We start from the raw sequence: 72,089 nt of genomic DNA on the forward strand, positions 1-72,089 counted from the left end.
TATGCCAAGCCGTCCGCGCCATTTGTCTTGGCCCTACCATACCAGACTTCCCTATGCGGCTACCAAAACGAAGGCGTGCGACGATCAACGACCACCCTTCAATCCTAGATACAAATTCTAGCCGTCCAAGGTTTTCAAACAACGCATGGTAACCTTTGGCCCCAAACCCTAGTTTTGGCCATGCCACATGTGCCAATGGCATGCCAACCACCTTGTCGCGCCATGCCATTCTGGCCTTCCCTATGCGGATGCCAAAACGAAGGCCTGCAACGATCAACAGTCACCTTTTCATCTAAGATGCAGATCTTAGCCGTCCAAGGTTACCAGCTAACGCATGACAACTTTTGGCCCTAGTTTGGTCGCGCTTAAACAAAGCCAAAATCCTAACTTTTGGTCGCGCCTAAACCAGGCCATATTAAAGCCATACCGAGCATGCTTTCATGCCACTGGCTACCAAACGAAGGGTTGCAATAATCAACGGGTATCTTTCCTCTTAAGATGCAAAATCTCGACCGTCGAAGGTCACCGAGCCGGCAAGTCTCCCAAGCTCGACTTGCCAGACGACAATAACATGCTACATGTTTTCCATGAAAACACTCGAGACATCAACGCATGTCACAAACTGGGGGATGCTCACTAGGTATTGGTTTGGCAGTTTACAGCGTGCGGCGTATACTACGCCCGTTATAAGAAAGTATCATAAGGATGAGGCGGTTAGTAAATACAGGGAGTAATGGTGAAACACTTTCTTTTATGGAACATCAATTCCAGGCGTTAGCGATTACCACCTCCTCCCATTTACTCACCCGTTTCCATTTCTTAATGAGACCAGAGTACGTTTCACTTCGACTTGTATAAATAAGAACTACCTATTTCCACCGAACAACAAGTTCAGGTCAGGAGCATACAACACTCAGAAAACATTTGCTAGCTTTCCATCTGTTAGCTTCCTACTTTCTGATACAAGTCGTAGAAAACAACTACTCTTCCAGAATCAACTATTCTGGTCTCAACACTTTCTTCGCTTCCCTCCCCAAAACCAACCCTTCTCTTTCACTTTGTGACCGAAGCAAGTATGGAACGTCCATTTCTTGGTTTAGGACGTATTTGTACAGATTGATCTCTCGAATCTAAAGTACTCCCTTGCAGTACATTGTTTAGGGTTTAAACTCATTTCTCACCCACACACCCGAAATTACCAAAATCAGCAGAAACCGTTTTCACCCTCAAACAATTGGCGACCACAGTGGGAGATTGATATTTCGGTCACGACGTCAGTTTTCAATCCTCGATCTCATACCTCGACCCAGATGTCAGGACAGTATAATCAAATGATCCGCTCAGGAATCGACGACTCAGCTACCGGAAGGCTCGATTACCAGTTGTAACACAGCAAGGGACGACTGGGGACTTCCGAGGGGTTAGAAGCAAACGATCCGACCAGGGATCGGCGGCACGACAAGGAATGACTGGGACTTTCCATAGTCACGGTGATGTTTCCCATAAAACTCAGTCTTACATCCGGGGATTCCTTTTTCACCAGAAGATCCGAAAAACCGAGTAAGTCTTGCTAGACAAAATACATGGTCTACTACCTCAAGTATTCACAGGGGAAATAAAAACCAATAACCATATTTTCCCGTGTTTCATGCTTTATACTATCGCACAACATTCACAATTCCATGACTCTCCTGGGGTACTCATGACACTTATGTTCATAACCAAAACATCATTATTCCAAAAAGATTCATTCTAAATAATGATTCAAAACCCTTAGGGTAAAATTTGTCTACCAACCCAAAAATCCTGGCAATCAAAACCATAAACTAGGCGTTTCATTTGCCTTTCAAAAAAAAAAAACTAAAATAAGAAGTTCAGAAGACAGAAATACGTTCAAGGAAAGTTTTTCAACAATGGCTTGCTCTTCTTGGCGAAAGCCTCCTTCGTGATTTGGAGAGCCGCCCTCTTCAACTTCAGCTCCTGGACAACTTCTCTACTTCCGCTTCCTGCTTCTTCACCATATCCGCTGAAGGACTTTCGACTGTTTCGGCCAGCAAATTTTCAACCTCAGAGAGACCTTCGACGAACCAAGGAACATTGAAATCGAAGTTTACACACACGTCACGATGGAACCTCCAACTCAAGACTACATCCTCAGAAACAGTATGACCAGTCATGTTGCACATGTCGTCAATCGAAGACAAATCTTCCTCCACACGCTTAACCAACGCAAATCGACTAGTGATTTTATGGGTCATGGCGATATGTCCATAGCTTTCCCATATCTTAGTGTATAGCGCCGCCTGTTTGGCTGGCACGCTAAATCCCCCGATCAACACATGATCCGGATGAGGAACTAGGTATGGAGGATTGAAAGTGGCGCCCGCGACTGCATCATCGACCGGCAAGGGATTCCTAACGACAATTGCACCCGCGGCCACTGGAGTACTCTCCATTGTCTGAGCCACATCGACGTTTTCATCTCGATCAACATCCATTTCAAGGTCACCCAGTGCGGCTGCCACAGTTGGAGACAAACCTGTATCTCCGCCAGTCTCCATCTCAGGGCCATCTTCAGAAATGGCTTCCCCCTATGATATCACGGATAAGATATTTTCCAAAGAAAAAAAAACATGCAGGAGACTCACTGATTAGCTTTCAGACCGACTAGAGGAAGATTCAACACTGCTGTCGGAAGAACTACTCTCGCCATCACTGGACTCTGAACTTTCATCCTTCTCGGGTTCCCCATCACCATGGATAGGCTCCGCACGCCACCTTCCGTCTCGAAAAACGATATTTTCTGACTACTTGCAAGTTTGGTAAAAGCGTTCACGGCACTGAGACCCTAGGCAAGATACACAGATGAATACTCAGAAAAGAAACAAGGATATACGCGATCCAACTAAAATCAAGAGGAAAATCATACGTACCCGCATATTAGACGAACTGAAAGTCGGTAGGGGCGTCGAAACTGACTGGGAACCATCTGCACGGCTTTTAGATCTTCCCTCCTTCACTTGGGGACTATCTGCATTCGGGCTAACGGATTTTCGCTTGGGTGAAGAAGGATCCCTCAGCAGTGGATGCTCCGCTAAGACCGCAGGAGAAGGCTTACCGCGACGGTTTTCTACCACATCATTCATGAATCCATGGAAAACGAGAAACTCATCCTTCCAAAATATGTTATATTTGGAGGTTGTTGATGGATTTCGTTCCGCAAGTAGGAAAGGGAGATATTTACCCGACACAAGAACAGTAGCATCGAGAACAGTTGGCAATGAGACTTCTGGAACAACCGGCTGACGAACAAGTGGGACCCCTTGGTCAAAACCCATATGCCGAGCCGCCCTATCGATATTGTAAGAGACTTATTTGCAAGATCCTCGAAAGAAAGACGACACATGACCGGGCGTGCAGCTTCGCATGAACACCATCTCTCCAACACTCATATCCTCTTTATCAGAAGACAAAGACATGCTCGGAGCAGGAGCAAAGGTACTGATCTAAGTTATGGACGCATGCACCGGATCCCATGGAAGAACATTGACTGTGTGCGAGTTTTCAAGGAATCCAATCAGGTTCGAACCAATATTTGGGCGCCTATTCGACCAGCGCAGTATCCTAGAGCCACCCCAAGACTCGGGAAGTATGTCCAACGGGTTTGGATCATACCTTTCGAAGTACTCCCACAACCACGCTTGGAGAAAGGCAGCATGAATATACGAATCCACTTTCATGTAACCATTTGAAGCGCACATATCCGCGACCAGCTGATCCAAGTGTGTGTACAGAGAACCAAGAAACAAGCCGCCAATAGGGAGAAAGACACTTTTTGCCAATTTTATGGAAAACTTGATAAGTTCCTGTCTTATCTCCTTCTTACCTGAGCCGTCATCGAAAACATATTTGGATAACCAAAGAGCCAAGAACGCCGCGACATGAAGCGTACTATTCTTTTGATTCGGCTCCAACTCATCGGGAAACCACTGAGACACCCACCAGCCATAGAAGCACCTCGTCTCGTTTTATTTCCGAACGAATCCTTTTGATTTCGCAACCATAGAGGCGCGCATTTCTTCTTCATCTGCAGACAATTTGACATCGAGGTTTCCTATTACGGGAAGGTTCGGCAACACGTCCACGCTCTCTAAGGAGATAATCATTTTACCCCGCCTGCATGTAGCCGTGTGAGTGTCTGGACACCATCTGGAAATAAAAGCAACCAAGCTTGGAATATCTTTCCTAATTTTAAGCACTGCGGAAGCCGCGACAGCATCAATGATTTGCGCCTTGGTCAAACTGGCATTTACACATTCCTGGCTCATCATGAATCGCATCCATTTCTCAAAGGGACGCAACGGACTCACAGATATTTTAATGCCAATAGGAGAAGCATGATACTCTTTCCTCTGGAGACAAAACCTTATTACACCTCCTGGCCGAACCGACCGGGCCTCTCCTACACTTTTCAGACCAGTCAGAAGAATCGACACATACTTGGGATGATTTTTCCTAATCGTGGTGGATGTCGTAAAGAACTCATCATCTGTGTTTGGCTTGGAATTGCCAACATCTTTGGGTACGGAAGAATTTTTATAGGTGTGATACTTGGGAGTTTGAATAAGGAAAGGACTTCCTATTTGAGTCAGTAAGGAAAAGAGAAAACCGGGCCCGCGAAGACAAATCACTATGCCAAGACCGTCCGCGCCATTTCCTTGGCCCTACCACATGCCAAGTCGTCTTCCATGCTTGCCTCGCCAGGACCGCGTCATTGCCTTGGACCCACCACGCCAAGCCGTCTGCTGCATGCTTTGCCTCACCAAACCGCGTCGTGCCTTGCACCACCGTGCCGCGCCGTGACTTGACGCGCCAACACCACCAATTCACCACGCCAGCATCATGATGTTCCCTAACCCAACCAAGGTGATTCATAGCCAGAATAAGTCGACGATCTTCATCTCACCACTTCACGGTCTACACCACGAATAGAATCTATGCAAGGCCGCCAAACACGAGGATTATGGACTCTCCTTACCTCTCGAAAAAGGTTAGTCGACCTTCCTGACCATCTTTGCACGACTTGTCGTTTCGATGTTTGTCCTTCCCCGTCACCATCTTATGCTTACCTCGCAACAATGCTCCTGTTCCGAGCTAAGTAGGAGACTTAATGTTGATGGTGGTTTTTAGCTTAGGGTTAAAATCGTAAAACTGTACATCCAACATGACTTCACTATGACCATTAGCACATTTATTGAATCAATCATCATGCCTACGTAATAATTACCGGGGTACCTTTTTTTTTTTACATGGGTCATGTTCCACGGCAAAACCCTTAACATTGACTAACATCATCCATGCCAAACCCTAATTCTCATGCTACCTCGCCAAGGCATGCCAACCATGCCAGCCGCACCACTGTGCCAATGGAAAACCATGTCAGCCACATTACCGCGCAAGGCATGCCAACCATGCTAGCCGGACCACTGTAACAATGGAAAACCATGCCAGCCACATCTTCGCGCCAAGGCATGCCAACCATGCCAGCCGCACCACTGGGCCAATGGAAAACCATGCCAGCCACATCTTCGCGTCAAGCCGTGCCAACCATGCCAGCCGCACCACTGTGCCAATGGCAAACCATGCCAGCCACATCACCGCGCCAAGGCATGCCAACCATGCCAGCCGCACCACTTTGCCAATGGCAAACCATGCCATCCACATCTTTGCGCCAAGGCATGCCAACCATGCCAGCCACGTTTACCGCGCCAAGGCATGCCATCCATGCTGGCCGCACCATGCGCCAATGGCATGCCAAACCCTTGGCCCTAGCCATGCTGGCCGCACCATGCGCCAATGGCATGCCAAACCCTTGGCTCCACCATGCCAAGCAAACCTCACCTTGCCTTGGCCCTACCATGCCAAGCCGTCCAAACCCTTGGCCCAACCATGCCAAGCCAACCACACCTTGCTTTGGCCCTAGCCATGCTGGCCTCACCATGCGCCAATGGCATGCCAAACCCTTGGCCCCACCATGCCAAGCCAGCCGACTTTGCCTTGGCCCTACCATGTCAAGCCGTCCAAACCCTTGGCCCCATTATGCCAAGCCATCCGCACCATTCTGCCTTGGCCCCACCATTCCAAGACGCCCGCACCATTCTGCCTTGGCCCCACTATGCCAAGCCGTTCGCATCATTCTGCCTTGGCCTCACCATGCCAAGCCGTCCAAACCCTTGGCCCCACCATGCCAAGCCGTCCGCGCCATTTTCCTTGGCCCTACCATGTCGGCCTTCCCTATGCGGCTACCAAAACGAAGGCGTGCGACGATCAACGACCACCCTTCAATCCTAGATACAAATCATAGCCGTCCAAGGTTGCCAAACAACGCACGGTAACCTTTGGCCCCAAACCCTAGTTTTGGCCACGCCAAACCGTGTCAATGGCATGCCAAACACCTTGCTGTGCCACGCCATACCGGCCTTCCCTATGCGGATGCCAAAACAAAGGCCTGCAACGATCAACGACCACCTTTTCATCTAAGATGCAGATCTTAGCCGTCCAAGGTTACCAGCTAACGCATGACAACTTTTGGCCCTAGTTTGGTCGCGCCTAAACAAAGCCAAAACCCTAACTTTTGGTCGCGCCTAAACCATGCCATATTAAAGCCATATCAATCATGCTTTCATGCCACTAGCTACCAAATGAAGGGTTGCAATAATCAACGGCTACCTTTCCTCTTAAGATGCAATATCTCGACCGTCGAAGGTCACCGAGCCGGAAAGTCTCACAAGATCGACTTGCCAGACGACAACAACATGCTACATGTTTTCCATGAAAACACTCGAGACATCAACGCATGTCACAAACTGGGGGATGCTCATTGGGTATTGGTTTGGCGGTTTACAACGTGCGGCGTACACTACGCCTGTTATAAGAAAGTATCATAAGGATGAGGCGGTTAGTAAATACAGGGAGTGGTGAAACGCTTTCTTTTATGGAATATCAATTCCAGGCGTTACCGGTTACCACCTCCTCCCATTTACTCACCCTTTTTCCATTTCTTAATGAGACCAGAGTACGTTTCACTTCGACTTGTATAAATAGGCACTACCTATTTCTACCGAATAACAAGTTCAGGTCAGGAGCATACAACACTCAGAAAACATTTGCTAGCTTTCCATCTGTTAGCTTCCCACTTTCTGATACAAGTCGTAGAAAACAACTACTCTTCCAGAATCAACTATTCTGGTCTCAACACTTTCTTCGCTTCCCTCCCCAAAACCAACCCTTCTCCTTCACTTTGTGAACGAATCAAGTATGGAACGGCCATTTCTTGGTTTAGGCAGAATTTGTACAGATTGATCTCTCGAATCTAAAGTACTCCCTTGCAATACATTGTTTAGGGTTTAAATTCGTTTCTCACCCACACACCCGAAATTACCAAAATCAGCAGAAACCGTTTTCACCCTCAAACAGTAGTGAAGACTGTTCCTGTGATGTCCTGGTTTTTGATGGAAGCGTAATTGATAGAGGGAAGTTGTGGGGTTCGAGAAGAAGGTCTCATTATTATGCAGATGGTGGCAGTGGTGATGCTAAGAAGCTTCCTGACGAAGTAATGGTACAATATGATGTTCTCTGGGCCATTAAACCAAGTCTCCCAAGGCAAGATGAGTATGGCATGACACAAGACATTTTTGATCGGTTGCTTGTAGAAGTTTTAAGAGCAAGTTTTCTTCACTCGACATGTTGGCTATCATTCTTTATGGGCTCTCAGATTGCAGCATTGGGTTCTATTTTATCATGGTATTTGGTGTAACCGATATTTTAGAACCTATAATATATCAGGTAGCAAATTATATTCTCTGGTGCTTAAGGTTCTTAATTCAGAAGGTGCTACAAGTGGTGGTAGCAAGCTGTTTGTTGAATCTTCGCAGAAAGATTGCAGTTCTCTTATACAAATAACAGTTTCCTGGAAGTTATTCATGGAGACAGTGACATCCACAACCAGCTGCAATATGTTACTAATGTGGAAGCCAGAAATTCTCATCGAGTACAACTTTTTGGTTTACTTAATTGAGTTCGAATCCACCTTGTTATATTCTGGTTTATGGAGTAGGAGGAATGGCAGTGGGTTTGTATTAACTGTCACCGTGTTACAGCTTAGAGTACCTTATTCTATATGCTGTGACGATAACACATGGTGTTTAGTCAGATGAGAATTCATTGTAAGAGTGGTGTGAATCAAGGAGAGTGGAAACCCATGGGGTCTTCTCACTTTGGTTACTGTCGACGACACCTTCTTTGTGCCACTAAAGTGTTTGATTTGCCGTTACAAGACAAGAAGCATTATAGAGGTGTGGTGTTCAGCGAAAGAATTATGGGAACCAAAAAGATGCTGGTACAGGTTAAGGGTTATGAAGTCTTATGTATGCGTTCTTGGCAGGTTGATGATGGTGGAAAAGGGAATGAACAACATAGTGTAATAAATAATCTGTTGGAAGTTGCAGTTCTGAAGTGTGCTTTCACGATGATTAAGGTTCTTCTCAACTATCATATATTTGGTATTATCACCTGGGTTGATGCTCGACATTACAAACCTGGATACAGTCAGTTATTAGGTTTGTTATTTCAAGAACGAGGATGTTATAGAGAAGTGAAATTCTGCAAAACAAGAGTGGATAGCACATAAGTGCTTGTAAGGACTAATGGTGAGAAAATAAGATGGTATGAGTTGCTCAGTCGAATGTGTATAAAAATTGTTGATGACGAGAGTCTGATAACTTCAGGCTCTACAAATTACAAAAGCTCGTGTAGTGTTGGTGATGAAACTTGGAAAGTGTCAGATTTTGCTCCATGCCTTGCAACTTATAAAAGAGAGTTATATAATAAAATGGTTGCTGGTAGTGTGGGACTCCTTCGCAGTCAGCCGGGGAGGGTAACTTTATGGACCTTACAGCACTACTCGACACACATTGCAAGTTTTATCTCAAATCCAACTAAAGGTCACATCGCCAGGGTCACTATGCTCAAGACTGAGGAGGTAAAGGTAAATTTTGTCACCACATCATATGGATTCCCTGTTTACATACTACACAGCGAAAGCTATTTAATTCTTAGATGGCTTTGGCAAGAGATGTTCATCATATTAGCTACCTCTCTACTACCCAGCATATCTCATCACCCTCGAACAGTTAAGAAAATAAAGGAAAGGTCTTTTAACTCCATATGGTAAACAGGTGCATTTGTGACTTTACAGTATGATACAAAAGTTATCATAAAAGATATGGAGCAGGACATAGGAATGACAGTTTTACAAAACAATCTCGGCTCTGTCGACATGACGTTGGCATTCCTCAACCTGTTTGTTGTACGGTTTTGGCTCTATGAATTGATTTCAACAACTATTATTGCCATAGTCCAGCTTATTACCTGGTATGCCAACCGTTCAGATAAAAACAAAGACATCATAAGGTCCTTACACCAGTTATGTTCATGCTCTTATGGAGTCCTTATACAAGGAAGAAACGTGAAGACTAACTTTCATGCCTCAACTGATGATGGAATTCTACTTCTTATTGTCGGATGCACTTATACTGTCAGTAGCGGTTCTCTTCTGGTTGTTATTTGTGGTTGCAATGGAGTCAGTAGCGAAGCTACTAAGACCTACCAAGCAGTGAAGATGAAGATAGTGGGCTTACTTACTGAAATTCCAAGATTGAGGGTTGAGCTCAGTCTTCTGTGGGCCTTGATGCTGAAATTTTTAAAGGACTCAGCTCTTACGCTGATGAGAAGAAACTGCCACCGCTAAAACTTTCATCAAGAGTTCAACTCATCTGCCATATCCTCCATCCTTGAGGACAAGGATGATTTGAAGGGGTGAGATTTGTCATAAACCTTCCATTTTGTTTATGTTTTGGGCATCCCTTGTATGTTAAGGGAACCCTAGTAGTTCTGTTAGATAATGTTAACTATGCTAGATAACTTTTAGTTGAGTCGTGTCAACAACACGTGTACTTGTGCACGTTATTCCTGTGAAGGAGTGGTTATAGTCTGTACTCGTCTCTGTGTGAGGCATGAAGAATTATTAATCAAAAATTGTTTTTCTCTCCCAATTTCTGTTCTCCCTAGTCTAATCTCTATCCTTAGAGATTCCGAGTTGTTTCTGTGCTAATTTGTAGTGTAGATCACTACATCAATCTACCAATTCAAGATTTCAATCAGATATAAAGTAGAGTAAAGGATCTTCTGTTTATTCAATATAAACTCCTTTGGTCAAAGAGAAAACCAAGACAAAGATTATCGATCTAATCAATCATAGTGAACAAGCTCTATATAAGCAACTCTACGAGGAGAAGCAACTAGATAGTTTGTTCGATATTTACAATAAGTGTTATTTATATCGAAATAATGCTTGTTTGGATCCAACAGAATCAAGTGCGCAAGAAGAATCACAAAGGAAATTTTTTCAAGTCTTCAAAGTTACCGCTGCACAAAAGAACTTGATTCCACTATTGATCGATCATACACATAACAGAATCTGCTAAGTTGGATGATCAATATCTATTTACAAATCTTTAATCACTAGATCTGCAATAGTTAATCCCCAAACAAATAATCAAGCCACATACCTTAAACGAGCGTCATAGTGCTTGCTCTTAGAACAAGGGGTATGAGATGAGAACTCTCACTCCAAGTGAAAGAGTTTGAGATACTATTATGAGTAATGGAGATGTCCATTTTCATCCAAATTCATTCATGCATTCCTTTATGTGAAGGAATGTGTCACGGTGAAGGCTTAGATGTTGAACGTTAACCGCTTAATAATTTATTTATATTTTCCGCCTTGAGTGGGTAATAATCATCCTTCAAAACAATATGATTAACAAAAATTCTTAAGAAACCATTAAAAAAACCTATATCTAAACCGCCCCCCTAACAACTCTCTAAATGGTGGGGCCTACAAAAGGCTCCCTGCCACTCCAGAGGGTGGCGCCCAGCTTCATTATGAGGGTACAATTTTTATGTTGTTCGTCTAGAACGACCCTATAATAATTGAACCAAAAAATATATCAGAGAGGCTAATAACTCATTTCCTGCGGCTAAAGCAATGTAGTCAATTTCGCCCGTACCGGCCGATATGTCGGTGATTTTACCAGTACCGGCTGTTGAGCGAAACGGAAAGCTCAATATCGCGATACGATATTTGGCAGATAATATCAGCCGATACGGGAAAAACGATACAATGATTTTGCGGCTATATTTTACATTTTCCGCGATATTTGACATTTGATGTAAATTATCAAGATAATTTCGGAATTCTAGGTGAAGGGAATAGATGAAATCCCTAAATCCCATCGATACCCAGCCAAAACACTCTTCTTTGCAGCCGAAAACACTCTTCTTCTCGATCTTAATGGCGATATTCAATTGATTTTTCTTTTGCTAACAAGAGGTTGGTTTTGATTATTAATCTCTTTTTTTGCTGTACATTTTTTTTCTTTGTTTGATTATTAATCTCTTTCAATTGTTAAGTGATGAATGTTCTGTGATGAATTTATGTGTTAAATCTCATATACGTTTTTGGTAGATTTCCTTCTTTTGGTGGTCTTGTCTTTTCCAATTCTAGCAATAAGTTGTTTCGATCTAAAAGAGAAGATGATGAATTTCTACTAGAAGATGTAGGATGTTATTGGTAGGACGCTCCTGCTGCTGCTATTTGTTATAGACTTAGGTTCATAAATCTGTCTCTTTGACTGGACAGATAAACAAAACAAAATGAACATGGGGGTGTTGTTGATGGTAATATTAGTTAGAGTTTAACTATGGGGTTTGTGAGGTTTAATCTGCTGTGTTTAAGATTGAATTTGGATAGCTCCCATTTAGTATGTATTTGCATACATTATCAGTTTGTGCCTGAGATTTAATTGGTTTCATTTTTGTTGTAGGTTGTGATTATGGATTCTTCTAATGCATCAAATTCAAATACCACAAACTCTACCTGTGGTTCATTGCCCTCTTTTACGGCTACTCAAATTAAAGATCCGGCATGGAAATGGGGTGAACGCCAAGACCCAGTAAATCAAAATATAATTACTTGTTTGTTATGTAACAAATTAATCCGTGGTGGTGGAATCACTAGGCTTAAGGAGCATCTTTTACATATTAAAGGGAATGTTTCATCATGTCCAAATGTGGTGGAGATGATGGAGCTACTGAAGATTGTGATATCTATGATGGATCAAATGATTTTGATTAAAACTGTAACGTCCCTGTTTAATTATCATTCTAGATAGTGAACTTTAAAGTTGTCAAGTTGCTTCCCTTTTTCCAATTTGAACTTCATATGTCGGATCTTATATTTTGGATGAACTTGTTTTGTTTTTCTAAAATTGATGCATTTTTATCTTGTCTAATTTTGTGTGAAACACTATACATTATAGATATAAATTTAGAACCGATATTGCACCGATATTTGAAATTGAAATCTCCCCGATATAATGTTGTATCAGTGTACCGGTCCTCGGCTGAGACAAACCGGTATCCGATATTAACTACATGCGGCTGATCCAAAATCACTCCTTCATCTGATCCTTCTCCGAATCTGAAAGTGAATGTAACAATCACCCCCAGCCGTTGCTCTTACGATCTTTCGGGCGTGGGTGCGAATGGTCTCAGAATATTCTTCCTAACTAAAGATCCTGTCAGAGACACACACACGTGATAATGATAGCTCATCACACGTTGGATGCCTCTTTAGCCTGTTAAATTTAACGGTTCGAGATGGTAAACAAGCGTTCTGAGGATGTAAATTTGGATATACAACAAACAAACTTTATCTTCTGACACTGATCGCCATTTTCAATCAATCCACTTAAACAAAGATATTGTGGGTTTTCTCCGTGGATACCACTATCGAGTAAAATAGAGGCGGGCAAAAATAACTTCTCAGATCGGTAACTAGAAAACCCTAAATTTCTTTTGCCCTAATTATTATCAGGAGATGGATCAATGGAAGACAAAAGCATTCTGTCAATCTGGAGATTTAGCTGTCTCAGATATTCATCGATTCCCTCCTGAATCCAGGTTTGTAATTGTCTCGTTTTCTGTAATAGTTTTGCCTAATTTCTGAGGGGGTGCAATTGTTAACCCTAATATTTATGAAAATGAAAATTGGATATTAGGGTTTTTGGAATTTTTTGAACGATGGAAGGTGTAAATCATATAGCAGATTGATTTGTTTGTACTTTTGTTTTTGCTGTAGAGATTACTTTTGCCTTTTAGGTACAATTCAATGTTCATACTACTGTTGCCGTTACTGAAATTAACCCTACATCTTTTAGAAGTCTAGGTTAGTACTCAATCTAATCATGCGCATTTAGGTCAGTGTAGTCATCTGATCTGAGTGTGACTCCACTTATTTTTGCTTTTTTAAACCCCATTTCTTTCATCATATGCTGATAGAGAGCTAAATTTTTTAAATGTTTTTGAAGCCAAAGGCCAGAATTAGAAGTTAAGGATTCAATTGCTGCAAGAAAAGTTCAGAAGGCAGACCGAGAGAAATTGAGGAGGGATCGACTGAACGAGCAGTTTATGGAGTTGGGAAATGCATTAGGTAACATGATATGTTCTTTTTAGGTTTCAGTGTGCTTTTTAAGTAACATGAAATCTTGTTCTTCTCTACATTGCTGCTCTTTTACATTTTTTTTCTTTCTTTTCTTATGTTCCGCTCACCATGGATGACTCGACCTATTATCAATAAGTATAGACCTCCTTCTCTGCTACAAATAGCATCTGGTAGTAATATCTGTACTCTTATTCAGACGGTTTGGCTGCTGTGATGTTTTACAGAAATTAAAAAAAAAGAAGTGGATTTGTAAACCACTACCTACCTCATATTTGGTTATTGTTGCATGATGTTGGCACATGCCTTTTGAGGCTGGTGGGTTGATTTGCATCCTATTAGTTCCATTAACTGTCAAATATATATACATGATGTTCTACCATCTTACAGAGGAAAGATAGTAGAACATCATATATGGGGTGATGGGGATGTTCGTATAGCCACTCCTGACCCCATGATGCTAAGCAGGAAATGATATTATGGTTTTTATTCATTCACACATTTATGATTTAAACAACCAGTCGTTATCGCAAGTTGATATGCAGCCTATGGTCTCATCTCGTTGGATGGTGAGATTTTCTGGCAATCAGATGATAAACATTTAGATTCATGTTTTTTAGCTTGTCAGATTAGAAGTAGAACCTTTTCTTTTTGTTAGATGCGTAATTTCCATGATAGGTTTAAAGACTTATAAGATCCCTTGTGGTGCTTTGCTAAAAGTTGGTAAATAGTGTATGAGTTAGGCTTTGATTGTTTTCGTAAGCAAAATTTGATTGGCGACATCCTACTCGCAGATCCTGATAGACCTAAGAATGACAAGGCAACCATTTTAGGTGATACAATCCAAATGTTAAAGGATTTGACAGCTCAAGTCAACAAACTAAAAGAAGAATTTACAGCACTTTCAGAAGAATCAAACGAGGTAATGATACTCTCATCTTAAGTAATACTCATTTTCAGAAAGCCAAGTTAGTTGTGTATCATGACATTCGATGTTTTTTTTGCTAAACAGTTGACTCAGGAGAAAAATGAACTTAGAGAAGAGAAAGCATCCTTGAAATCAGATATCGACAATCTTAATATGCAATATCAGCAGAGAATCAGAGTTATGTTCCCCCCATGGGCTCCAATGGATCCTTCAGTTGTTATGGGTCCACATCCGTATCCGTACCCACTGCCAGTTCCTGTTCCTGCTGGGCCGATTCCCATGCACCCATCTATGCAGCCGTACCCCTTCTTTGCAAATCAAAATCTTGGTGGAATTCCCAATCCATGTTCTACTTACATGCCATTTTCATCTCCTCCTGCTAATGCACAAATGGAGCAAGTATCCCCCCAATTTGTATCCCCGCATATGCAGCCAAGCATTCGGTCCCATGTTTCAAGCAAACAAGATTCCAAAAGCAAATCATCTGATCGACAAAGAGGTAACAATGTTGAACGAAGTGACGGTTCTAATGACGTAGTAACTGAGCTGGAGCTCAAGACACCTGGTTCTACTGCAGACCAGGTAAATGTCTTCTGTGCTTCTCTTTTCAGAGGAAAAGAATCAAAGTTCAGGCCAAGTCTGATAACTTATCTTTCCGTGTGTATATACTAGACCACCCCTTCTTATATTTTAATGGTGTTTGCAGGAGGCGTCTTGTGCAGAGAAGAAGCGGAAGCAGTCCAAGCTGAAGGATAGTGAAGCTGGTAAAGAGGAGAGCTGTTCGAGTAGGTGTTCTTCCCGTGGTCTTCAGGATAGCTCTTCAAATAGTGTTGGAGATGCTCCGAAAGCTGACAAGTAAAATTTTCACTTGAAACTCCCAAGCAAGCAGTGGAGCCAACCACCATGTAGGGACCAACAGATGGTAGTAGGTAGCAAGGAGAGGTGTAAATATGGTGAAAGCAAAAATAGTACCATAATAGCAAAATGTAATTGTATGTCTTCTATTAATGTAACATCTTAAAAGCCTTCTTTTGGGGGGCGATTTTTGCTGATGTATGTTTTCCCCATAATTGGAGAGAGCATCCTCAGTTATTTTTTTCTGCAACTAGCATTTGTTAAATTCTTGGGAGAACTTGATGAGAATAGCAAGGACATTTTTATGGCTTAACTGAATTTTGTCTGTTCTTTCTGCTGCTAGTACTGATTTCGGAAACAAACAAAACAAAACAGTTTCAAAAAGATAATATCAACAGAGCTTCTCTTCTGAAGAAGATAAGACTTTGTTCCCTCCAGCAAAAATCTTATTCACAGAAAATTTTACCAGCTGAAGAAAAAACGTGACAGAACCGAGCGAACTAAATACAGTAGGACCCCGTTGGCAAGGCAGCAAGATGCAGCGAGACCCATACCGCCGGCCACACTCAATGGACAAAATGCTTCCGTTTTTTTATCCCTCCCTACTGGCTGAATGGGAACCTCATAGGATATACCCCATTAGATGGAGATTAGCGACAGAGATTAGGGTTAGGTTAAAAGAAACAGCCACCAACTTCGTTAAGATCAGAGTCGTACAAATTTGACGATGTTAAGATTAGTACACGTGTCAGAGCAGCAATGAAGCATACAATATCCAATTTTAATTAAAGAAAAAAAGATCCGCTAAAAATAATTTTGCAGCCGTCTCCTTCACTGATACTACTAGCCGGTTTTTAGTTGTTGCGCAGTTCAGAGTTTTTAATTCCTGTTGGAGGCTCAGAAAACAAGAAACTTTATAACTTGCTTTATATATAGATAGATAGAAAGGTAAATTAGGGCAAAAACATTTTTGCCCTGTTTGTTTGGTAAAGACTAAAAGAGTGGTGTGTTAGGTGAGATTTTTGAAGCAATGGCAATGGTATCAACATCTGTAGCATCTGGATTACGTTTTTCGAGCTTGAAATCTGAGAGATCTCAATCTCTTTCTACTACTGAATCATTCTTTCGTCAGATTGGTGCTAATCTAAGAGTTTCTTCTGGTAGGAAAGGTTGTAGAGGTGTTGTTGCCATGGCTGGTTCTGGAAAGGTGCTATTTTTACTATGTTTTCTGACATTAAGAGCTATTTTGAGTAATGGGGTTTATGTAATTCTAATTATTTTGTTCTTTTTGTTGCAGTTTTTTGTTGGAGGAAACTGGAAATGTGTAAGTATAAACAGCTATTACCTTTTTTTATTTGTTAGTGGGGATTTTAGATTCAGAGGAAATTAGTATTGATTTGCATACAAGGATTTCATATTAAAGGAAACATCTTTGTGGAAACTTACTGATTTATGTATGATACCCATGTTAATGTTTGTTGAAATGTACAGTGAAGAATTAGAACCTTCAATTGTATACGAGGCTCAATTCCATGACCTGATTTTTTGTTTGTGATTTCGGCTTATGTAGAATGGGACGAAAGAATCAATCAGCAAACTTGTTTCAGACTTGAATAGTGTGAAATTGGAAGCTGATGTTGGTAAGATAACACATTTCTGTTTTACCATATATAATGCAGCTTAACTTTTGGTTGGTGAAGGCATATGTTTTGTTTTGACGAATTTGTTTGAATCATGCCCAGTGAAATTATCTTACGTCTTTGTTTTATGTGAATAATGCAGATGTTGTTGTTTCACCTCCCTTTGTATACATCGATCAAGTAAAGAACTCATTAACTGATCGAATTGAGATATCTGGTCAGAATTCTTGGATTGGAAAGGGTGGGGCTTTCACCGGAGAAATCAGGTTATTTTCCATGTCCTAGTTGTTGTCATCATCATTACAATATCGTCTTTGTAGTTCCTTGACATCTCGAGATTACGAATAATTAGCTCTTTGGGTTTCGTTTCTAAACTAGGAGCAATTTCAGCAATGCAACCTTCATGAATATCAAAAACATTCCGGTTGTGTCTTTTAGAAGTCAAACTATCTCAATAACCTAAATTTCCTTTCCCATGTCTAGTGTGGAACAGTTGAAAGATATTGGCTGCACATGGGTCATTCTTGGGCACTCAGAGCGCAGACATGTCATTGGTGAAGATGATTCGGTAAATATTGCCAGTAGTATTTTGTGTAAGTGATTGTAAAGTTTGTTGCTTGGCAGTTAGTAACTTGAATGTTGACTGGTCCTTACCATTTTCAGTTTATTGGGAAGAAAGCTGCATATGCTTTGAGTCAGGATCTCAAAGTGATGGCATGCATTGGAGAAAAACTTGAAGAAAGAGAATCTGGGAAAACTTTTGATGTTTGTTTCCAACAGATGAAGGCTTTCTCAGGCACGGTTTTTCTCTTCCTTTTTCTGTTACCTTGGATAACTCATAATGCATGAAACCTTTTATTATTTGGCATGTCGACATTGCATTGAATGTCTGGATCCCGCAGTCTCTTTCCTGCATTTTTCATTTATCTTAACTTTCTAAGAGTCACTCTTCTCCCAATCCTGATTAAACCAGACATGTCCCTTTTACATATTTTTTTCTCTAGCAGTGTCCAACACCCCCTACGAGGATCTCATTTCCAGGTCACTCTGTCGGGCACCCTGTACAGGTGTCAGAAACCAACAGTGGTACACATATCACTGTTACATTGGATAATAACAAGGCAACCATCTAGTATTAGGTACCTTCACTTTGTTCAGATTGCTGAGACTCTTAAGTCATTATTTCACTGTGCTTGATGCTTAAACTTTCAATCATGCGTAGACTAGTATTGAAACTAAGTAACTTAGAAATGAACATGTGTTACGATGCACAGAGTTAATGCTACCTTGGGTTGATATCAGTATTCCAGGATTTTTTTTTGGAGAATTCCTCATGAAAATATGATGCACGGAATTACAGCTATCATAATATATGATATAATTGTTATGTGCAGATAACATATCCAATTGGGATAACGTTGTTATTGCCTATGAGCCTGTATGGGCTATTGGGACCGGTAAGGTGGCTAGTCCCCAACAAGCTCAGGAAGTTCATGTAGCTGTTCGTGATTGGCTAAAAAAGAATGTATCAGCAGAAGTTGCTTCTAAAACACGAATCATCTATGGAGGTATATATTGTGTGGCATATATACACTGTAATTGCTTTCAATGCTGGTCGAAAGTGCAGTAGCAGTACCTTATATTCCATTAGCTCATAAGGCTGTATTAGTTAATGTAGCTCCAATAGATGTTTTAGATTGATTTTTGATTTGTTTCGTTTCTACCTGAGCCTTCATTGTGACATGGCAATAGCTGCCATGCTTAAAAAAAAAGTTGCTATTTTGGAGAAAAATTATTTAAATATCAGATACACATTATTGAAAACTGTTGTCAAGGGTTTCAGTCGTTCTGAAAGGAAATGTTCAAGCTTGATATGTTATTTTGGAGAAAAATTATTTAAATATCAGATACACATTATTGAAAACTCTTGTCAAGGGTTTCAGTCGTTCTGAAAGGAAATGTTCAAGCTTGATATGTTATGTAGAATAGCAAAGTTTCACCTTCTTGATAGCAGCAACAATGGTTCAGATAGTTTATACAAATATAATAAATAAAACGATTCGAGGCTGATAATTTTCCATTTGTTACTATGTTTTAACCCCTTACTTCCTTAGATCCCTTAGTTTGGGCTATGTTAACCATCACCAATGTTATGCATGCAGGATCTGTTAATGGAGGCAACTGTGCGGAGCTTGCAAAAGAAGAAGATATCGATGGATTTCTTGTCGGCGGTGCTTCATTGAAGGTACATTCACCTTATAAACAGTTGGTATACTAATATATTCACCGAAGATTCTTGAGAGTTTGCCAAAACCCAAACACTTGCTAATAGCTCATTCACAAATATCCGTTGTCGGACTTATAGAAATATTCTCCTTATGTAACGCTTGGCCTTTTGGACAAGAGTGATCCCTCACCCATATAGGTTCATATTGGTCGTTAGAGGGAGTTCAAGCTGACTGTCACTCTATTTCCACTTGTTTTGACCTTTCTTAGGCCGTCCTTCTAACTCACTGATTTGACCTGATTTGGTGTTTCTGTGGGATATAATATAACTTATGATATTTATGTGTCACGAGTTTCCTCATATATGGAGATAATACCAAAATCATCTGCAGCAGTTCCGCAATTGTTTTTCCACAAGTTAAAGAGTCTAGTAGTGCATATCCACATCTGATAGTAGTTTGTGGCTTTGTGCCCTTAATGATCCGCAATTGTTTTTCTACAAGTTAAGAGTCCAGTACTGCATATGCAGCGTATCTACATCTGATAGTAGTTCGTGGCTGTGCCCTTAATGATCCACAATGGACTTGGCGGCAGTCCAAGTGAGTGAAGTGTTGTTCAATGTACTTACTGAGGTTGTGTTGGTTTGATGTCCTTTCAGGGTCCAGAATTCGCTACCATTGTCAATTCGGTGACATCAAAGAAGGTGGCTGCTTGATCATTCTGCTGTTCCAGTGTTACAAATTGAAAGTGGGTCCAATAAGTGCCAGAAGAAGACTTCTGTAGTAGCTTGTAACGATAGCATGATGTAGCCAATCCATGAGTGTTTTGATTTGTATTTATGAGGGTTTTAATCATGATCATCCTGGTTCCTTCATCCTAGAAATAAATGTTTGATTTTTTACCTTGTTGCGAACTGAAAGGATTGGCACGCTTATTGCTGATCAAAATAGGACCAATAAAAAACAAAAAACTAGTTTAGGCTTTTTTCTTGGCGCTCTCTCACCAAGCCTGTCAAATATAACCACAGAAGCGTCAAACTCAGTTCATGAATTTCATTTCGTCATGGTCCATCCGGTGGTAAGTTGCCAACTCTGACTTATGAATCAACGCTTCTGTCTTCTTGTTTCCTCTGGATTTCATTTTCTCATTCCAGACCGGCACACAATGCCAATACCTAAAGGACTTGCATCATTCTTCATTACAAAAGACTAGTGGCATCACCCCTGCAGCAAGTTCATCTAATGCTAAGTATCATTTCCATGATCTCATTAAGGGCGAGTCTAAGATAAAAGTATTATGATCTGGATCATGGTTCTTCTTTTGCAACATTATCATATCATATGGATGAACAAGGAACACAATCATAACAAAGGTAAAAGCTAAGAGAATGATAAGGATGATCTGGATGGAGATAAGAATAAGACTAGAGACCCTACAAAATGCACAAAACTGAGCCACCACATTTTGCATTAAATTAAATAGTTTATTTAATCACACAAATTGACAATTACAATGGAGGGAATAGACATTCAAGCCCCAGAGGCCAGAATGACGAAAGGATGTACAGTAGTAATTGACAGTCTGACACACCAAACGTTTCTTCAAAATGCTTTCACTATCTATGGTTGTTTTTCTCTATCAAAGACTTTCCTCTTGACTGTAGATTTGCAGAGTTCAATAGCCTGGTAAGGGAACAGTCTATTACATGGGGAAGCTCCTGCTGCCGGACAACGGACATGATCGGATCAAGTGCGGTCATCTCTAATAGTGTCTATATGATAATGTTCCCTCTTCTTCTCTAGATTTTCCTAACTTCTTCTTATGTTTCTATAACTTACGGGAATTCCGGTGTGCACCGGGTGAGGTGGGGATATTGCGTGAACCTATGCTTGCTGTTCTTAAGAGTCTCCTGAATTCGGATAAGCTTATTTTCCCATCTTTGTCTATGTCTGCCTCTTCCAGAAGTGGGTCAATGGATCCCTTCAGTCCAGTGTGCTGCATCAAAAAGCAAATTGTTACTAATATGGTACTTCTGGTGTCAGTCTTAGTAACAGATTCTTCCAACAAGACCATCCATTTTATACTAAAATTTCAAGACTCACCGCCTTTAGTTCATCTGGAGTGATGAATCCATCTCTATCCAAGTCAAATTTCTCAAATGCAGCCCTAGACCGCAATTGCCATTTCTCAGAATCATGTTCCCCTAACTGATGTACATGCAGAGTAGCTGCAACGAATTCTTGGAAGTCCACAAGCCCATCTGTGTTGCTGTCAATCTGCACCACACAATTAAAGACTAGTATTAAGGAAAAATAAAAGAGTAAAGAGGAGAAAAGACAAATCTTAATCCCTTGTATTCTTTCTAGTGCTCGAGTTTTCAAGCATAATGAATATTATTGGCCTAAGAGTATTATTTACTATATAAAATCTATTTAAAAAGTAGGATTTATTGGCCCTCACCGCTTGTAGGATCTCCACAACACGGGGCTCCTTCATTTTCCAAGGAAGATCTTTTGCCAGGGCCTGCAAAAAAGAACCGCATAAAGAAATGCTCTCAAAATTAAAATTGAGAAGGGATACAATTGCTAAATACCACCAACACAAATGCATGATGTCATACATGTCTCATTTCTTCAAGGCTAATAGATCCATTTTTATCTACATCGATGGCATCGAATTGATCCCGCAGATCAGACATCTCATCTTCGTTAAGTGTGCTCGCCAGTGCCTGCAAGTGACAATTAATGCAAAGAATTACAATCCCCGTGACTAAACAAAGAAGATCAACGGGAAAGACGGAACGAAGGAAAGTAGAAACAAGCTAGTTTTTTACTATATAGAAAAGGCTCAACAATATGGAAGTTGCATACCCTAAGTGCAAATTGCTTCAAACGACCATACTTCACGAATTGTCGCATGTTAGATAGAACAGATATATCTATAGGAATTTCCGAGGCATTTCCTCCTTCTCTAACCCATGGGTGTGCTGAAAAGATTATTTGGGAAAATCAGGAGACTAAGGGAAGTAGCCAACATAAAACAACTGAAGGAAAACGGCAATAACTGTTATTTATTATATATGGAAATGGTCTGTTGGCTGATCAACAGTTCCAACTGTCGGAGCATTTAGCTTTTATCAAGAGATAAAAATGAGCACATACACAAGGCTTGGGCTGCAGTTAACCTTGCACGAGGATCCTTCACCAACAACTTCTTAATAAAATCTTTGGCACTGTGGCTAATGCTAGGCCATGGCTTGCGCCGAAAATCAGGTTTGTTCTTTAAGACCTGTAAACCATGGATGAAAGTATTATTTCAGAGGGAACACATTAATATGTAAGGAATAGTAATAACAAAATACGACAGAAATGTTTGAATTTGAAAAGTATCAGATTCTACTTTAATTTAGCGGTTATATCTGTGTAGTTTATTAATGTCCAACACCATTACAACTCAAACGTAAATGACAAAATGGTGTATCCAAATAGGCTCAGTCTCATTTCTTGTTGAAATTGGTTATGATATTTAAAATAATGATCCGTCAGACATAGCGAAATCCAAATTTTTCTATTCACTAGGGAATAATGAAGAATTTCTAAAGTAGTTGCTTAAGCAGAACGAGTTGTTAGCAGTTCTCTGTAAAATGAAAATTAATTCAAGAACCTTAGGTTACAACATTTGGTGATTCACTGAACTGTTTATTTTTAGAGTCGACCATCAGTGTCTAGCCTATTCCACATTTTCCACTCAGCTAAATATTTTGCATTTGTTTTCACCACCTTATATGTAAAGAAATATGCCCTACCTCCTTGAATATGCCGTCTTCGGTCTTATCCCAAAATGGACGCCTACCGCAGAGCAGAATATATGTAATTACACCGATACTCCATACATCGGACTCGGGCCCTGATTTGCGTTTCAATACTTCTGGTGCAACATAGTAGGCACTACCAACAATATCTTGGAATTTCCTCCCTGAGATCAGCAACGAAGCATACAAGATGTTGAACCATGAGAACAAAGAGAAATCCAATCCTTGCATCCAGTGCAAGAACTTTCACGAGTTGAAAATGAAACAGATAGAAATAATCCATTTTGCAGTTAGAGTAAGACTTCAGCTCCTAAATATCTTGGCAAAAATCGACAGAATTTACACTGACCTGGTTTTATGAAGTCTGATAGACCAAAATCCGTCGCCTTAAGAGGTGAATCAAGTTTCGGTGACTTGAAAAGAAAATTCTACAAACAACAACATGATTACAGTCAGTAATAAGTAGATTGTGAGCAAGAATTCAAAGACAATAAACTCAACACCTCACATAGTCCCATGTACAGTATATGTGCAGTTGGGCGTTACCTCAGGCTTCATGTCACGATGTACCAAACCATTTAAATGGCACTCAGCTGCAACTCTAAGCATCTGCCGCACTATTACTGCTGCATCTTTCTCTGTGTAACGACTATCCTTCCTGTGCAAAATAATCAACTCCAGCATAAGTAGTGTAGCGACTAACTATATACAGCATATATGTAGAAACGAAACACGCCCCATACAGAAGGTAAGCAAAACATAAGTATTCCCAAAGCGTATAGAAATCTTACTTGGAAAGAATTCGATCCAGTAGCTCACCACCCTCGCATAACCTGATATAATAAAGAAACACGAAGTAAGAAATTTTTCTATCTGAAGCAAATAGAAATAACACCTACAGAAAGAAAGAGATAAAGTCCAAGTAAAAGTTCGGTTTTCATCCAGTTTCGAGTAAGATAACAATATCCATCCCATATTTAAAAGTCAAATAGTTATAGTCGGGGTTAGCAGTATATGATGTGAATAATACACTTTTGGCCTCTGCTTGTTACCCAGAGAAGAGTTGAATGATGCAAATGAGATAAGATGCCTTGATATTGCTGGGAATGAAGCTAATTTTAGTTTCCAATTTTGTTTTTGGACATTAAGAAAGCAGCACAAGAGCTGTGGTCTTTTGGAGTTTCTGTAGTTCTGAAGATTTTCACAACCCTCATTGCCTTTCACTATAAAGGCTCAACGCAAAATTCAATCGAATATAGCGTGCTCCCTACAGAACACATCATTTTATCTGCGTCATGCCACTTTTCACCAGATACGAAGTGCACTCTAACAAGTACAACTTCTGTTGGCAGTTCATTTTAAAGTTTAATCATCCAACACAGGATCAGAAAGTATATTTTTAACTGTGAAGTAGCTTTAGGTGAAGACTTACTCCATTGCTATATACACATACGAATCATCCTCGAACGCATTATGAAACTGAACCACGTTTTCATGACCTGTAAGAGCTTGCAATATCTTGACCTCTCGTTTAACATCCTCAACAGCAATAGGGAGAACCATCTGTCCAAAAAATAAGAACTTAGTCAAAAATTTACCAAGTAAAGAAAGATCCATCCAAATTCATCTACAAACAGTCACCAAAACCCCTAATTAGCAGCATCAAAATCACAATTGAAATCCCAAAGCACACAAAGCACGCAAAAAAGATGCAATTAAGAAAAATGAATAAAGGGTACCTTATTTTTATCAATTCTCTTAACAGCAACTCGATCTCCATTAACTTTATCAGTAGCAACGAAGGTATAACCAAATTGGCCATGTCCTAATAATTTCCCAATTGAATATCTCCTATCAAAATCCTTATCATATCCAAAATCTGTTCTTTTTCCATATGGTATAATCCCAGTAGACCTTTTACAATTCCCTCCTTTCTCTTTTTGTTTGTAATTTCTACAAGGGTCTTGCTGAGTTGTTGAACAACTCTCAGTCCCTTCTTTTTTGTTCTTACTAATAGTAGTAGTATTCGTTCTACCTGCAGTTGTTGTTGTGGTTGTGGTAGTGGTGGTGGCGGTTCTACCTGAAGGAGTATTGCTGTTAGAACCACTGACTTTGGTTCTAGAAAGACAAAGACCCATGATTGATTCGTTCTTCAAAGGAGACTATTGTACTCAGTTATCAGTTTTTTTTAGTTGTGTTTTGTAGAGGGAGTGAAATTTAGTTGCATAATAATAAATAGAGCAACTAATCTTCTGGTTCATTGCAAATGAATGACAGTTTTATTATGAGAATGGTGATGAGATGATTTTGGTAGGAGCAGCTTAGGAAGGTTTAAAGTAAAGAGAAGGAAGTAGAGAAGAAAGAGCTGCTTGTTGGTCAATACTGCTTCAACACTCTTTTCTCTCTCCTCCATCACAGACAGAGGGTGGCTTCTTCTCCTCCTCTGTTGGATTTTTTCTTTTTTTACCTTTTCCTGGTTTTTATATGTTTTACTTTCTTAAGCTTTTTTATTTTTGGAAATTAATAATGAAAGGAAAATAAGGACATGTTTCACTTTTTTATTTTTAAAAATTAATAAAAAAAAAGTTACAAAAATAATAAGCAGTTTATAAAAGAACAAGCAATTCAGAGGTGCGCAAGTGAATTGGAGGATATTTCTATTGTAGCTGGCAGCATGGTTTTTCAATCCCAATAATATATATCGGCATAGTTTTTCCAATGACGGCAGCTGTAGCAAATATCCTCAATTAATTTGTGTATCCTTCACTTGCTTGTTTATATAAAAGCCATAACCTTATTTGCTGGTAAAAGAAAAATAATAAGGAAGATCACAGAAAAAATACATCTTCGAGCTCATCTCAACGTTTAATGTGAAAAATTGGAGTGTAGGTATTCATATGTTTTGGCCTACCATTAACTTATAAGAGCCTAACAAAACCTAGAAAGAAAATTCGATAATGTTGTTTCTGAAGTATCTTCCTATCGTATTCCATATCGACTAGCATGTTGTGTCTATTAGTATCAGTAGTGCTAGTTGTCGTGGTTCACTTCTCGGAGGTGGTCGATTTTTCTATTTCGAATATTCGTGTTCTTCAGATAAATCTGTCGAACGACTCTCTTTTAAAACACCAAAAGTCACAACATTTCTTATATATTTCCAACACTATTTGTACCACTTTTATCATATGAAGCTGGATTTATACTTGCATCAATCTATAGGTCTACTAGAAGAAGGTTTATCTTAAAAAGCTGGATTAACTATTTGTGCCACTTTATTTGCCTTATGTTGTTCAAATTTTTAATAACTTCCTTCATAGAATTTTCCTGGCTTCTTAAACGGCTTGGAGTTTGAGCATTAAGTATCAAATTCGTTGAAGAAGCCTATTTTCCTTGTCGTTGTTAGCCGATTCCTCAATATTATCATTTTTGGAACTCGAACATGGTAGATCACCAACTTTTAGCATGTATTGATGTACAACTTTTTTGAGTTTCTTCTTTGAATCAATCTGTTGGAAATTTTGTGTATATATGTATGTTGCAATAAAATTATAAAAAGAAGAAGAATGCAAACCCAATTAGATCAAACCAGAGTCGAGGCAAGGATTATATCCTCTAGCCTTAAGACAGATTCACCCCACACTGGTGCTTACGGATTATCAATGTCTGTCTCCCAGGATACAACGACTTACTTCTCGATGTAGTAGCACTCTAAACTTCGAGAAACGGTGAACCAAATCTTAAACTGATGAACTCTCTTAATTGACACAAACTTGATGATTTCTATTGAATGCAACAGGTTGATTATTAGTTTTGTGGTTGTTTTTCTAACATAATTGTGCATGGTATTTTATAGATGTCAATAATACCTCTTTGCTAAACCATCATGATTCTTCATGGAGTTTCCATCAAGGGTCTTTTCTGAAAGGTCATTTCCTTTCACGTCTCTGAAAGGGTTTAGTTTGGTTTCCAAATTGAAACTACCCTAACTAAACGAACCAAAAACTTAATTGGACCAACTCCAAAACCCAACTCTATTAGGTATTAGACAAGGGATTTATAATTCATCTGAAATTCTATTTAATTTTCCAGCATAATCTTATTTACTATTGTAGCGGGAGCAGTAGCAGCCAGAGCTGCTTGAGATATTCTTTTGTATTCTCTTATTACATTCAATATTTGTAGTAGGTTAGAACCTTTTCATATAATACAAAAACAACAAAGGCAAAGCCTTCGCGCTTTAACCTTTACAGAGAGGCTCTATAAAATCAAATTCAATCAACATTTTAACAAGATGTCTAAAATGGTGAGTAACAATAGCATCGTTTACTTTCATTGGAGAGAGAAGTACACCAAATATTACATACCAAATTATAAGTTTGAACCCACTCACAGCCAAAGACCAACGTTGGTGCTAATTTAAAGTTTGGAACCCACTTCCTATGAACCATTCCAGGTTTAAGGTGATAAACACTAGCAAGTAGATTCCGCGTAGATATAAGGGATGGAGGGAGTAGATTGTTATCCTTTAAAATCTTAGAGATGTGAATTCCTTAAGAGCATTATTTCGACGATTGTTATAGACGGGCTTCGAGAAAATGTATTTCCTTCGCTATAATGCCATCATTTTGACTAGGGTTTGCTGCACTGCACTTTAGTTTCTCAAATTGTTGTAATATATGTTTTTCTTTCTGAAGCAAATATAAAGCAAACCATAAATTATTGGTAACAAAATTCAAATCAATGATTAATTATTTATTTTTTTGTTGAGATTTTCCACTATGGGTGAAGAGTTATAATCCTGCTATTTTTTTTTAAAGCATGCATGCAATCCTGTTAATTGAATATTAAAATAGGTATCTCAACTAAAGAAAATTAAGATGAAATATGATTATCTTTTTAGAACATTAAAATATTTGAAAAAATCTTGGAGTAGTATTATATCAGTCTTACGTTGATTCAACGCATAAATTTTCCTGGATGTAAGTCTTTTTATTCATGTCAATCTATTCTGATACATTATTTATCAATTCTTTTTTAAAACATATTATTTTTCAATTGTCTAAAATGGATGTTTTTTAATAAAATGTTTTTTTTGAAGCATTATAAGATGCATTAGGAAACTATAAACAAGTTCTTGATAAGCACAATTGATGGAGTCGTTGATGCTGATGACAAAATTGAGCAATGGTCCCATATATCAGATATAACCCAGCAGGTTAATAAACCTTGGATCCTCATCGGGGACCTAAATGTTATTTTGGACCAAGATGAAAAACAAGGAGGAAACAAGACGTGTTCAAGCAATAAATCCTTCATCATCCAGACAATTGACGCATTGGGTCTTCAAGATGCGGGATACGATGGCGCTCCATTCACATGGTCAAACAACAGAAAGGGTGAAGTAAACATCTACGAGAGAATCGATAGAGCTCTAATATCCTTCATGTGGTCTCGGATCTTTCCGGACACCAAGGTAAATCACCTCCCAAGAGTAGGTTCTGATCATACGCCAATCTTATTAGATTCAAATCCGGAAAAACAAAAAAAAATCAAAAACCGTTTAGGTGCATTAGATCTTGGTTAACTCATCTGACTCTTTCCATGGTAGTTGAGGCCTCTTGGAAACTGCACTTTGAAAATTCCTCAGAAAATAATTTTTCGCGGCTTCTAAAATTCTCTCCTCAAATCTAACTCAGTGGAACTCGGACACCTTCAGGAACATCCATAAAAATATTAAGCTCTTATCCATAGGTATGGAAACATTTCCAATGACATAGAATAGCTAAAAAATATCCAAGTTGAGTTAGGAAATTGGTACAAAATAAAAAAAAAATGATTTTTATCACCAACTCTCAAGAGATAAAGTCTTCAAAGATTACAATCAGAATACAAAATACTTCCATGCCACTGCCTCCAACAGGAAAAGAATCAATGCAATAAATTCCCTAAGAAAGCCATCCGGTCTTTGGATTTCAGATAGAGATCAAATCAACTCACTTCTGATTAATCATTTCCAACAAATAGGCACTTCCCAAAACAACGATTCTAATTTTGATTTAGCCAGCATAATAAAACCTTGCATATCTGTTGAGGAAAACTCCTCTCTGATAGAAGTTCCCACTAAAGAGGAAATTTTGCTAACGTTATCCAACATGAACCAGTGGGGAGTTCCGGGTTCGGATGGTTTCCAACCGGGTTTTTTCAAGGCTAATTGGGACATCCTCCGGCCGGATATAATTTACCAAGTCCAAGATTTATTTAAATCGGGTATTCTTAATAAAGATTTCAACTACTCCTTCAAAACCTTCACAATCCAAAAAATTTCACTTCTCATACTCCGGGAGATTTTAGACCTATAAGCTTGAGCAATACAATTTATAAACTAATCTCAAAAATTCTTGTAAATAGGTTAAAAACCATCTTAAATAAGCTAATTTCTCCCTATCAATCAGCTATTCTTCCTGGAAGACAAATTACAGGCAACATCGTAATAGCCCATGAATTTATCAATTTACTGAAGACTTCCAAAACAAGAAAAGGTCACCTGGCGCTAAAAAAAGATTTCTCGAAAGCTTTTGATAGGGTGGAGTGGAGTTTCTTATAAAAGGTTCTATCCGCTTTTGGCTTTAATGAAAAATGGATACAGCTCATTATGCAATGTATATCAACAACCTCCTTTTCGATTCTTCTTAATGGTTTTCCAGGACCACAATTCAACACCTCGAGAGGATTAAGGAAGGGAGATCCTTTAGCACCGTATACATTCCTAATATGCATGAAAATTCTCTCCAGACTCCTTGAAAAGGCGATTGAAGGAGAAAAAAAAATTCGAATTCCAAATTAACAAGAACGCCCCAAATATCTCCCATCTTTTCTGTGCAGATGATTGTTTCTTATTCACCAAAGCGGATCTGGGGGAAGCAAAAATCTTACTGGAAATCTTACAGTTATTTAGCAAAATCACTGGCCATATGGTAAAACTGCAAAACCAAGTGTATACTTTAGTCCTCGCATTCATCCAGAACATGGGAAAATAATCGCAAAAATTTGGAAGTCCCTTTGATGACTAAAAATGATAGATACCTTGGTAACCCGTTTTTTTTTTTTTGATAAAAACCGAAAAGCCAATTTTGCTCCCCTCTTACAAAAATACTACTCCACCCTACAAGGTTGTAAATCAAAACTCTTATCTCAATGGGGCAAAACTGTCTTGATTAAATCAATTCTCCAAGCCTTCCGAAATTATCAAATCCAAGTTCTTGCTCTACCAAAAGAAATACTTGATCAACTGGACCGTATCCAGAGAAATTTCTGGTGGAATAAAGATGGGAATAAAAGACAAGGAGGGTTCATAAAAGCTTGGACAAACATCTGCAAGCCCATTTCTCAAGGCAGTTTAGGTTATCAATTCAATATTGTTCTCCTCACAAAACTAGCTAGCAGATTGATTGCTGCACAAGATCAACTATGGGTTCAACTTCTTAAAGCCAAATATTTCCCAAACTCACTTGCTTTAGAAGGATCCAGAACTTCGAATTTGTCTTGGATTTGGACAAGCATACAAAAAGGTTTAGAGCAGATAAAAGGAGATTTTATCTGGAAAGTCAAAAATGGAGCATCGATAAAGATATGGGAAGACATATGGATTCCTAATTCAGATGTTGTCCATAAAATTCCCAATTTACAAGATCCATCTCCAAAAATGGTTCAAGAGTTAATAACGAAGGTATTTCTATGGGAAAAGATTTGGAAAATTCCATCTATTCCAAGAATAAGACTTTTTATATGGAAACTAACGCAAAAGGTTCTTAAAACCTCTTCCTGATTGAGAGCCCACAATCCAGAGATTGATACTCAATGTGAATTGCGTAATAATCAAGGTCAAGAGACGAAACAGCATTTATTTAGATAGTGCCCTTTCGCAAAAGCAATTTGGTTCGGGTTTTCCCTCGGAAACTTAAACTCAAGCTACAGTACAAACCCGATTATATCTTGGGTTAGATGGTGGATGACAGAAACTGAATTAGTTGGTTTTACAGAAAAAATTTCCACAATTCTCTGGTTCATCTGGAAATATAGATGTTTGGTGATTTTTGAAAAAATAAAACCAAATCCGACTGATCTAATAGATCGGATAAATAGATTTTTAAACTCTACCCCGTCAACAACCAATTCTAAGGCTTTAAATACTCAAAAAACACTACCAAACGATCAAAACTGGTCTAAATTAAACTCAGACTGGATTATATTTTTCGACACCTCTTTTGAGAAAGAAGATTTGACGATAGGTTATGGCTTTATCCTTTACTCCGCGGATCATGAAACTTTCATGCAGTTATCAGCAGGCTCGGATTGGGAAGCATCGGCTCTTCAAGCGGAATCAAAATCCTTATTAAAAGCAGTTACTTGGCTAAAAGAAAATATTTTGTTAAGCCTCTCAATTGTCACTGATTGTAAAGATCTGGCAGACAACATCAATAAAGTAAGCAAAGATTTCTCTTTGGAAGCTGAAAATACTTTACAGGAAGTGGAAGATAATTTTGAGCGATCTTCCTCAAGCACAGGTAAAATATATTGCTACAAGGTATAATTCTGCTGCAGATTACATCGACAAGGAAGCAAGGATTAAAAACCTTCAGCACATGTCGTCTCGGTTAAATCAAAAAATTCAAAAAGCTAGCATTTTATCTAATGTTTTTGATAAAGAGGGAGGATCCATGGACACTCTTAGATGGACAAGGTCAAACAAGAATTTGCGCCATTTTCTCCGTAAAGCCCAAACGACAATGAATTTAAGTGTAATATTTTGATGATATGTTCCTCTTATAAGACTCTACATTCCTACAAAAAAATGAACGCAATTCGAGATAACAAACTTCACCATCTACCAATCCTAATTTTAACCGTTAAATTTGAACGGTTGATATTCAAAGGGGTAGATGGTCGTTTTGTACATCTATGGTGAAGAGTTATAACCCTGCTAATTTATTTTTTTAAAGCATGTGTGCGATCCCGCTAATTGAATATGAAAATAGGTATCTCAATTAAAGAAAATTTAGATGAAATGTGATTATCTTTTTAGAAAAAGAAAATATTTGATAAAATCTTGGAGTAGTATTATACCAATGTTACATCCGATTCAACGTATAAATTTTCCTGGACATAATTCTCTTTTTTCATGTCAATTTATTCTGATACATTATTTATCAATCTTTTTTTAAGAATCTTATTTATCAATTATCCAAAATGGAAATGGATGTTTTTTTTTTAAATAAAATGGTTTTTTTTTGAAGCATTATAATTTCTTTTACCATTTTGTCAATTCTTTTTTTGAGCATATTATGATACATTCATATTATTCTGATGTTTGTCCATACTATAAATACAAGTAAACATTACTATAAACAAATTACATCTGTACTTGCCCCCTCCACTGTTGGACCAACAAGACAGTGAAGTTTAACTTCCATAACTAGAAGCTATCCGCTTACGCCTATTGTCCTCTTATCCCAAACTTCGGGTTGCTTTAGAGGGGTTGAAAGAAACTTGTTACCCATCACCGAGTTAGTCCTCCATTTCAAGTACAAAATTACTGGAGTAAAAAGCTTTAGGAAAAAAAGAGGCTTTACTCGATTAATATATAGTAAAGATGGTCAAGAACATACAATTTCTTTTACCTTTTTGACTAGTCATAAAACACCAAGGTGACCAAATTAGTGATGCAAAAACTCCAGCCATATGTTGAGAGTTATAAGAACTCCATTTCCCCCAAAAGTGATACAAAAACTCCAAATCCAAAATAATAATTTAAATTAGATTTTTTCCTATTTCAGAAATACCAGGCTTACCCTTTTTTATGCTTTTCTTTGTACGAGATATTAATTCCCCAATCTCTCTTAAACTCTCAAACCACCACTGAAACCAGTACCACGTCTATATCTTTCATTAACACCATCGCCGCCTCCTTCACCAGCAGCAACACCTCAACCTCCTACTCTTGCACCACCACTAAACCCACTGCAATATCCTGATCCTCCACCAAAATCACCTCCACAACTCCTCTTCCTACCATTACACCTCAATCAAACCCATTTCCATGTCCTTATCTACAAGCAAATTCGAAATACAGATCTCGATTCAACGAAGATTGGGTATTAATTTTTTGAGTTAAATCGATTTGTATCAATGATGATGACGGTGGTGGTACTCCAAATCATATAATTTTACCGAACCTCCTACTCCTCCTCTTCCGATCCAACCTTCAATTTCTGACCATCTTCGAGAATCACTAAACAAAAAGTTGAATCACAATGATGATATATCATTATCATCATCATCTATTGTTTGATTTGAAGAAATTTCACCTCAACCTCAACTATTACAAGAGGTGCGTATTTCATTTTAGGGTTTTTTTGTATCTAATTTCCAATCAGAATCTGATTTCTAAAGAATTTGGTTTTAATTTTATGAATATCAGCTTTCAAAAGATTAACATCGGTATGAATACCTGATGGTGCTGGAATTCGGTCTTTTGTATGGAAGGTAATCAGTTTTCTTTTGATTTTTTAGGTTAAAAATTGAATGAATTTTGAGTTGGGTTTTTACAACAATTAAGGTAAATAAAAATGAATTTTATCTATTTATACGAGAAGAAATGTTTTGTTGTAAATGTGGTTGGATATGTGTTGAGATCATATGAAACAACAACTGCATCACTATTGTGGTATGATGAGGTTTACAAGCGAAGCGAAGTGAAGCGAAGTGAAGATTTAGTCATGTATGGGTAGACTTTATAGTCATATGGAGATGTATTTTGCCTATTTGACTGTTCTGAATGGGATTTTTGTATCTAATTCTTCTGCTGTTTAGATTTATGATGTAGTTAAATTCTATTTTGTTTATATTTGCTCCAAACTTATACAACGATATATAGAATGTGGAACAGACTTCCACCTAATGTTGCTAGCAACTAGTAACCATAGGTAGGGAGAACATGGATGCGCTAATCCACTGGATACGTGTTATTGTTGAGGTGGATGGTATTGTAAAATGGTGAATAGGATGTGGGACGGGCTGGAGCCTAGTAACTATGAGTGTTTTCTAGCAGGTTCAAATGTGTAGAAACTTTTTATTCTCATCGTGGAAATCCAAAATTGGTTTTTGCGCAGTTTTTTTCTTCCTGATTAGTGTTTGTTTTTGGTGCAGCATATGCTTAGTTGCAGTCCTCAAAGTGTGGCTGCTTGTTAGTTATGTGTTTACCAAGTTGAGTGATTCATTAATAGATACTTGTGTAGTGAGACCTCTGTGTGTGTCCATGCCTTACAATATTTGTGCGAGTTTCAAGTTATCTTTTTTATAAACCAACACAGGTTATTGGTATTGGTGTGGTCAAACAGAATGAATCATGGTTTGCAATTTTTCTTGCAGTTGAATTCTGACGAAACCAATTACGGTTTCATCTTATTTATGATGAAACCGAAAATTGGTTCCATCGTATTTATGATGAAACCATAATTGGTTCCATCTAATCTTATCCTTACTTAAATTGAATTTTGTTTATGAGTTTGAATTGTTGTTGTGCTTGTTAATGGATTAGATGTATGCTAGGATTTGTTACATGAAATTGAAGAAAAGGCCCGAAAATGGTTAGTTTTTGTATGTGCATATAGGCTCAGGAGTAGGATACTTGCTCTGTTGGATGTCATTTTGGACATAAAAGTGGAGATGATAAGACGCCGGATGCTTCGTTTGGTCAACCTAGTAATGGAGTGTCCGGGATTCTTCGGATAATAGAGTCATCGCATTATTATTCAGAGAATAAGGTTACTCCGGCACGAGAGTGGGTAAGCACAATCCAAAATGTCTTTTTAGAAATAAGATTGATGCACTAGCTAGTCTTGTTAGTTTGATAGTTCAGACTTTAGACGATGAATTTGCAAGATTGTGGATATGTGTGAGGCGCTGAATTAGAAGTAATCCCCTTTGTGACTTGATAACCGTTCCAGTAAGCATTAAATGAACACTGCTAATTGAAAATATTTATTTAGCGTTCACAGGCATCCTTACAAGTCTGGATTTTAGGCTACAAAAGTTAACCTTAGCACATCAGAATGAAACTACTGGCGAGTAACCTCTTTGACATCAACTATGTCTTATTATTGTTACCACTCCAGAACTATCAAGAGTTGCTAAAGACTAACGTTTGCTATAATTTCTTTTGTATTAGGAAAGGGTTTAAAGTTGTAATGACAACTAGTCTCTCATCAGATGTTCCTGTTGGTTATTTTTCGTGGGCTGACTATGACATTATGGCACCCTTACAACCACAGACAGAAAAGGCCCTTGCGGCTGCCTTCATTTCCGACTGTGGTGCCCGAAACTTCCTGTTGCAGGCCCTTGAGATGCTTGAGAAGTCAAATATTCCTATGGTGGTTGCCATCAGAACCGTAATGGAGGTAGAAATCATACATATTACTCTGTATATCGTATCCCATTTTGGTGCCTTATTTGAAACTTTTGTCCAGCTCCTAGATGGGGTTTATAAAATCATGCTAGAATTATATGCTTAGTGTTGTCTGGTTGGCTTGTGAAGAGATTTTTAATTCTATTAGAGACATAGACCACAAAAGTTTAATTTAGCAACTCTGTAAGTGCATGCTACAGTTACAACATTTATATTATTATTCGACAGCCTAGCATGTATCGTCTGTTGCCTGCTGTTGCTAATAGATAATAGTTTGTTGAGGTTCTTGACGACTAAAATAGGATACCCGTGTTTTAGCAATAAACTTTGCACCTGCAATGTCAAATCTCTTGATATATAGTGGTCATGTTTGCTTAACTATTCACCAATCACGTCAAGCTTTCTAGATGTTCATATGGGTATCTTTTGTTATTCATAGTGTACAATTAAATAATAAACTTTCTAGGACATATAAGTTAGTAGACAAGGAAACTTTTTTTAGGTGATCAACTTGATTTTCGATTGGTGATCAACTTGATTTTGGATTGTCTATTGAGAATTTACTTTTTGTTCATTCTTGAGTATTTAAGTTGTATCACTGCTTGCTGACATTAGTTCACTTTGTTGCAGGCTGACACTCGGTTCGCATCAATTATGGTTTCATCTTATTTATGATGAAACTAAAACTGGTTTCATCGTATTTATGATGAAACCAAAACCGGTTTATGATGAAACCAAATTTGGTTCCATCTAATTTTTGGTCGGTGGTGGTGGGTGGTCGTGGTGTTGGTGGCGGTGGTGCTGGTTTTGGGCGGTGGTGGTCGGCGGTGGTCGACAGTGGTGGTGGTTGGCGGTGGCTGATAGTGGTGGTGCAATGGCGCAGTGGCGGTGGTGGCGACGCGGTGGTGGCGCGATGATAGTCGTCGCCGGCGGTGGTGGCCGGTGGTCGATGGCGGAAGTGGTGGTTGGCTGCGGCGGTGGTCGGTAGCGGCGACGGTGGTAGTGACGGTGGGCGGTCGTGGTGCTGGTGGCGGTGCGGCATGTGTTGGCGGTGGTGGTGGTTTTGGTCGGTGGCGGCGGTGTGTGGTGGTCGGTGGCGGTGGTGGTGGTTGCGGTGATGGTGGTCAGTGATAGTGGCACGGTGGTGGTGCTGCTGTGATGTGTTGTTGTGAGAATATAATAAAAATTAAAGGTGGGGTTGATTTTTATTTTTTTTGGATGATTTAAACTAGAAGGGTAATATTGATATTTTATGCTAAATGAGATTTTTGTGAACAATTTGTTTTGTTGGAATTTTTGTACATAGATAGTGACATCTATGGAGTTATAACTCGCGGCCTTTTTGTTTGTTTTATTTAATGAATCCCATATATGGACAAACAAGTGGCTTGATTACAAGAATAAATACATTGAATTGTGACAACAATTATCATACATTTCAACTTTCAAACACAAAGTAGTCTAGTGAGAAGAAGTTGGCTAATAACTTTTAGGACAGTCCAGTACATCTGGGGTCTGTGGCTGCCCTTGACCCGGTCTTGTCTTTTGATGGACATTATGTCGTGAGATGGACACAAAAGATAACTCCCGGATCATTTCTACCCAACTCGCATGAGATTTAAATGGAATCAAGTGTATTTTCTCCGTTTTAAAATGATAGGCATGCAGGGTACATAATAATGTTTTTATCTTGCAAAACCGTCGGACCATGGTTTTTAAAAGCGTACGTTTCATGCTTCGGAGCGTACGCTTCGCTTCAAATTTCAGCATTTCGGTCCGAAGCGATCATGTGAAGCGCATCTTTCATGAAGCGTACGTTTCGTTTCGAATTTCAGCATTTTGCTCCGAAGCGGTCATGTGAGGTTCCTTAATTTGATGCCGAACACCCCGCCTCCCACTCACCTGGAGTAGGTTGAACTGGTATTTGTTTTTGATATAATTAGACTTATATAAAATTTATATAGATATTATTTTTCTAATAAATTTATAATTACTAGTTACGACTAATTTATTCATAAGAAAACATCCGCTTTAAACATCAACCATGAAGCGACACTTGACGCTTTCAATACCTTGCACCAGGCCTTATATGTTCAGCTCTAAACGATGGTGTGTTCACATTAATGTTTTTGGCTTGGTTGTTAAGACATTTTGGAAAACTTGCCGTGTTAAGTAGATGGATGATATGACTCTGTCAAGTTGGGAAAATTTCAAGCGGATATAAATTAAGTTTGCATGTGCTGGTATAGTTGTCGTTGGTGTAGGGTTGTTTTATTTAATAAGAGAGCTCCAAAAGAAATGAATTTGGCATGTTTCTTAATTAGGGCTGATGTACTGTGTGACCACGAGATCACTGTGAGATTAGCAATGATCAAATCATGGTGGCATTTGATTAATGAAAATTATGAAAGTACACACCATGTTTACAACTAATATATACGACTATTAATTATTATAAATTATTAAAAAAAAGAAAGAGGGACGACTGCTGTAGCAGTGACCAACAATGTTGTGTCTCTCTTTGTTATCAATTGTATCGTCTGAAAGGAATCTATTCTACTGTGTAAAGAAAACCACTGGAGTCGGGCTTTTTTCTTTTTTTCCCATGTTTGTTTCGATATTTTCGATAAAAAATTTATTCCCTTGTTACCTCGCGAAGGTGACCTCTTCATTTTAAGTTTTTATCCTTCCAGAGCCGACTCTTATAGGACAAGAGAACACATTTTAAAATTATTTTTTTAGTTTAACACTATTAGATTTTTAGCATAAGAATTATGTAAAAATTGATGATCAAATTTAGGTGTGGAGTTAGAAACTTCACTAAAGGGAAGCAAAATATTGCTAGGGGATGCAAAATAGCAAAAACAGGATTGGGAGCTCTAAATATTAGAAATTCTAGGCTTGAAAGCTAGTGTGGGAGGGTGTGCATTGCACTATATTATCTCTGCATCTAGTCATGTTTATAGCTGTTACGTAGGTGTTTTAAAATCCTTTACACCGATATAAAATTTATAAATATTAGTACTATAGTTTGGGAGATAAAAATGCAAAAAAAATCTAAATATTATATATTTGCCTTAAAATTGTGCAAACTTGAAATTTGTCATTTTTGGTGCCACATATGGAGTATTAAATTATTGGGGAATAAATGTGATTAACGGAAGCTGGATTTTCTCGCAGTTTAGAAAATTTCTCTCGACATTATTTTTTTCATTTTCTCTCGACATTTGATTTGCTAATTTTACCCGTATCTTCTCTGTTCCAGTAAAATAATCTGGTTAAATTGCAGTCTACAAAAAAATACTTGAATCCTACCGAAAAGGATCATTTTAACGTTGGAGGGACCAGCCTTTTTTTGACAAGGTTTGGCGGTGTCGCGTCAACCATTGATTGACAATTTATCAATTGTCTAGATTTTCCATGCTCACAAAAGTAGGTTAGTTTAGTTATAACCAAGGTTTCTAAAACGTGAACGAATCTAGACCCATTTTTCATTTTTAAGAATCGATTCGTACGTTGAATGGTGAATCATGGATTCGTGGTTGATATTTGAATATGATGTTTTCCAATAAATGACATTATAACTAAGAAGATAATATTTATATAAATGTATCATAAGTTCAATAATAATCAAGCACAAAGTTGTGGCACAATGGTTCCAAGTACTCTAGTTGAATCCCTTATTAGGAATGTTAGTCAGGAAACGTGAATTGCATAGTTCAAGAAATTTACCCGATTCATGTTAGATTCGCTTTCACATTCCGATTAAGAGCAATTTAAATTTTTTTTGACTCGTACAAGTCTAAAAACTAGAATTATTATTATTATTAGTTGACTATTATATTTTTGTTAAATTTTTTTCATTAATAGTTTCTTATAATTTTTTTTCTTTTTTCAAGATTAGTTTACTGAACCAGAATCGGCGCCTATAAAACTATATACTTATTGATTATAAATATAAGCCAAAATCAACAGGTTATTAAGTGATGTACCTGCCAATTGTGGATGTTGTTCTTTCATGAATGAAGAACATAACTAGAATCGACAGACAAGGTGAACAAATATCTGCTGATTCTAGTACGAATATGATTTTCAAAGATTTATATCAACAAAAATCTCTAGGTTAAAAACATTTTATATGTTGATTTTTTACAACTAACAAATAGATAGGTTTACATCAGACCATTGTATCCTATTTTTTCTTTTTAGAAAAAAGATAAAAAAATTTTTTAACAAGAATCAACTGATATGATAGTATACATCCGTTGATTGTAAAAAAAATATGAATTTGTGCAAGTGTCGATTGACCAATTATTTTGAACGCAACAAAGTTTCATGTGGCTCAAAACTTAGTGTAATCACATTAATTAGACAGGAGACACATGTGGGCTATAAAGTCATGTAACTCAAGAATATAACCAAACATTTATCTTGGTAACACATCATACTACCTATATGAAGTATTATTTAACCATTTCAGTACTATCATAGATCCCTTTCCAAACCCAGTTATTATCATCCTTCAGTTTGTCTATGTGAAGAAACTCTTTGTTCTTTGAATATTTTAGAATCGGTATCTAGAACTCATTAGAGTTGTGGCAAGCTTTTCAAGCTAATTTAGAAAGTAACGCCTGGTTAATATTTTCTAAATTCTAAAGGAGAACCCTCCTAAAAATTTAGGCCTCTGCAGCCGATGCCAAGCAACAAATTTATCCTAGTATTACCTTGGTGACCCCACCAAAAGTTTCTCTACAAAATATTCATTTTTCTGATCTAACTCCATGGAAATCCTAAAACCACTCATATGATAAGATGAGGGAATATTCAAGACATATTTAATAATTGTAGATCTACCTACAAGTTTCAAAGTTTTACCTTTCTAGTTTTTAGTCTACCATCAAAAGACTGAACAATTGGTTGAAAATATTTATTTCTATTGCGATCTAGAAGAAAAGGATCTCCTAGATAAGTTTCAGATCCTTTCACAATTGTCATGTTTAAGGCCTTAGCTAGATCAAACAAGACCCAAGTAGATTCAAAAACTTTGCAATAAACCCAGAATACTTTTCATATTATGAAAAACTACTTTGGTGTAAATCATAATGTCATATGCAAAATGAAAATATGAAATAACAGGTGCCCTTCTTGCAGCGTTCAATACATCAATTATGTGACTATATTCAACTTAAACATGACTGCAGCTAAATTGCTTGAACGGTTTATTCGATCTCAACTACATTCCAGTCCGAAGTCTGATAGTAGGCTAGTTTTTGTAGCGGTTTAATTTACTATGGAGTTCAAAGCTAGACGAGGTCCTTTTTTTTGCAGGTAAAGTTTTCCTCGTTAACAAAACTTTAGGTGTCTTGTGTTTTTTCCTTTTCCACAATATATTTTATTTTATATTCATAATAGGAACAATACAAGTAGTACGATCAGTCTAGATAGGTCAACTCCTTATAATCTGAGATAAAAAACAAGACTTGTTCTTGTTGAATCGCATCTTGAAAGATAGATTGCAAGTTTCATACTTGTTAGAGTTCATATCCTCTTAATTCGGATATGACTAGATTGACTTTGGATATTGATTTTTAAGATCATTTAAGAACTCCTCTACACAATCAGGTCAATGGATCTTTGGTCCAAACATATTGGTTGTGGAAGAGAAAACAAAAAAACTCTATATACAATCTTATTCAAGGGTACATGTTTTGACCTACTTGTGATTGTATTAGGTTTTGTCCATACAAGTTGCCAAACAGAAAAAGTTGATGGTGTACTTGGTACACTATCCTTTTCAGTTCCCTCATAATCTATTTCCATAATTCCACAAGAATTAACTTTGACGTCTATCCATTTATCAGCATCAGTATACCCTTTAGTATCTTTCAAATGGTAATTTAGATTCCCTAGAACCACCAAAGGTTGAAAATCATTTTCACCCAGTTCATGCAAGAAGTTTTGTTGTATCTTTTTAGTGTACAAATAGGTAGAACCATAAAAAAGGAAAGTAAAACTTCATTGTCAAAGGCATCAACAACATCACACATTATCCCATCCTTCCACATTAGAATTAAACCCGCAGCCTTATATATTGATGCAAGCTAGTAGCATAATTCATGAGCAAGATCTAGCCTTTCCGTCCTCATCAATCTTTGTCTCACAAAGAAAAGTAAGGTGAGGGATTTGAGTTTTCACCAAATTGCTTAATTGATTTTCAGTGCAGTTATTACTGATAACCTTGACATTCCAAGAGAGAATTCTCATTTTGAAAAAGTTAAATGAGAAAGACACACAAAATTAACCACTTATACTAAGATTAACAAATGAAACACTAAAATCATATAATAAGGTATTTTACTAAAAGAAAACAAAATTGAAAATTGAGTTATAGAAAAAACTTTATTAAGAGAAACAGATTTTCCCAGTTAAATATGCGTAATTGATAATTCAGCAAGTATTCCCGAGTTGTCAATTGGTCTCCCTCCCGTTTCTTCTTCATTTATTTAAATCATTACAACTCTACCTTTATCTATTAGGACCCTCCATAAATAAAATCCTCATCATGACTAAAATCAGAATTTTGAAAACGATATTTAATATTGATGGGATTTTAATAATCTTGATTTAGAGAAAATTTCAAATTCAAATTGGTGAGGAAAATTCCTAGTGTAACTGCTAAAATTATGGAAGATATGATTGTTAAGATTACTGCGATTGAACCGTTGAGCAAGATTAACGATTCAAATCCAAGTCATGATAATCACCGGCTCCAATAATGGAAGATCGCATAAGAGGAAATCACAAATACAATTAGAGGTAGTGAACTTTAAATACAAATGAGAAGCAAGAAAAACACCGCCTTTAAAAGGCACCACTGCAAAAACTTGGAAGGAGCAAACTTGATGAGAGGACATACTAAAACTGGTAGCCAATACTTGTAATTACACATTAGAAGCGATAAGGGAACCTGCATAAGAAATCAAAGAGACACTTCAAAGAAAGGAATTACAAACGAAAAAATTAACCGGAAAAATAATGCAAAATTAACTTATAAATAAAGAATCAAAGAAACATTAAAAAAAAAAGAATTACAAGGAAAAATATCCTCGCGTTTTTAGGGGCCACTCGAAAGGATTTAGGGGCCAACAATAAAACAAAAAAGGTCACCCAAAGGGAAAATGTAGCCAGCCCTTATCTCGCGTAATTCGTAATGGCGAAATTACCCTTATATATTCGGAGGATATGATAACATTGTTATCCTCCGATTGCAATCGGAAGCCAAAATATTTCCCAGACTTCCGATTGTAGTCGGTGCAGTATTAGAATGATTTGTGTTTCATTTGTTCCATTTCTTTTTCATTTTTGAGTTGTTAGACTTAAATTCTTATCTACTGATTAAGTTGGAAGTTACCAAAACTTAATCGGAAGTTAAATTAGTTACCAAAACTTCTGAATATGGGTTGTCTAACCTTCAATATTGGCCCTTGGAACCACCTGGAGCCATGGCGTGGTTTGTTTTGAACTTGTAATATTCGGAGGATAATTTTTTTGTAAAGTTTCGAATGTACGATGGCCCAAAAATCAGAATTTGGAAAAACTTATACTTTTCAAATTTTGTCTTTGAAATAATCGGAAGTTAAATTAGTTACCAAAACTTCCGAATATGGGATGTCTAATCTTCAATATTGGCCCTTGGAACCACCTGGAGACATGACGTGGTTTGTTTTGAACTTGTAATATTCGGAGGATAGGTTTTTTGTAAAGTTCCGAATGTACGATGGCCCAAAAATCAGAATTTGGGAAAAACTTATACTTTTCAAATTTTGTCTTTGAATTAATCGGAAGTTAAATTAGTTACAAAAACTTCCGAATATGGGCTGTCTAACCTTCAATATTGGCCCTTGGAACCACCTGGAGCCATGGCGTGGTTTGTTTTGAACTTGTAATATTCGGAGGATAATTTTTTTGTAAAGTTCCGAATGTACGATGGCCCAAAAATCAGAATTTGGAAAAACTTATACTTTTCAAATTTTTCTTTGAATTAATCGGAAGTTAAATTAGTTACCAAAACTTCTGAATATGGGCTGTCTATCCTTCAATATTGGCCCTTGGAACCACCTGGAGCCATGGTGGTTTGTTTTGAACTTGTAATATTCGGAGGATAGGTTTTTTGTAAAGTTCCGAATGTATGATGGCCCAAAAATCAGAATTTGGGAAAAACTTATACTTTTCAAATTTTGTCTTTGAACTAATCGGAAGTTAAATTAGTTACCAAAACTTCCGAATATGGGCTGTCTAACCTTCAATATTGGCCCTTGGAACCACCTGGAACCATGGCGTGGTTTGTTTTGAACTTGTAACATTCGGAGGATAGGTTTTTTGTAAAGTTCCGAATGTACGATGGCCCAAAAATCAGAATTTGGAAAAACTTATACTTTTCAAATTTTGTCTTTGAAATAATCGGAAGTTAAATTAGTTACTAAAACTTCCGAATATGGGCTGTCTAACCTTCAATATTGGCCCTTGGAACCACCTGGAGCCATGGCGTGGTTTGTTTTGAACTTGTAATATTCGGAGGATAGGTTTTTTGTAAAGTTCCGAATGTACGATGGCCCAAAAATCAGAATTTGGGAAAAACTTATACTTTTCAAATTTTGTCTTTGAACTAATCGGAAGTTAAATTAATTACCAAAACTTCCGAATATGGGCTGTCTAACCTTCAATATTGGCCCTTGGAACCACCTGGAGCCATGGCGTGGTTTTTTTTGAACTTGTAATATTCGGAGGATAGGTTTTTTGTAAAGTTCCGAATGTACGATGGCCCAAATACTGGCCCCAAAATGGGATTTTTCCTATATCAGAAATTTTGAGATTTTTTCAATATATACATTCGGTAGTGAGTGTTCTTCCGAATACTGTGTGTCTACTTAAATATATTCGGTAGCCAAAAAATTCATTAAACTACCGATTATTAGCAGTTTGTATCCAGGAAGATATGCCCACCAATATTCGGCAGATAATTATCAAATCTTTCTCCCGAATACTGTCGATGTTCTTGAGAAATGAAGAACACGACTACATTCGGAAGTAAATAAGCATGAATATCGCCCGAATCTGGATAAATAACCGAAAACCCTAGAATTTTTTTTTCTCGATTCGACGAATTAAAGCGAAATAAACCCCAAAAATGATAGATTCTTACCTAATTGGGGCCATTTGAAGTTGACGAAGTGTTTGACTATCGGAATCGCCACCACCGACTACATTGTCGGGTACGCGTTCTTCGCGTTCTTATACAGTTGAAATGAGTAGAACTTTTTGATTTGGTTTTTATACAGTTTTACCAGAACGGCATTTATGTAACTTCAATATCATATAGGGTACCCCTTAACTAGAGTCTTTGACTGGGTATAAATTGATGGCCCCTAAATCCTTTCGGGTGGCCCCTAAAAACGCGAGGAAAAATATATCATGAGCACAAACTATAAAATCAAACAAAACATGTCTTAAAGATTCATCCACACGGACCAAATGGATAGATACCCAGAATTAAAAAGAATAAATAAACTTAAGAAAATCTAATACAAGAAACAAATGAAGACCAAAACCAGGTAAACCTTGTAAGATATGAAAATTTATTAGTGGATGTTTTACTGTAGCAGTAGGCACGGTTTTTCAATCCCAATAGTTACAATCAACATGATTTTTCAGTGCCGACTACTACAGTAGAATATCTCCCAATAAGTTTCCACATCCCCCAATTTCTTGTTCTGAACCCTCCAACATGCAAACCTGATGATCGACAACAAAAACTTGGTACTCAAATTGGTACATGATGTTCAAAGAAACAAAACCGGTGTATAAGGTGAATATATTGGGTAAATTTATTATTAAACAATAACATTATGACAAGACTTTTCTAATGAATACCAAAATTCATATAAGATAATAGAGTAGATACACTTCTCACATACAGACAGGTGCAGCTCCCGGCAAACCGATATCCACATTGCCAATGCTGAAAAGTAATTCCATCAGATTCTAGATTTTACCAACTAAAGTTATTAAAGCCACTTATTTCTCACTAAAAGTTTGAATTTGGCATAAGTCATAGGAAGAGATCATCCGCGAGCGAGTATCGACGTGCCATGAAGGGAAGACAAAAGTACTACTATCTACTCTTTCCACACACTTTTTGAGTCTCCATCACTTGGAAGCATCAGTTCAGCCACTGACTGTGATTGTTTAAAGGAGATTTGATTTCCAAGGAGGAAAAAAATTTGTCCCGAGCCCTCAACACGAGGTTACTAGTTCCCCGAAATTTTTGTTCCCAAACTTTATTTCTAACTTTTAACCGTTGCATCTAGCCACCAAGAAATGGCATTACGTATGGCCTACTGGCTCCTAGTAGGGTGCAGACGTGAAGCGGCTTTGCAAATAATCTAATAAACGTGTATGTAAACACAAGAAAATTTTGCGGCACTGCCGACTAATAAAAACACGGTTTCTTGCTCGGACTGAAGTCAATATCACAGTTCCTGAAGTGTCTTCTTCTCTGAAAACAAGCTTAAATCCTAATCCAAAACTCAAACTCAAACAAGTAAATTATGTCCTGACAGTTCTGTGTAAACCAAAACCCATTTCACACCAACAAAGAAAGAGACAAATTCCTTCTGACCGTGTAAACGCAGCTCACTTTGATGTAGAAACAATTTCCTTTGACTACACGTTGAATTGTTTATGAAGAAGAAGACTTGTTCAACATCCAGAGAGCAACATGGATATTAATATCAGTACAGTACAATATAATGTGTGGAAAAATGCATGAAAAAACAGGGTGAACTTGGAAAATTTTCAATGACCCATTTCAACAAATAATGTCTGAAAGCAACTTCCATGAACAATAATTTATCAAATCCTCCTGTAACAGTTTAAAATTATGACCCACCATTTCTGCATAAATGGATCAAATCATCAATTACTGACGGATTTGTCAAAGTCATCTCATTCATCTAACGTGGAAATATGCTAAAGCTACTAACATCTTTCTTTGTAAAGCTAGGTAGAAAAGAAAAAACTCTAAAAGGACTGAAGACCGAGACTAAAACAAAGGAGTGAGAGACTTAGCCTGAAACTCAGGGATGGGGTTAAGAAGCTTCTCATTTTAGTCTCTTTTTAGTCATCCTGTTGCTGATAGTTTCAGTTTCAAAGTCACTATCATCGTCATCTGATGATCTATCATCGACTTTCCGTTTCTTGCTTGCTGATTGCTTTGGAGTGGTTTTGGGTTCTGGGACAGGCTTCTTTTTCGCTGAAGAGGATGTTGTAGTTGTAGTCTTCGTAGAGGTGGTAGTATTAGTAATTCTCTTGACAGTAGAATTGGCGGACTTGGTCACTGATGCTGCTTTTATGGCTTTTGTGGGTGACGACATGATTATTTTCCTCTGCGCCTGGTTTTTGTGTTTCTGCTCAAAAACCTTCTTTGCCTCATCCACTGGTAACAACCCACACTCCATCATCCTGCCTCATCAGCAAATATTAATATCACAAAAATATTTGCAGTAGCATGTGTTACAAACCACCAAACAATCAAATTATAGGAAAAAGGAAGAAGAGAGCCAAAACAAATAACAAAACAGAAATTTTTGAATGAAAAAAACTATTTGTGGGAGAAAATATGAACCGGAACATATACACTTTGATCAAAGGAAAAAATCCTTTATAAACAACAGGCATATTTGTTCCTACATACAAATAAGATATAGAGTTATGCAATGATTCGAGGACAGGTAAATTTCAAAATAATGAAGTAGAAGCTGAAGACCACGAGTAGTAGCTTTATATGGGGTTGCTTTTAACTGAAACAATATCCATTTAAATAGCTGAAGAAGTTTATGCTTCATTAGAGTCAGTGTAGAATACCAGAACACTATAGACAAACTTACCAACTGATTAAGAGGGTCAATTTACACCTAATAAGTCGCGAATCCATAATAATCCTCTTATACATCAAAGAAGAACAAAAGGAATCGACACAAGATACAAATAGCTCAGGTTTCCACCTTCGGTTGGAGTGTACCTAAAACTCCTAATTTACCTTGTACCACAATACTTAGTCATTGGTACCCTAGCAATTGCCGATTAACAACAGCAAAAATAATCCACAGTATTTTTCCTGTATTCAGTTAATCAACATTCCTTGATTGCTAGTTCAAAGTTCAAACTAAAAAACAAATAAAATAGCTGATAGCCAATAAAGGTCTGCTATGGTATTATAAGATCATGTCCAATAACAGAATCTAAGAGAAAACCCAAGACTTATGGGGTAGGAAGTACCTTAAACTCATACTCCCCACCTGATCCAGAAATTATGCGAAGGGAATAAGGGTATGAAGTGAAACTGTGACACGAGACTGTTTCACAATTTCAATTTAATTTCTTTAATTATTGAAAGTTTTCATCGAGCTCTAGTTTGTATACATCTTCAACCTCATGATTCTCTTTCCCGGTAGACCATGCCCAATGAGAGCTCGATCTCGAACTGCTTAAGTCCATGTCCAATGAGAAATCGACTTTAGAGGAACTATTCCCTTAAAATCCTAGGTGTCACGTAATTAGGGAACGGCAAGACCAGTTAGTAGGAAGAAAATTGATGCCTCGACCGAGAAACCAAAACCATATCGAAAAATGAATCCCAATCTTGCTGTTCCCTAACTACTTTACACCTAGGATTTTAAGGGAACACTTCCCTTAAAATCGACCTCTCATTAGACATGAACCACATGGTCTACGAAGAAACTAAACTACTATAGGGTTAACTTACTGAACACCATGCTATGGGATTTGAAAGATATACACCCTAAACTCTAATTAGCTGAGACTTTGTAGCACCAGATTTCATAATAATCCCCGTATACCAAAAAGAAGAGCAAAAAGATTCAATATGAGGACTGAAAATATCTCTGACCTTCCACCTAAAACATCTTAACAAGTACCTCAGTTCGCAAGTCGCAACTACTACAACATGCGGCAAAGCACCTATCTAGCCCCGTGGTACTTAGTGGCCTGACATTGTCGACAAACAAAACCAAGGATGAGATGCAAGCATTCTCCTCTAATAATTCAGCTGAACTATATCTTTTTGTTGCTAGTTCAAACAGTCACCATCATAAGAATGGCAGAACAGCATGTCAAGATAATCATATAACGTATTGACTTGGGAACTCTAGTTAGCGAATCTCCTTGCCTCTTTAGCATTTCCACTTTAAACATCAAGACCAGCACTAGACCAACTACCCTTCACCTCAACCCCAGACTTTCAGTATGTTCCATTCCCGCACAAGAAAGTTGTATTCAAGTAAAGATTTGTCACCACTATAGGGAAATGCATTTTTAACATGAGCTGATGATCACAAGCTTGAACATCCAAGTGGTGCCAAATGTAAATCAAATATGACTAGGGGCAAATGAATTGAAAGTGTTGGTTACCCATTTGAGGTACCGTGCAACAACTAATGCAGAGGTACATGCCTAATACTTTTTCGAAACTAATAAACACCAAATACTACTAGTTGACGCTGTACAACATGCAAAGATGAGATTTTTGAATCAATGGACCAAGCGAGATATAAAAATAAATGAAACTAGGTAAGGTTTCTCAGAGAACCAACTACCAAGCTATCACTGGGAAGCAAAGATTCGTTAAAAACCATGGCAGAATACAAAATCTTGGCATATGCTCATGCTGTCCAAGGAAACTAGGAAATGTGTTACCTTTTTCACCATGGTCATCTATCAAACTACTCAATGTTAAAATTAAAAACAAAGAACACTATAACTGTGCATCAGCTAGGAAATGCAAGTGACTAAACAAAAAAAAGACCCAATTTTTATCAAATTGCATACCATAATTTCGCCATTTCGCTATCTGGTCTCTGTTCATAGAGAGACTCGTAAAAAATCCTTAAAGGATCCCTCTGCAAAAACAAAATACAAGAAACCCCATCACTTAAAAGAGCATTAGAAATAGGAAATTCACCCCATTACAGAAAATCCAAAAAATCACATACTTCCTCTGGCGGGTCACGTTTCTGACCCGGCAAATCATAAACCTTCTTCTCGGTTTTGACCACAATACGCTTTTTTTTCTTCTCATCTGTGACCACAGTACTCTTCTTCCTTCTCTTCTCCTAAAACAAACAAATCAGAAATTATGGGAGAAATCAAAAGAAAAAATAGGGAATATGGCGGAAAACCCACCTCAGTCGTCTTGGTTACACTCTTTTTGATGGAGTCTTTTGTCTCTTCAACGTATTCATTATCCTCGATGTTTTCATCTTTGGGTTCCACTTTTGCTAGAGTGGAATCTTTATTATCAGTAACCCTAGTTTTTGCATTGTCAAGAGATAATCTTTTCTTCTTGTTCCCAAGTGTAGAGATTTTCTCATCGTTATCGATTTCCTCTTCCTTCTTGACGGGTTTCTTCTTCTCAACAGCCGGCATTTTCACAGAGGTTTGTTCTCGGACCTTGGTAGACAGAAAGGCGGGAGTACTGCTGCAAGTCTTCAAGGAGAGATTAGGATAGAAGTCGGATTGACCGAGATTATAATGTCTTTCGTATTCTTTCCTTTTTAGCTTTCAATAACTTCAGTTTGACCCTGATTGACCTTGTTTTACAACTTCCATTTTTATGTAGTATATTTTTTCCATTTTTATTTTATCTTTTTTTAATAGAATTACAGCTTCCAATTCACTGTTGTCATTTATTTATTTATTTTTGTTGATATCTGGGTACACGGTTCTTGATGTATAGTGAAAGTTAATGAATCCTACTTGGAGAAAAATATCACGAGGCACAAAAAAAAAAAAAAAAAAAGCGCTTTTCATATGAATTTCAGGAGGAAAATGGAACACATGAGGATGTCATATGAATATTATGAGGCACAGAAAAACGTGGTATTTTTAGAGGCGATCCAAAAGGAATTAGGGGCTACATTAAAAGATAAAAAAGGTCACACAAACGTAATTCTAAGCTACCCCTTATCTCTGATTTTTCGAAATCGCCAATATGCCTTTATATAATCGGGAGCTTACACCATAATCGGTAGGTTAGAGGTGAGTCGGTAGGTTAGAGGTGAATCCGTACCTACCGATTATAGTGTAGATACTTCGGCTAATAATCCCTTTTATAATCGGTAGGTTATCCAAAATATATGACTACCGATTATAAGTTGCCCCAAAATGAGTTTTTTTCTAAAATCCTTCATGTATTGAATTTTGAAACCTGATATAATCGTAAGGGAATACAACTTAACAACCTACCGATTATAAGAAGCCACAGATCGAACCCTTGCCATATTCCATAGGTTTTGAGTGTACACAACCATCCATAACCACTTGGTTCGTGTTTTGGATGCAGCGTTAATCGGGAGTTAAATATATTACAAAACCTACCGATTATAAGTTGCCCCAAAATAAGTATTTTCTAAAATCCTTCATTATTGAATTTTGAAACCCGCTATAATCGGAAGGGAATACAACTTAACAACCTACCGATTATAAGGAGCCACAGATCGAACCCTTGCCATATTCCATAGGTTTTGAGTGTACACAGCCAGCCATAACCACTTGGTTCGTGTTTTGGATGCAGCGTTAATCGGGAGTTAAATATATTACAAAACCTACCGATTATAAGTTGCCCCAAAATGAGTTTTTTCTAAAATCCTTCATGTATTGAATTTTGAAACCTGTTATAATCGGAAGGGAATACAACTTAACAACCTACCGATTATAAGGAGCCACAAATCGAACCTTTGTCATATTCCATAGGTTTTGAGTGTACACGGCCAGCCATAACCACTTGGTTCGTGTTTTGGATGCAGCGTTAATCAGGAGTTAAATATATTACAAAACCTACTGATTATAAGTTGCCCCAAAATGAGTTTTTTCTAAAATCCTTCATGTATTGAATTTTGAAACATGCTATAATCGGAAGGTTAGACAGGTTTTAATTCGTCCGATTATATAGGAGCCCCAAATTTCACCATTGCAAAAATCTAAAGATTTCTAATTTCTATACTTTAACAATTGGTAGTCTCTTGAGGATCTTGTTACTCCCGATTGTTATAGAAGCCAGATACGAGTTTGCACATAAACAAACTTAATCAGTAGTGTAATCTAGTTAATAACCTTCCGATTAGGTATTTACAATCGGGTACAGTATAGCTTCTGATTATGTAAGGGCATTAACGTATTCTCCGCGTTTTTGGACATCCCTTAACGTAGTGTATAGGTTGGGAATAAAAAAGTCGCCCCTAATTTCTTTTGGGTTGCCCCTAAAAATGCCAGGCAGAAAAAGCGTGTTTTGTTTTTTTCTCTCTCGAAATCAGCTCCTCACCCAATACCTATTTTTTCCCTCTCTTTTCTCCTCCCTTATAAAAAAAACTTTAGAGTCTTTTCGTCTTTATTACTCAGATTCGGTCCTTTTGGACCAGGTCTGAGCAAGGATTTCATTTTCTTTTCTAGGTTTAGGTAATAGTTTATTGAATAAGATGTTTCTACATTATTCTTTGTGTCTTTTGACATGTTTCTTCGCCGTTTTGTGCCGATTTTTCTTCGTCGATGTGGGGCGAGTTCTTCGATCTTTGATGGTTGGTTTGTGGCTTGCTACTCTTGATTCAAAAACATCAACGATTCGATCTACAAGTTTATGGGCGAAATACTCCTTCCTTCCATATTCATCTCTTTTAAAAAAAGAATACAACCAAATCAAATGGTCGGAATTATATCCGGAATATACCATCATCTCTCCCTTATACATAATCAAAAATTGGGTATCTCTGCGGTTTATTGCTCTATTTCTTCGCGGTCTACTTGTAGTTTATATCCTTATTTGTATTAGGGTTTTGATTATATTGATACTTTTTATGTATTTTGATGTTTTTGTTAATCTTGTAAGCGAACATGTAATCACTATTTTGATTTGAATGAATTGGAGAAAAAAAAAACGTTTTTCATGTGAATATGTGGTTTTTGCGTGGTTTTTTTAAGCAGCTCACCAAAAATTATTGCTGAAAAATTTGGTCATATATTATCCAGAAATGTTATTTGACCAGTAAATCTACATGGCAGAGAACGTGGAAGAAAATGTAATTTTCTCTTCAATCCACCTCAGAACCAGAACCAAAGCCATTTTTCCCGAAACAAGTCTGGGGTTGGCTAGAGACTATCTCGTAAAGAATTGTCTCATAAAAGTGTGGCAAAAAGTTTTACGTCGGTTTGCGACCTAGACACAACTTGTCCAAAGACAAGAAAAAACCTTGACACATTCCGTGTCTCGTTCCTTTTCGGTACAGGGGGTGCAGTAGTCATCATTTCAATGGGATTACACATTCGTGACCATTAAAGCAATGCGTCTACTTACTCCATGTCTCGCTGCAGGGCTATGGGGGTGGTTCCCCCTTCACAAACCTGCGAGCTGCAGAGCTACGGGAGGAGTCCCCCCCTTCACAATTCTGCCATGGTGGTTTACATGCTCGCGGTTTACATATTCGTATTAGAGATGTAATCGGAAGTAACATGATCAACTCACGTACCTCTTGTACATACCTCAAGCAGTTCCGTCGTTTGTCAGCTCTTTCTTTAGGTTTCGTCTGTTAATGTCGTAAAGGACCAGCTGCAGGATTCTCCATCATCCTGTTAAGGGACTGTCAAAAGATAAGAGGGTTAGTTCACATACCTCGTGTACATACATATGTCACGTGGATTTTCGCTCTCCACGTATTTCTGTCAAGCACCAACTTTTTCTCCAAGCCACTTCCGTTTAAATCCCGTATAATCGTTGCGTCTCAGGTCAGTTTCGTACGACCTATGCGCTTCATCCTTCCTTCTGCACTTTGGATGCGTCCTAAGCGAACCAGAGCGTCTGGCGATATTCGCTGGAGATGCCCAAACCAACGCAGCCGATGTTGGATGAGCATATCCTCGATTGGTGCTACCCCGAGATTGTTGCGAACGAACTCATTTCTGATTTTGTCATGCCTTGTGTGCCCACAGACCCACCTCAGCGTCTGCATCTCTGTTGCATGAATTTCTCTGATAATCCAGCTTCTGGTTTCCTAGAATTCTGCTCCATACAACATCGCATGAACTTTCCTTTTAGTTTAGATGGGACCTTACGGTCATACAAGACTCCCATCTCCAATCACCATTTAGCCCACCACACATGGGTTCTGTGCGGCATGTCCTGCCGATCTCACCATCGCTCTGGATCGTAGATCCCAGATAACTGAAGGATTCTTTCCTTGGTACAATCTGTCCGTCGAGCAAGACGTCTCCATCATCCGGTATGGTATCGTCGAAAGCGCACCGCAGATATTCAGTCTTGGTCCTACTGAGTCTGAATCCCTTCGATTCCAGAGTTTTCCTCTACCACTCTAGTTTCTCCTCTGCCTCTTTCTTCGATACCCCAATTAGCGCCACATCGTCTGCGAAGAGCATACACCACGGTATCTCACCATGTATATCCTTCGTAACTTGGTCTATTACTAGCGCAAATAAGTAAGGACTCAAGGTTGATCCCTGGTGTAGTCATATCTTGATAGGAAAGTCGTTCGATACTCCGTCGCACGTCCTGAAACTTTTGACTGCTCCCTCATACATATGCTTGATTAGGGTTATGTACTTCTGGGATACCCTTTTCTATTGTACTTCCCACCACATTACCTCTTGAATCCACCTCATCATCACTAAATTACTTGACTACTCTCATCTTTACTCGCAATTTTATTTCTCTCGGTATACCATCATGTTTTACCTTGATTGTTCTCCCACCATGTGTGACTAAAGTTTTTTCACTTTGACAACTTACTTTTAGTTTTTCTAATTAAAACATAAAATGACATCGCATTTTTTCTATTATCAGTCATAGTTAATTTATCTTTGATATCCACTTAATTAACTTGTAGAATACCAGCAAGATCTTGAAAAATACTAGGATCAAGCTTATTAGTTAAATAAATAAATAAAAATAAAGACTTACTGAAACTAATAAACAATCCCTGAAAGCAACGATAACTTGAAGAAGTTTTCTTGTATGAATCAAATTAGTGTTTGCAGAAGAGGAAGCAATCATCTTAAAAAAAACGTACGATTGATGTTATTGTCTTTAAAATGAACTAACATTCTAGAAAAGGATTCCACAGATATAATGGAAATATGGGAAGATTATGTACCTCCACGGCTTATCCGTCTTGTTGGATTGTTGAAAGCCATTTAACATCATATATATGAGTTGTACTTCTACATTGATGGGTCTGGTGGCAATATTTTTCACAAAAACCAAACTTCGTCAACATATATGATAAAAAACCATTCAATCCTATCAAAGGATTTTAACATATCCATTTCCAAATCTAAATTACCAGCTTTGCCATATTTTATTTTCATACCATGAACTATTTCTTGAACCATGTTAACATTTTCAGAATTTTTTTTTTCCAAGTCACATATGCTCGCGTTAGTGATATGATCTTTTCAATATGCTTCTTCATTCCTGCAATGAGCCGTCCCTCCATCGATATTGTCCCAACTTAGCCATTGCGGTTATCCAGCAGTGTTGGGTTTTCAACGGGCATCGCTGCGGTCATCCAGCAGCAGCTTCATGGGAGGTCACCCATCCCTGGGTTACTCTCTCCCGAGCACACTTAGCTGCAGAGTTTTCTGCAAACTCTGGATCCAATTCTATTGAAAATTCCTCGGTGTTAGGAAATCACAAACCATTACTTATATTCCATTCGGTGAACCACAGCCGAAATCGAAGTATCAAAATACCACAACCTTAAATTATAGCCGACCTCGGCTCCTGAATATATTCAATCCCAAATCTCCGATGTTTCCCGCCCCTCATGAGACAAGCACCTGGAGGTACACCCCAAAATGCGGGGGTCTAACAACCACACCCAACAATTCGTTTGGCAATCTGAGAGGACTTACTCCAATACACTTTCTAGAGAATCAACTAGACAGTCAGACTCAGTCTAGAATAAAGTATATCAAAGATTTTAATATCTCTAACTCTTAATTCAATCCGCATTTAGCAAATATAAATCTGCGAGCCCGGTTGAATATAAGAGGAATTACTTGAACGGTACCTGATGTGTTGTAGAAGTGGTAAATAAGATGTTCGATTCTCAGACTTATATAGATTTGATTTCATATGTAAAAAACAAAAATAATAAAAGCAAAGAAAAGATTTTAACAAAGTTGAGAGGTACTGGGATTTAGGATTCCACCAAACTTCACAATCAATTGGTTCATACAATGAATCATAATAATTTTAGCTCTTTTTTAGACTCTATTTCTTTGTCAAAAGTATATTTTATAAAGCATTAGATGTAAATCATAAGCATAGTGCATCAAGAGTTCTTGGACTAAGCATACACTATCAAACAAAATCACAAATAATCAATGAAAATCATAAAACGATTAAAAATCAATGCAAAAAGTCTTAAGAATCAATTATAATTACCAAAAAATTGTGAAACATGGTTTCCTCCGTCATCCCAGTGTTGGGGTTTAGCTCCTCATAATGCAAACATGTTCAAAAAGATAATTCATAGCTCAAAAGGTGTTTGTATTGAAGAAAAGATATAAAGCAGTGTGTTTTGTAACAGATATAATTTTTACAGAACTACTGTTACAGAGAAACCCTAACAGAATTGTTGCGAACTCTGAATAATTGTACAGAAGTTGTGATAAAGTGAATTGAATTTGAAAGCAAAGGTCACGGTATAAACGACTGTCTTCTTCTGTTGTTCTGTGTTCTTCTTCTTCCTCTCGCTCGTGTCTCTGCAACTTGATTTTTCATGCTCTGTTATACTTCTAAACTTCCCCCCAAAGTGTTCGATACCTTTTGCTGTGACTTCTACGGCATACACAACAGCCTCCATATAACTCAAGAAAGTCTCTCTCTTTCTCCAATCAAAAGTCTCGAGTTTCTTTCTTTTACTTCTACAACATATTTATATACAACAACCTCCATATATCTCAAGAAAATCTCTCTCTTTCTTCGATCAAAAGTCTCGGGATTTCTTTCTCCTATTACTTTCTTTACGCGTGTGTGACGTTCGACTCTTTCCAAACTTTCTCTAAACTTGATATACATGGATCACAGAAGAGTATGTTCCCGTATCTCTCACGAAACTCCCAAATATACCATCCAAAACCGGAGAATAAAATTTACACCTCTGTTTTATCAAAATTCTCCTAAATCTTTTCTTTCCTCGATTTTAAGAGATTTACCAATCCTGTTGTGATAAAATAAGCTGGTATTGATCCAAATCTGCTATAAAATCTCACCAAATCTTTTTGTAACTCGAACATAATCCCGAGAATATTTGTTACTCTGTTTTATCTTCAAACTCGATGATTCAGCGCAATCTAGCCGAGTTAAACGCCTATACCATCCCTGTTAAGCCCAAACAGGTCCATTGAAAATAATTCCGACGATTGAATCTTCCTACAAGTAACCCAAAAATCGAACCCTAATATCTGCCGTGAAACTCAAAATCTCCCGCCAAAACCAGGAACTCAAACAAGGAAGATAGGTCTCCCCCTATCCTCTGTTGGGGTGTGAATAGCAGGTGGGTGGCCCTTAACAGTTTGGTTGCCCCTTATCCAAAATGGGAGTCCCTTTAGCATATGTCCTCTGGAGGGGCATTTAACAACTTTTCGAGCCGAATTTTCCAAAAATGTTTATTTCCCAAAAATACCTACAAATACACAAAACACCATAATAAGTACAAAAATGGGTACTAATAATATAGAAAATCGAGATCACAATAGACACATAAATGCGTCTATCAGTACCAAAGACTTATGTTCAAGTGTCAATCAATGTAAATTAACAACCAAAGGTTGGATATTCTAATTGATTGATCTTAACACGCAACCTGTGATATTTCAATTATATAACAAAATATAATGCGGAAAAGAAATAACACAGATACCAGAATTTTGTTAACGAGGAAACCGCAAATGCAGAAAAACCCCGGGACCTAGTCCAGATTGAACACCACTGTATTAAGCCGCTACAGACACTAGCCTACTACCAATTAGTTTCATACTGGACTGTAGTTGAACCCTAATCAATATCACACTGATTCAAGGTACAATTGCGCTCCTTACGTCTCTGATCCCAACATGATACTACGCACTTGATTCCCTTAGCCGATTTCACCCACAACTAAGAGTTGCTACGAACCAAAGTCGAAGACTTGATAAACAAATCTGTCTCAGACAGAAAAGTCGATAGGATTGAATAAATCTGTCTTCCACAGAAATACCCAAGAGTTTTTGTTCTGTCTTTTAATAAATCAAGGTGAACATGAACCAATTGATAAACCAGACTTGTATTTCCGAAGAACATCCTAGTATTATCAATCACCTCACAATAAACTTAATCGACTAGCGAAACAAGTTGTTATGGAATCACATACGATGAGACGAAGGTGTTTGTGATTAATTTTCTATCTTGCCTATCGGAGATATAAATCTCAAGCCAATTTTACAATTGCACTCAATCACGATAGAAACAGCAAGATTAGATCACGCAACTACAAAGACAATAGTTGGGTCTGGCTTCACAATCCCAATGAAATCTTCAAGTCGTTAACCTACAGGGTCTCGAGAAGAAACCTAAGGTTAAAGGAGAATCGACTCTAGTTATGCAACTAGTAGCACACAGGAGGTGCGGGGATTAGGTTTCCCAGTTGCTAGAGTTCTCCTTTATATAGTTTTCAAATCAGGGTTTCCAATTCAAGTTACCTTGGTAACAAAGCATTCAATATTCACCGTTAGATGAAAAACCTGATTCAACCAAGCTAATATCTTTCAACCGTTATATCGAACTTAGCTTGTTACACACAAATGAAATGTACCCTCATTTAGGTTTATGTAACCGTACCCAAACGTGTACACCATGTTGGTTCACAAATAGTTAACCGAGGTTAGCCATATGATTACTCTCATATTAACCTTATTCATCTTAACCATAACTAGTTCAAATGACTCAAATGAAACTAGTTAAAGAGTTGTTAAATTGCTATATTCTCATGTATTAATACAAGAACACAATTGAAGCAAAATCGGTTTGATTCACTCGAATCGATACATGAATATTATAGCCACGGTTTGCAAAGATTGCATTCCTTATTGATAAATATTTTAGGTTCATGTACAACCGATTTTAGAAAGTAACCACTTAAGTATGCGTACTTAAGTAACCGGATTTGAGTTTGTTTTAGTTTTCAAACTCAGCAGAAATTCACGGACGTGAACTTCCGCCAGTATGTGTACGGGTACGCGTACTTTAGGTAACCGGATGAGTTTGGTTTTGGTATTCAAACTCAGCATACGAGTACGCATACTTACCCAGTCTCCTACAACCTTTTTGTATATACACAAGTATGCATACTTTAGGCTCCCGGTTTTGGACTTATACACTAATGTGCGAACACACTATGCTTATATCCAAAGATGGTTACAAGATTCTAAACTCTTTATTTCAATCATTTAAACATTCGTCTATAATGACAATAGCCGTTTTCACACACTATTAGCATCAAACCAATTTTCAAGATATTGAAATAATCATTATCGAAACATTCCAAGTCTTACACCAAATGATTGTATCACACAAAACATGTAAGATGTTACTAGACAAATTTCTCATGATATAAGATGAACTTGGTCAAACCGAAAGCTTACCAAGCGAGATATACTCAGCTCGAAATCTCAAATGTGTATAGAGAAAACTATATCGTAACACGACTTATGTCTCAATATAGGAGATATAGTAGAAATAGACTTTCCAAGTGATAGATGAGTTTAAGTCTCCGCATACCTTTTGTCGATGAAGTTCCACAAGCTCTCCTTAGTAGTTCTTCGTCTTCAAGTGATAAGCCTCGTGAAGTCTAAGCTCAACTACACAAACTATGTCCTAGTCCGAGACATCTATAAATAGGCTAGAAATCAAGACTTATAGTTTTGATCACTAACATTGACAAGCATGCTTGAGATAGCAACGCATGCGAGTTCGACCGAGCATTTCTCTAACAATCTCCCCCTTTGTCAATTTTAGTGACAAAACTATCAATACATATGGATTACAAAATAAATAAAAATTGTAGCTTCTCATCCAAATGCTTGATATCCTTGGCATCTTTAACGCGACTCGAAATCTTCGTCACTTCCAAGTATTCCATGATCCTAAAGGTTGTAAGTTCAGCATCATAGTTGTTGAAGATCCGTAGCGATAACAATGAGAAAACAAATGCTCTCAATCATTGTTATACAGTGTCATAGTATTATTACACATCATCGAAGTTCAGTTGTATCACAACTTTAACAACAATACTATGGTGATATGTATCACTCCCCCTTAGTCAATACTTCATCTCGACATGAAAACCACTCCCCCTTACATAATGATCCGTAAACCATATGTATTTGTTGTATCACACTACACATTAATTCTCCCCCTTTTTTATCAATATAAATTGGCAAAGTTACGAAAACTAGTGGGATCCTCGTGAAATTTTCATAGAGATACTTCATGACCAAAAGAGAATACCATATCAACTTATCTAGATGTCATCATAAAGCCGAAGCTAAATGCATTCATCAAGGAGTTTATAAAGATACAAGATAACCCCTGTAATATTCCACAGCCGCACTCCCCACAAAGATTTGGCAATTAAGAACAAGTTCAAAAAGAACTCTCCCCATAAAATGTCATTCCCGAGAGAACAACAAAGGCGACCTTACTTTCACAAGAAAAGAAGAATTTCTTATGACATAACCAAATCACTTGAAGACATGAATTTGAATCCAAAGTATTCAATAGAATTATCCACAAAAGAATTCATCATTAATACAATCGAAGTGTACAATTAAATTAACCAGAAGAAAACCCATGATTAATTCAATCGGAATTACACAACTAAATTAACCACAAGAAAGTGATCAATTCAATTGGACATGCTCGTCATAAGAGAACTTACGAAGCAACAACTAAACTGACCACAAGAGAATGATCAATTCAATTGGTCATGCTCAAACATAAGAAAACTTATGGAGCAACACTGTATATGCACAAAAATGTGGATCGGAGATTGACCAGTACTGTGGAATATATAAGGATTCATTCTATTTTTCATCACAAATTGCACAATGACATACAATAATATTAATCCTTATAAACAAAAGTTTTATCCTTTCTTCCATCAAAACAATGACATAAAAGGCTTTAACTTTTATAATGTCAAAAGTTCATTCTATCTTCTATCAATACTTTCATACTGACATAATAGAGATAACTTTTGAACAAGTATGGGACAGTCACAGGTTCACAGACGTAAACAACATATCCTATAACAATTTGCAATTTATAAAATCATAAAGATTAAAATTGCAAAAATAATCTTCCAAATAACTTAGAATTTAAATAAATAAATCTAAAAACATTGAAGATGAAAATCATTGGACATAGCTATGTGTACTCACAATAATGGATATTCCAAACCCTAGTTATTCTTCTAAAAACATTTAAAAAAAAAGATTTACTAGACAATCAAAGTTCCTTGAGAACCTCATACCTTTCAATGAATCCATCATAGAAGGTGTCACTGATTTCCTTCACTCTTTTGACTGTAGAAACTTCATGTTTGTAAGTAAGCACACAAACTTTACGATCAACAACCCGAGCAAGTTGTCTAGATTTGACACAGTACATGATGAGCTTCTTCTGATTACGTATTAGAATATTTTGATTTGCAAGGATTTTGGCCTAACCATCTAAGAGACTTGGTTTATTTGCAGTTGAAGATTTGCAAACTCGACCTTTGAATCGTTCTGAAACAAGTTAAATCCTTGACAGAATCATCAATCCAGGAGTTTTGCTCCTTCCTTGCAAGCATCTTCTTCAGAACCAACTCTTGAAACGAATCACATTCTTGAGTGTCTTCCTCCATGTCAAGATGCACAATCTCTTGAGATTTTGCTGAGTTCTCCATATAATTTTTGTTAGGCATGGAGAAAACACAATATATAGAATATATACATATGTGTTTGTAAACAGGAGAAGGAAACTCATGTTATGGAAACCCTATGAACTCACTAGAGGAGGCCACGAACGTTGGTGGACCGTCAACAGAAAGAACACAAAAATAAAAAAGATATTGTACAATCATACTTGAGCATTCCTCAATTATCATCCTTGCAGCTCCCAATCTAGATACAAGGATGAAAATACCTGGAATCAGGTGGTAGAGTGAGAAATAATCTCACTACGATCATTGAGGAAAGAGTTGTAAACAACATCAGAATGTTTAACTTTGTGTTCCTTGCATTTCTTCGGTTGACTTTCATCCCAGACGAGTAGGACACACTCTGTTTAACATATCCGTCAGAAGGATTTCTCTGAGGACAAAATCTAGGACCTCTTGAGATTGGTTCAAGAGGATTGGGATTTAGAGAAATCCATTTCATAGACTTTGATTTACCAGACTCTTTTTTATACATACAGGGAATGCGTTCATTAGTGGCATAAGAATTTATACCATTGAGATGGACATGCATCCTGTGAAGATTTCTCGAAAGGAAATCATTTTTATAAGAATTCTGTTTTTTTGTAGGTAAGAACCTCTCTATAGATGTCCTCCGAGTATCTACTCCATTGACAGTAGAAAGAAGTAATTTATGCAAAACGGAAATCTGTTTCTTTCTGGCTAAATAATGAAAAGCATAGTGATTGTTTTTTCCACAGAAGGAACAACATCATGGATTAGAGACATGATTCCCTTGACCAAAAACTTCTCCTTGCACATGCAAATTTTGCAAGTGCTTCACCGTAGGTAATTCCTTCGAGGAATTTTTCTTTACGCTTGGTAAAACCTTGTGAGTATCAGGAGAAGCTGTGGAGGATGACTTAATAATCAAGACAGAGTTTTCCTTTTTCAAGGTGTTACATTGTTCTCGGGCAAGTTGAAGAGATGCAACCAGTTTCTCTTTTTCAAGATGCTAGCTTTTAGATGAATGAGCCTTGACCAAACGCTTTTCTCTAATTGAGTCTTCTCTTACAGTATCTTCAAGATTACTATATTTTCACGTTGTAGAGTAGTTTCTTGAACCAGTTTTTCGATGTCGTTAGAGAGAGATTCAATGAAGATGTAGAGTTCACGTTCCCTTTCAAGAGATTTCTCAAATTCATCCATAAGCTGATCATTCTTTTCTTCAAGAATCTTAATTTTAGAAGCTTGAAGATCAAAACATTTTTTTACAGATCTCGTGAGTTCCATTTCAGATTTTGACATTATTTCACAGAACTTGTTTTTCCCTCGGGATTCAGAAAAATCTACTAAGGAGCTATCCTTTGAGGCAAACCCAATTTTTTGTAATCAGAATCTTTGGAAGACATATCAATATGCATCATCTTGTGAGATACTTCTTAAGTCCTCAGAACACAGATTGCTACAAACACAGACTTGTAAGGTCTTTAATGTGTTTGCCTGCTCTGATACCAATTGAAAATGCGGGGTTCTAACAACCACACCCAACAATTCGTTTGGAAAACTGAGAGGACTTACTCCAATACACTTTCTAGAGAATCAGCTAGACAGTCAGACTCAATCTAGAATAAAATATATCAAAGAGTTTAATATCTCTAACTCTTAATTCAATCCGCAATCATCAAATATAAATTTGCGTGCCCGATTAAATATAAGAGGAGTTACCTGAACGGTACCAAAGAAAAATGTTCAAGTGTCAATCAATGTAAATCAACAACCAAAGGTTGGATATTCTAATTGATTGATCTTAACGCACAACCTGTGATATTTCAATTATATAACAAAACATAATGCAGAAAAGAAATAGCACAGACACCAGAATTTTGTTAACGAGTAAACCGCAAATGCAGAAAAACCCCGGGACCTAGTCCAGATTGAACACCACACTGTATTAAGCCATTACAAACACTAGCCAACTACCAATTAACTTCGGACTGGACTATAGTTGAACCTAATCAATATCACACTGATTCTAGGTATAGTTGCGCTCCTTATGTCTCTGATCCCAGCAGGATACTACGCACTTGATTCCCTTAGTTGATCTCACCCATAACTAAGAGTTGCTACGGCCCAAAGCCGAAGACTTGATAAACAAATCTGTCTCACACAGAAAAGTCTATAGGATTGAATAAATATGTTTCCTACAGAGATACCCAAGAGTTTTTGTTCCGTCTTTTGATAAATCAAGGTGAACAGGAACCATTGATAAACCGGACTTATATTCCCGAAGAACAACCTAGTATTATCAATCACCTCACAATAAACTTAATCGACTAGCGAAACAAGTTATTGTGGAATCACAAACGATGAGACGAAGGTGTTTATGATTACTTTTGTATCTTGCCTATCAGAGATATAAATCTCAAGCCAATTTTACAGTTGCACTCAATCACGATAGAAACAACAAGATTATATCACGCAACTACAAAGATAATAATGGGGTTTGACTTCACAATTCCAATGAAGTCTTCAAGTCGTTAACCTACAAGGTCTCGAGAAAAAACTTAAGGTTAAAGGAGAATCGACTCTAGTTATGCAACTAGTAGCACACAGGAGGCGTGGGGATTAGGTTTCCCAGTTGCTAGAGTTCTCCTTTATATAGTTTTCAAATCAGGGTTTGCAATCCAAGTTACCTTGGTAACAAATTATTCAATATTCACCGTTAGATGAAAACCTAATTCAACCAAGCTAATCTCTTTCAACCGTTAAATCGAACTTAGCTTGTTACCCACAAATGAAATGTACCCTCATTTAGGATTATGTAACCGTACCCAAACGTGTACACCATGTTGGTTCACAAATAGTTAACCGAGGTTAGCTATGCTACTATCATATCAACCTTATTCATCTTAACCATAACTAGTTCAAATGACTAAAATGAAACTAGTTAAAGAGTTGTTCAATTGTTATATTCTCATGGATTAATACAAGAACACAATTGAAGCAAAATCGGTTTGATTCACTCGATTCAATACATGAACATTATAGCCACGGTTTGCAAAGATTGCATTCCTTATTGATAAATGTTTTAGGTTCATGTACAACTGATTTTAGAAAGTAACCACTTAAGTATGCGTACTTAAGTAACCGGATTTGAGTTTGTTCTAGTTTTCAAACTCAACAGAAATTCATGTACGTGAACTTCCGCTAGAATGCGTACGGGTACGCGTACTTTAGGTAACCGGATGAGTTTGGTTTTGGTTTTCAAACTCAGCAGAAATTCACGGACGCTAACTTCCGTCAGTATGCGTACGGGTATGCATACTTACCCAGTCTCCTACAACCTTTTTGTATACAAACAAATATGCATACTTTAGGCTCCCAATTTTGGACTTATACACTAATGCGCGAACACACTATGCTTATATCCAAAGATGGTTACAAGATTCTAAACTCTTTATTTCAATCATTGAAACATTCTTCTATAATGACAATAGCCGTTTTCACACACTACTAGCATCAAAGAAATTTTCAAGATAATGAAATAATCATTATCGAAACATTTCAAGTCTTACACCAAATGATTGTATCACACAAACCATGTAAGATGTTACTCGGAAATTTTCTCATGATATAAGATGAACTTGGTCGAAGCGAAAGCTTACCAACACATATTTCGAGAAATATGTAAGCGAGATATACTCAACTCGAAATCTCAAATGTGTGTAGAGAAAATTTTATCGTGACACGACTTCTGTCTCAGTATAGGAGATAGAGTAGAAATAGACTTTCCAAGTGATAGATGAGTTTAAGTCTCCACATACCTTTTGTCGATGAAGTTCCACAAGCTGTCCTTAGTAGTTCTTCACCTTCAAGTGATAAGCGCCGTGAAGTTTAAGCTCAACTACACAAACTATGTCCTAGTCCGAGACATCTATAAATAGGATAGAAATCAAGACTTATAGCTTTGATCACTAACATTGACAAACATGCTTGAGATAGCAACGCATGCGAGTTCGACCGAGCAGTGCTCTAACAACACCGTCTAGCGTACCTTCCCATCCTTGGCAGGTGAACCGTCATTGACTCTGATACCATTTGTGATGACCCGTCCCTCCATCAATATTGTCCTCAATTAGACACTGTGGTTATCCAACATTGTGTGGTTTTCAACAAGCACCGCTGCGGTCATACAACAACAACTTCCCGGGAGGTCACCCATCTCTGAATTACTCTCGTCCGAGCACGCTTAGCTGCAGAGTGTACTTTGTTATACAACTCATGTATCTTTTAGTATGATGTATATGTTGAATCTGATGTACGATGTTTGCTAAGGTATGTTTGTCTGTGATATGCGTTGTGTGATTTTACCGTGAAGAGTGTCCGTGTTTCCCCACGGCTCTTAGATAAGTTAAATAGGGCGGTAAGTCATCCGTTTGAATATTATTATAATTATTTCATTTAGTAGGCCGGTAAGTCATCTGTCGACAATATTATTAGTAGGGAGGTAAGTCATCTGTTTGAATATTATATATACTATTTTATTTTGGGGAAATCACTCATGTGCATATTATACTTATTTCTCTAACTTTCTGATCTTGATGGTAGTATTCTGAATCATGGTTTGTATGGGAACTCTGTGTGGACGATGTTATTATTATTGATTAGGATTGCTCCCGCGTCGTCTTCTCAAATGAGTTTGTCAAGGTTAGAGTGACACTTGTTTCATGATGCATAAATTGCCGAATGATTAGTTTCTTCTTGTTTCTTTCAATTTATATTCTTTTAGAACTGTGAAGCATGTTAGTAATTACTTGATAGTTACTTGTTTTCATTGAGCAACCTTTTTGGGATGATGTGCTCATTCGTTCCCACTTCAGTTTTCAGTTACCAGAAGAAATGGTGTGCGTGAAGATATCCATTTTCGTAGTCTAAAGCTTTACTGAACTATGTTATGTTCATGCTACTTATATATTCATACCACTTGAGAGGTTTTCATTTAAAATATATCATATGGTTTTGGGTTTATTTGATCTGCTTTATGTAAATTATATGATTCTTAAAATTGATAATCTAGATTTGATGCTTCAATTAGGTTGTAATCCTTTTAGATAAGAAGATTTAGTAATTGGGGCGTCACAGACTATTGTGCTGAAAAGGTCTCGGTGTTTGGAAATGATAAATTATTTCTTATATTCCATTTGACGAACCACATCCGAAATCGGGTATTACAATTGCCCTAACAAAAATATCGAAAACTAGCTTGTAATAAGTATTTTCAAGGGTAATAGGTCTTAAATCCTCTGCCTTGCGAGAGTCAAGAATCTAAGTCATGTAAACTAAAGAGAGTGTAGTCTTTTTTAATTATTTTAAAAGAAAGACGTAGTAGAATAAAAAAAAATTCTTAACCATTCTACAAACATCATACTTAACCATAAGCCATTAAAATTGATAGAATCCAGGAGGAAATCCACCAGAATCATGAGAATTCCAAGCTTCCATTGATATCAAGACTTCATATATTACAACTTTATCAGGGATTTCCATGAGCGATTCATTATCTGCATCAGTAATAACTTGAAATTCTAGCCACTCATTTTAGTACATTAAACCAGCATATCGAATCAATATTGATGCCTTTAGTGGGGTTTATGTTTGCATGTGATGATTTCTCATTGGAAATCTTCGTTAAGAAGTTACTCTTCTTCGTGAAGACAAACAATCAAAATAGTTGGATTATTCTCTACAAAAATCACCACTTATCTTATCCGATCGATTTTTTGCTTTCATACTTTGATTTTTTTCTTCTCCAACATTCCTTTATTTTCTTTTACAGGAATCCTCTGTATTAGTCAATTGTAGTATATGTATATTTCTTCATCGGTCCTGGAATTTGTACTTAGACTCATTGTATCCTTCATTTGTTATTAATAAAAAATTTGCACTAATTTTTTAAAAATAAATAAAAAATGAATATTAAATCTCTATATTTTGACGAATTGGACCTGAGTGCAATTTATGGATTCCAACGAATTTTAGATTGGGTGTGGTTGATGTCTCAAATATCCGTTGGACACTCACATTTGTATATACCAACGTCATTATAGTACAGTAGTAAAGTTATTGAGTGATGATATCAGTGACCTGATTTCGAAACTTGTGAGCAGTATATTCTTCACCAGTAAAAAGGAGGATTGTTTTGGAATTTTTGTAAAATAAGGGGCTAGCATAGTATTTACATATAATTATTATATGTTCATTTGATCTCTTCAGCACTTTCTTTCTTTGAATGTGTTGTAGCAAAAATGTTTCAACAATCCTCGAGATTTGTATTAAAAGATATAATCTTAACTGTTAGATGAATTAAGATTTATACCTGATGAATGAATTGTAGACCGTCATATGATTCATAATATTCCTCGAGATGCGTTTGTTATGTATCTAGATGTACCATAACATGATTTGGATCATAAACACTGATAAAATCTCAATTCTCACGAATCAAGCCTATTGATTATACGATATTTTTGATTATAATTTGCTTGCCTTCTTCCGAAGAACACAACCTTAATCGATTAAACGATATTTTTGATTATAATTTGCTTGCCTTCTTCTCTTACAGACGCATAGCTTATAAAGCTAGGTTTCTCATCCTTACATCTAAGGACCACTAAGCCACACAAATAGTTACATCTTAACCGTCTATTACAATGAATCATTAACTATTAATTAACTCTAATTAAACTACTAATCAACAATTAATATTAAATACTAACTACCACCAGAATTATGATAAGGGTCACCCTCCCTCTCTTATGCAGGTACATGACAATCCCCACTCCTTGGAAACATCCTTGTCCTCAAGGATGAGAACTGAGCTGCCAAGTATGCTAACCATAGCAGGTACATGTTGGTATCTAGATGTGGGTGCATATTCAAGAGCCATAATGGAAGAGAAAAAATAGATTGTTGTAGTTTGAAAACTTTCGTCCGTAACGGTGAAGGCACAAAAATAGCAGGTTCTTCCAACTGGCATTAGACCTGTAGACGCAATGCCAAAGAATACCCCTGTGGGGGTCTCCCGCACTTCACCTACAAGCCCAGCAATTCCCTGCCCATGTAACTGGAATGTAAAATAGCCACAAACCATCGTGGGTGCTCCTGGAATTTCAATCTTTGAACAAAACTGACATGTGCTGATGTCCCAACAGTAAACATGTGCATAATCTTCACAATATCTAGCTTGATATGTATTCATACCAATAATCGGTGAAACCTCAATATTGGCTATGCTGTTGTGGTATTGAGGAAGAACTACAAAAATGGAGTCACAATGCCTTCCACACATCCATCCACTTTGCGCATCAAAATCAGAGCAAGCATCCTGTAGATTCACAATTACTGCGACGATACATACAGAAATGTACACCGGTAGACAAGCTAGCTGAGCCTCACCATTTACTGCCAAGACACACCACAAGAAAACCCATTCACACATATAAACTCTCAAAACCCACATGAGTGTGAAGTGTACTCTAACAAGCACCACATGAGGTCGCTTCATGCTGTTCATTGTCACGTCAGAAAATTCCAACTGGATGTACCCTTCCAGTGGTTGATACCTCAGATCCCATAGTGGAAAGCAGCAAAAATACTCATGTTGAACGTAACACCAAGACAAAATATTAACTTCTGACTTCAAGGTACTAGATGCTCGTGCAGGTGACTGAACTGATGAAGTAAAATTTCCCACAAGCAGTCGATTAAAATAAATGTTACAAGCATGCAAGGGCTGCAACACATGATGAGGAGAACGTCCAGGTTTCAACTGATATCCAATGATAGGTTATAGTACTAGGTGAAATAACCTTGAACACACATTTAAAGCACCGAAAATGAACTGAAATCACCTCAAGTAAGCTATACTTCAGCAATAAGGAAAAAAAATCTGCTTCACTCGTAGCTGACAGATATACAATTGAAGCACTAAACGAATAATTTGACCGGTACCATATTTTGTAATCAGCTCATGAACAAGTCCTCTATGGAATTTATCCACTAAATTCAAACCCACATAAGAAACAAACCCAAATCTAAAATTCCATGTCATAAGACAACAATTCCACATATTGAGTTCCAAGTCCTTTCCACGATCAAATAATGTACAAGTATAAGCAAAAGAAAGATAAAAACATCTCTTACCGAGCAACTTGCTGTTGAGTATCACTTTAGAGCTTGCAAGTTATTTTGGAAGAGAAGTAAGAAGGTGCAAATGGCAGGAACTATGAGAAAGGCTGACTGAAGTATTTAATGGATGTGGCTGTGTATACTTAGTGTTGTGGATGAAAATCACATATCCGCTGTAACACAGATATTGGTCTTTCCCTGCTCCTCTTTTCGACAATCCACCAAAGGTGTCTCCTGCAGCGTAAATTAAACCATGTTGAAGCTGCAAAAGAGTATGAGTTCCACCACCGTTCGAACCCCACACTGTACTCCTAAGCCATATACCAAACAGAGAGGTTAAAGTGCTCTCGTATACATTGTTTCTCTGCGCCTTTTTCACAAATAGATAACCACTAACACCATAGGCACCCGTTGTAACAAACACCAATCCAGTTAAACTTATAAATAACACATGTGACTGACACCCAAGCCTAGAGTTCCATTGAAGAATTACTGTCTCTGTTTCAAAAAGGCCGTCCTCTGTTCCATTTTCGTCAGTTTCAAAATTGTGTCCAGCTTCTGTTTATAGACGTATTTTTTCAATGAACTCTCTATTATAGCCTTTAATTTTTTATATTCATAAATGCATATTAATGGGATCTAATCTAAAATATTAAAGAAATTTGTACAGTTAAGGAAACAAATATGTCCTTCAATCCTTTTAAAAGACAATATATTTGGATCCAGGAATTAAATTCCCCTACAGAATTTATACACCATAAATTCGATATCTTTTAATGCTCCTTTTTTATTTCCTATTTACAATCCTCTTAACAATTTTAGGCAGTTTTTAATAATTGCATTTTTATTAACATAAAATAGGTAAATAATTAAGGATAGTCAAGTAAAATATTATGGTCTCCTTAATATTTTGACAAAGTCAAAGCGGACTGTCTTTTAAAAACGGAGGGAGTAATAGTTTTTACAAGAAGAACTGAATATCAACAGATTACTGCTATCATCACTGAAACCAGTTTGAACACATATCAACACTCTTGAGTGAATATACGAAAATGCAGATTGGAACCCAAGCTAGGATGCAACAGAAAAATCAATTTTCCATCATATTCGTTTGGTAGGATCGGCCAATGAAGAATACTCAAGAAAGAAACAACTGTAGTACCATAGAAGTTGTAACTTTTCATAATTCCATAAAGATACCTTCTAGCAGATGCAGAACAGTCTTGAGAAACTTTTTGAAACACTATGAGTAATACAATTTGATTTCTCTCTGACATTTCAACAACTACTTTCCTTGCATCATGAATTTCAGCATTATTACCACAGAGCAAACAAATTGATAAACGAAAAATCTGAATCATACCCAAAGCTATGAATCAATTGCTCAAGGTTTTTCTCAGAAGTAAACGATGATAAAACAACATACTTACCTCGATCAAATAAGCATCGAGTATCATCAGGATGGAGAGAAAAACAATCCAGAGAGAGTAACTTGTTGTGATGAAAGAACAACTTCTTCAAGTATTCAGAATTTTCGAAAGTTATCTCAAACTTATTGGATTGAAAATCTAGGGCAGAACCATGTACCTCATCAATTTTGATTTGAATCAACTCGGAGAAGTTCATCTCTGGTGTAGGAACTTCCTCAGAGTGGGATCGCACAATATCAAATGAACCAACATCTTCGTTTTCAACAAACAATAATTGAGGAATTAAATCCAATTGGATAAAATCATCATCTTCTTCAAAGAAATAAGAAGGAATCAACTCTAAATCTGAAGATTCATCGAATAAAAATGAAGGATTCATATCCTCTAAAGAATCAACTTCTTCATTGTCGACAAGGAAAAATGGAGGAATCAATTCCAACTCAAGTGAATCATCTTCTTCTTCATCAATACCCATAGGAATTGGTATTGCCTCATCAGATTCAACAACCTTGAAAGCTCTAATCGGTTTAGTAGATTCTCCAATTTTTGTTTTCGAATCTAAAAACCCAATTGAAGTATCAGTGTTGTTGGTGTTAGGGTTGGTAATGTTGAAGAACTTGATAATAATATCCAAACTGCGGTGTATACTCTGCAAAGTTTGTTGAAGTTCCGCCATTGAAAAATTTAACCCAGGAAAGTGAATCTGATACCAAATGTTATGTATCTAGATGTACCATAACATGATTTGGATCATAAACACTGATAAAATCTCAATTCTCACAAATCAAGCCTATTGGTTCTGAAGAACACAACCTTAATCGATTAAACGATATTTTTGATTATAATTTGCTTGCCTTCTTCT

The 72,089-nt window shown here is 37.4% G+C and overlaps 4 protein-coding genes across 5 annotated transcripts; 2 read left to right on the plus strand and 2 right to left on the minus strand.

The window, feature by feature from the left end:
• The first annotated feature begins 12,804 nt into the window (after positions 1-12,804).
• Positions 12,805-15,722, plus strand: LOC113290279 (transcription factor bHLH121-like). Of its 2 annotated transcripts, none has more exons than XM_026539900.1 (5): positions 12,805-13,083; positions 13,497-13,612; positions 14,416-14,543; positions 14,634-15,131; positions 15,256-15,722. In XM_026539900.1, exons 1-5 carry the CDS (start codon positions 13,001-13,003, stop codon positions 15,406-15,408), a joined length of 978 nt encoding a protein of 325 aa, XP_026395685.1. In that variant the 5' UTR covers positions 12,805-13,000; the 3' UTR covers positions 15,409-15,722. The 2 variants fall into 2 exon arrangements, with proteins under 2 accessions (XP_026395685.1, XP_026395676.1); XM_026539891.1 differs by having other exon boundaries at positions 12,806-13,083; positions 13,491-13,612.
• Positions 15,723-16,208: 486 nt separating this feature from the next.
• LOC113290301 (triosephosphate isomerase, chloroplastic-like) lies at positions 16,209-20,254 on the plus strand. The gene is made up of 9 exons (XM_026539919.1): positions 16,209-16,611; positions 16,702-16,728; positions 16,975-17,044; positions 17,187-17,310; positions 17,528-17,612; positions 17,708-17,840; positions 18,439-18,612; positions 19,207-19,289; positions 19,929-20,254. The coding sequence occupies exons 1-9, from the start codon at positions 16,435-16,437 to the stop codon at positions 19,983-19,985; spliced, it is 930 nt and encodes a 309-aa protein (XP_026395704.1). The 5' UTR covers positions 16,209-16,434; the 3' UTR covers positions 19,986-20,254.
• Positions 20,255-20,710: 456 nt separating this feature from the next.
• On the minus strand, positions 20,711-25,514 carry LOC113290292 (calcium-dependent protein kinase 28-like). Its single transcript, XM_026539909.1, has 12 exons — positions 24,821-25,514; positions 24,514-24,644; positions 23,873-23,914; positions 23,628-23,739; positions 23,431-23,509; positions 23,076-23,245; positions 22,432-22,558; positions 22,141-22,256; positions 21,891-21,998; positions 21,731-21,793; positions 21,373-21,546; positions 20,711-21,265 (listed from the first exon to the last, which is right to left on the minus strand). The coding sequence occupies exons 1-12, from the start codon at positions 25,217-25,219 to the stop codon at positions 21,098-21,100; spliced, it is 1,689 nt and encodes a 562-aa protein (XP_026395694.1). The 5' UTR covers positions 25,220-25,514; the 3' UTR covers positions 20,711-21,097.
• A 20,834-nt stretch (positions 25,515-46,348) lies between these two features.
• LOC113330242 (nucleolar protein dao-5-like) lies at positions 46,349-50,129 on the minus strand. The gene is made up of 4 exons (XM_026577113.1): positions 49,804-50,129; positions 49,614-49,733; positions 49,450-49,520; positions 46,349-47,064 (listed from the first exon to the last, which is right to left on the minus strand). Exons 1-4 carry the CDS (start codon positions 50,044-50,046, stop codon positions 46,704-46,706), a joined length of 795 nt encoding a protein of 264 aa, XP_026432898.1. The 5' UTR covers positions 50,047-50,129; the 3' UTR covers positions 46,349-46,703.
• Between the last annotated feature and the right edge of the window lie 21,960 nt (positions 50,130-72,089).

This window comes from Papaver somniferum, chromosome 1 (genome assembly GCF_003573695.1).
Source record: "Papaver somniferum cultivar HN1 chromosome 1, ASM357369v1, whole genome shotgun sequence".
In the NCBI taxonomy this organism is placed as follows: domain Eukaryota; kingdom Viridiplantae; phylum Streptophyta; class Magnoliopsida; order Ranunculales; family Papaveraceae; genus Papaver; species Papaver somniferum.

What these genes read in the sequence shown, in the direction of transcription:
- LOC113290279 (XM_026539891.1), top strand. Translation starts at nt 13,001, where the DNA reads ATGGATCAATGGAAGACAAAAGCATTCTGTCAATCTGGAGATTTAGCT. An exon ending in GGAGTTGGGAAATGCATTAG is followed by an intron (nt 13,613 to 14,415) that starts GTAACATGATAT and finishes TCCTACTCGCAG; the next exon opens with ATCCTGATAGACCTAAGAAT. An exon ending in CTGGTTCTACTGCAGACCAG is followed by an intron (nt 15,132 to 15,255) that starts GTAAATGTCTTC and finishes TGGTGTTTGCAG; the next exon opens with GAGGCGTCTTGTGCAGAGAA.
- LOC113290301 (XM_026539919.1), top strand. Translation starts at nt 16,435, where the DNA reads ATGGCAATGGTATCAACATCTGTAGCATCTGGATTACGTTTTTCGAGC. An exon ending in GCTTTCACCGGAGAAATCAG is followed by an intron (nt 17,311 to 17,527) that starts GTTATTTTCCAT and finishes TCCCATGTCTAG; the next exon opens with TGTGGAACAGTTGAAAGATA. An exon ending in AACACGAATCATCTATGGAG is followed by an intron (nt 18,613 to 19,206) that starts GTATATATTGTG and finishes TTATGCATGCAG; the next exon opens with GATCTGTTAATGGAGGCAAC.
- LOC113290292 (XM_026539909.1), bottom strand. Translation starts at nt 25,219, where the DNA reads ATGGGTCTTTGTCTTTCTAGAACCAAAGTCAGTGGTTCTAACAGCAAT. An exon ending in ATCAGACTTCATAAAACCAG is followed by an intron (nt 23,246 to 23,430) that starts GTCAGTGTAAAT and finishes TGCTGATCTCAG; the next exon opens with GGAGGAAATTCCAAGATATT. An exon ending in AACTGCAGCCCAAGCCTTGT is followed by an intron (nt 22,257 to 22,431) that starts GTATGTGCTCAT and finishes TAATCTTTTCAG; the next exon opens with CACACCCATGGGTTAGAGAA.
- LOC113330242 (XM_026577113.1), bottom strand. Translation starts at nt 50,046, where the DNA reads ATGCCGGCTGTTGAGAAGAAGAAACCCGTCAAGAAGGAAGAGGAAATC. An exon ending in AACGTGACCCGCCAGAGGAA is followed by an intron (nt 49,521 to 49,613) that starts GTATGTGATTTT and finishes TTGTTTTTGCAG; the next exon opens with AGGGATCCTTTAAGGATTTT. An exon ending in AGCGAAATGGCGAAATTATG is followed by an intron (nt 47,065 to 49,449) that starts GTATGCAATTTG and finishes CTGATGAGGCAG; the next exon opens with GATGATGGAGTGTGGGTTGT.